A 72,089-nucleotide genomic window follows, 5' to 3' on the forward strand; every position below is an offset into this window, starting at 1 on the left:
GAAGGGGATGACAGAGGATGAGATGGTTGGATGGCATCACCAACTCAATGGACATGAGTTTGGGTAATGTCCGGGATTTGCTGATGGACAGGGAGGCCTGTCCTACTTCAGTCCATGGCGTCACAAAGAGTTGGACACAACTGAGCAACTGAATTAAACTGAACTGAACTGAACTGAATCATCTCTGAGGTCATTCTTTCGTGGAATGCTCACCTACATCTGCTAATATCAAGTGAAAATCCTTTCAATAATCGTAACTTGTATAATATTTTCCAGTTACCTTGGTTACCTAGTTGAGCAGTACAAAAAAGAAAAGCCTCCAAAATGTTATTTTTAAAAAAGCATAAGTATTGGATTAGGAATCTTTCCTTATAATGGTCAATAGTGTTATTTGCTCAGTCGTGTCTGACTTCTTGAGAACTCATGGACTATAGCGCGCCAGGTTCCTCTGTCCATGGAATTCTCCTGGCAGGTATACTGGAGTGGGTAGCCATTCCCTTCTTCCTGACCCAGGGATTGAATCCAGGCTCCTGCCATCTGAGTCATCAGGGAAGCCCCATAATGGTCATTGTAGTCAATAAAACATCCACTTCTTAGGCTTATTTGCCTGTCATAGTCCCTTCTCTCTAGGTGTTACTTTTTTTTATTTGGCTTAATAGACTGTGTTTAAATCTGTATTTTAGTGAAACTACCTTTTATGGTGTGGTTGCAGAATTTTTAGGATTTTTATACTTTTACAATAAAAAGCTGTGATTCTACACATGTACACATGTAATCATCTTAATAGAGGTGGGGAAAATAATCATTTAATCCCATATCTATGTATTATATTAAAAGAAAAGTTTTCAATAGAATAGGCAAGGCATAAATCTTGTTCAATTAGGCAAAAGGAATCAATGAAAATTCTGCAGCAAATATCATAATGAATGGTGGAACACTGAAATTTTTCCCCCTAGGATTTGGAAAAAGCCAAGAATATCAACAAACATCAATTATATTTAATATATTACTGGAAGTAACAAGGTCAATATGTCAAGAAAAATGTACATAAATTGTTAATTTACAACTAATAATTTAATTTATCAATTACTCAAGTATAAGAATATATTTTATATTTGTTTTAAAAAAACAATGGAAATTGAAATTTTTAAAAATTAAAATTAAATTAATTAAATTTTGTAATTTTAAATTACAGTTTTATAAAACTGTCACCTTCAATGACATCAGAAACAGGGAGAACTTAGCAATAAAGTAGTTAAAATTATAAAACATGACAGAAATTTTAAAAGACTTAAAAATTTGTTTAACCTATAGTTTAAAAGACTGAAGTCTGTTATGATGTCAGTTATTCCTAAATTCATCAGTAAGTTCAGAACAGCTTTGTTGAATTCCAAGAAATTTAAGCTTCATCTAACTTATTTTAAGAATACCTTCATTGGGAAAAGAATAACAAAACTTGGTGAAACATACTATAGAACTTCAAACTTATAAAACTATAGTAATCAAAACTTATAGCATTTGTGCAATGATAGATAACTACAAGGTAATGAAAAGAAATAAACACATTTTACAAGCTCAGTTGTATTTTATCAAGTGAAAAATGTGGTAATTCAGTGAAAATAGGATAGTTGTTTCTTCCAGTAATCTGGTGCAATTGAATATACTTACGAGGCAAAAAAAGAACTTTGTCTCCAACTTCACAACATATGCAAAATTTTAATTATACTTCTAAAATAGACCTAGGTTAAAAAAAAAAAAAAGAACTTAAATTCTGTAAAATTTATAAAAAGGAGAATATCTTTGCAACCCGATGGAATGTAATGGTTTCTAAGACAGAACACAGAAAGCAAGAACCATAAGAAATAAGCTATTACATGTTACAGGAAATTTTAAAACTTATTGTAGAGAATGTGAATTTAGAGAGTAAGACTTGAATAAAATATTCATAATCTCTACTCTCTGAAAAGAAATTCATGTCAAAAACATACAAAACACAACTAATAAATAAGAAAAACAAACAATGGAAAAATAAAGGGACCTAAACTGACACTTGGCAAAAGAAAATGTACAAATGACATTCAAATTCTCAAAATCATTAGGCGTCAGGAATTACACATTTAATATATAATGACATATTACTACACAAGCACTAGAATGATCAAATTAAAAACCATGACAAAATTGAATTTTGGTAATAATGTGGAGTAACATATTCTCTTAAATTACCTGAAATAATTGAACTCCTGGGTGTTTATTCAAGACAAATTAAAACATATGTTTACACAAAGACTTGTGCAGGAATGTTCATAGCAGCTTTATTCATAATTACCCCAAAATGGAAACATCACAACTACTCATCACCAAGTGAATAGACAAATCAGTTTTGGGATGTTTACATAATGCAACTCTATTCAGCAACAAAGCTGGATTTGCTTCTTATGTGTGCAACAGCATAGATGAATCTAAAGTCATCATACTGCGTTACCAATTACTACTAAAGAGCATTAAGTAAATAATTTTATTTCTATGAAGTTCTAGATTATATAGATAAAATAAGTGAGGATATCTGTTCAGTGGTTTCAGGGACAGAATGGGAAGAAACCTAAGATTTTTGACATGATAGAAAAATTATTTATGAGAATGTAGGATATAAGTCAACCCACTCCAGTACACTTGCCTGGAAAATTCCATGGGCGGAGGAGCCTGATAGGCTGCAGTCCATGGGGTCGTGAAGAGTCGGACACGACTGAGCGACTTCACTTTCACTTTTCAGTTTCATGCACTGGAGAAGGAAATGGCAGCCCACTCCAGTGTTCTTGCCTGGAGAATCCCAGGGACGGGGGAGCCTGGTGGGCTGCCGTCTATGGGGTTGCACAGAGTCGGACACGACTGAAGGGACTTAGCAGCAGCAGCAGCAGGATATAAATGGATATACAATTACCTTTGTTAAAAATGTACAGATAGTGTGTACATGTAAATGTGTGTAAATTTTACTTTAAAAAATCAAATTTAGATCTGAAGGAAAATTCAATATATAGTTCTTGAAATTGCTGGTAAGAGTATTATATGTGTCTATTGATTGTATATGTTTAAAATGTCTATGATTAAAAAGCATAAATATAAACAGTCATTTTGTAATGCAAACTATAGTATAATTTGATTTAATAAAACATTCAATTTTGGAGCTTATTTAAAAGATAGAATCATTTATCTCACTCAGTTACTGCTGAGAGCTAAAAATCCTAAAATCTAACAATAATATTAAAAAATTAAGGTCAAAGAACATAAACTAAAGAAACAACCTATATTAAGTCTAAATATTCTGCTTATTGTGGTTGATTAAAAATCAGTTGTTTGGTCTTTGGGAACACTCCTTTTTAACCCAACAAAACATGGTTTTAAGTCTTCACTCTCCTATACTCTGATGACCTTAGGAAAATCATTCCCTGAGCTTTATTTTAACCGTCTAGTCTGAGATAATCATGTATCAACTTCAAATGGTTCTTGTGTTAATAAAATAAGATGTTGTATATGTGAAATATAAACATGCCTTAACACTGGTCCCTTAGTAACATTAGTTTAAATAATCTGACATTATTATCCATGAATATGACTCAGTGCTAGTGTTTGATTTTCTAATAAAACACAATAGCTTACAAACAGTATACACCTGGCCCCTTCTGAGGGAATATGTTAACTGAGCCCCACCATTCATTTTAAGTTCAAAATTAATTTTTTCATCTAATTAGATGAGGAGCTGTGTTTTAAAGCCTCTTTTTATTTATTTATTTTTTAAGCCTCTTTTTAATATCCCAGATACACATTGCACTTAGGGAACAAATGACAAAACTTTTAATACTCCTTTATTGATACTCATTTTTGAAAGATTTTCTACCTGGGGTAAATTTAAAAATACTTGCTTTTCATTCTAAAATATAGAATATGTGACTTAGATTCAACTCAGAACAAAATTGGATGCTGTCAGTCAACTCATGTTTTATCACAGAAACTGTGGAAAGCACTGTCACCTTTACAGAATCTGATTCTTGAATGTAGGTTAATACACAGAGAAAGCAAATATTTAACATCCCTGTTTTGTAGCTCAGAGTGCAAAGGTCATTCCTAAGGCCTTACAACCCATATGATACAGCAACTATTTCAGAGGTCACTTTACTGACTATAACTTTGATTTCCATGGTTCTGGACTCCAATCACTTACCCAGGCCCATATCTGCAGGGAAAGTACAGAACACAGTGTCTGGATGCTCCCTGTCTGTAGCAGTAACTGAAATAAAGGGGACCTGGCATGTCATCTGTGGTATATCTGCAACTTATTCTCCCTGATGTAACCTCTAGAAACTCTCCTCAATGTCTACAGTGCTAAGCTACCCCACCAGTATGAGCCTTTTGTGGAAGACCCCTCATACACACAAGTATAAAGTATGACCTGGGCTACCTTCCCAAGGAAATGTGCTGCCTCCTTCTGTGTGTCAGGCTGGCCTTCTTGCCCACGATCCCTAAGAGGAACACTTTATACAAAGGTTGTATCTCCCCTGAGAGGGACGTTCTGTGTCCATCTCTTCAGGGACTGAGAACATCTAGTGTTGACTCAAGCATTGACTATGAACCATTGTGGTTTAAACCTCAATCTAGGCAGTCAAGAACTAACTCATTTTGTATTCTGTACCTTAGCCAGAATATTTTTGAATGCAGTTTATCTTCAATGCATATATCTTAATACACGCACACACACACACACACACACACACACACACACACATACACACATATATATATATATATATATGTTTTTTATAATATTCCCTTCTTTCACTTACATTCCAGAATTGACAGCTATACAGGTGGCACTAGTGGTAAAGAACCTGCTTGATAATACAGGGGACATAAGAGATCCAGTTTGATCCCTATATTGCAAAGATCCCCTGGAAGAAGGCATAACAATCCACCCCAGTACTTTTGCCTAAAGAATCTCATGGAAAGAGGGGCCTGGAAGTCCATGGGGTTGCAAAGAGTCATAAACTACTGAAATGACTTAGTACACATGCACACATGCTCATTATTTTATATAATTTCAAGTTGTAAAACATGTTGACAGCTAAATGTTATTTTTATTTATTTATTTATTGAAGAATAATTGCTTTACAGAAGTTTGTTGTTTTCTATCAAACCTCAACATGAATCAACCAGGGGTATACATATATTCCCTCCCTTTTGAACCTCCCTACCATCTCTCTCTCCATCCCCCACCCCTTGCCAGGTTGATACAGAGCCCCTTTTTGAGTTTCCAGAGTCATACAGCAAATTCCCGTTGGTTATTTTACATATGGTAATATAAGTTTTCATGTTACTCTTTCCATACATATCACCCTCTGCTCCCCTCTCCCCATGCCCATAAGTCTGCTCTCTATGTCTGTTTCCCCATTGCTGCCCTGTAAATAAATTCTTCACTACCATTTTTCTAGATTCCGTATATATGCATTAGAATACAATATTTCTCTTTCTCTTTCTGACCTACTTCACTCTGTATAATAGGCTCTAGGTTCATCCACCTCATTAGAACTGAGTCAAATGTGTTCCTTTTTATGGCTGAGTAATATTTCATTGTGTATATGCACCACGACTTCTTTATCCATTCATCTGTTGATGGACATCTAGGTTGCTTCCATGTTCTAGCTATTGTAAATAGTGCTACAATGGACAATGGGTACAGGTGTATTTTTCAATTTTGGCTTCCTCAGGGTATATGCCTGGGAGTGGGATTGCTGGGTCATATGGTGCTTTTATTCCAAGTTTTTTAAGGAATCTCCATACCATCTTCCATAAAGACTGTATCAATTTACATTCCCACCAACAGTGCAAGAGCATTTCCTTTTCTCCACACCCTCTCCAGCATTTATCACTTGTCAACTTTTTGATGAGGGCCATTCTGACCGGTGTGAGGTGATATCTCACTGTAGTTTTTATTTGCATTTCTCTAATAATGAGCAATGTTGAGCATCTTTCCATGTATTTGCTAGGCATCTATGTGTCTTCTTTGGAAAAATATCTGTTTAGGTCTTTTTCCCACTTTTTGATTGGGTTGTTTGTTTTCTTGGTATTGAGTTCTATGAGCTGATTGTATATTTTGGAAATTAATCCTTTGTCAATGGTTTCATTTGCTATTATTTTCTCTCATTCCAAGGGTTGTCTTTTCACTTTGCTTATAGTTTCCCTTGCTGTGCAAAAGTTTTTACTTGTTTTTATTTTTGTTTACTTGTTTATTTTTGTTTTTATTTCCATTACTCTAGGAGGTGGGTCATGGAGGATCTTGCTTTGATTTATGCCATCAAGTGTTCTGCCTATGTTTTGCTCTAAGAGTTTTATAGTTTCTGGTCTGTCATTTAGGTCTTTAATCCATTTTGAGTTTATCTTTGTGTATGGTTTTAGGAAGTGTTCTACTTTCATTCTTTTACATGTAGCTGTCCAGTTTTGCCCGCATCATTTATTGAAGAGGCTGTTTTTTCTCCATTGCAAATTCTTACCTCCTTTGTCAAAAATAAGGTACTCATAGGTGCATGGGTTTATTTCTGAACTTTCTATCTTGTTCTGTTGGTCTATATTTCTGCTTTTGTGTCAGTACCATACTGACTTGATGACTGTAGCTTTGTAGTATAATCTGAAGTCAGGAAGGTTGAATCCTCCAGCTCCATTCTTCTTTCTCAAGACTGCTTTGGCTATTTGGAGCCTTTTGTGTTTCTATATGGATTTTGAATTTTTTTGTTCTAGTTCTGTGAGAAATGACATTGATAATTTGATAGGGATTGCATTGAATCTATAGATTGTGTTTGGTAGTATAGTCATTTTCACAATACTGATTCTTCCTACCCAGGAACATGGAATATCATCTCTCAATCTGTTTATGTAATCTTTGATTTCTCTCATTAGTGTCTTATAATTTTCTATGTATAGTTCTTTTGTCTCCTTAGGTAAGTTTATTCCCAGATGTTATATTCTTTTTTTGAAGTGGTAAATGGGATTGATTCCTTAATTTCTCTTTCTGACTTTTCATTGTTAGTATATATAAATGCAAGTGATTTCTGTTAGTATATAGAAATGCAATGATTTTGTGTGTTTTACCCTGCGACATTGCTAAATTCACTGATTATCTCTAGAAATTTTCTGACACCATCTTTAGGGTTTTCTATGTACAGTATCAGGTTATCTGCAAACAGTGAGAGCTTTACTTCTTTTCTAAGCTGGATTCCTTTTATTTCTTTTTCTTCTCTGATTGCTGTAGGTAGGACTTCCAAAACTATGCTGAATAATAGTGGTGAAAGTGGACACCCTTGTCTTGTTCCTGATCTTAAGGGAAATGGATTCAGTTTTTCACCATTGAGAATAATGTTTGCTATAGGCTTATCATATATGGCCTTTACTGCATAGAGGTAGGTTCCTTCTATGCCCATTTTTTAAAGAGTTTTAATCATAAACAGTTGCTGAATTTTGTCAAAGGCTTCTTCTGCATCTATTGAGATTACCATCTGGTTTTTATCATTCAATTTTTTAATATGGTATATCACACTGATTTGCATATGTTGGAGAATCCTTGCATACCTGAAATAAACTCATCTTGATCATGATATATGAGCTTTTTGATGTGTTGCTGAATTCTGCTGGCAAAAATTTTGTTAAGGATTTTTGCATCTATGTTCAGCAGTGATATTGGCCTGTAGTTTTCTTTTTGTGTGTTGTCTTGGCTGGTTTTCATATCATAGTAATGGTGGTTTCATAGAATGAGTTTGGAAGTGTTCTTCCCTCTGCAATTTATTGAAAGAGTTTTAGGAGGATAGGCATTAGCTCTTCTCTAAATGTTTAATAGAATTCTCCTGTGAAGCCATCTGCTCCTGGGCTTTTGTTATGGGGAGATTTTTGATCACAACTTCAAATTCAGTGCTTGTAATTGGGTTGCTCATAATTTCTATATCTTTCTGGTTCAGTCTTGGAAGATTGAACTTTTCTAAGAATCTGTCCATTTTTTCCAGGTTATCCATTTTATTGCCATATAGTTGTTCATGATAGTCTCTTATTCTCCTTTGTATTTCTGCATTGTCTGTTGTAACCTCTCCTTTTTCATTTCTAGTTTTGTTGATTTGATTATTCTTTTTTTTTTTTTTCTTGATGAGTCAGCTAAAGGTTTGTCAATTTTGTTTATCTTTTCAAAGAACCGGCTTTTTAGTTTTATTAATCTTTACTATTGTTTCTCTCATTTCTTTTTCAGGTATTTCTGCTCAGATCTTTATGATTTCTTTCCTTCTGCTAATTTTGTTTTTTTTTGTTGTTGTTGTTGTTCTTCTTTTTCCAGTTGTTTCCAGTTGTTTTAGGTGTAAAGATAGCTTGTCTATTCAATATTTTTCTTTCTTAAGGTAGGAGTGTATTGCTACAAGTATTGCTACAAGTATTTTTCTTTCTTATGGTAGGATTGTATTGCTATAAGCTTCCCTCTTATAACTGCTTTAGCTACATCCCATAGGTTTTGAGTTGTGTTTTCATTGTCATTTGTTTCTATAAATTTTTTTGATTTATCTAGTAACTTGTTGGTTATTTAGAAATGTATTGTTTAATCTCCATGTGTTTGTGTTTTTTTTTAAGTTTTTTGTTTTTTTCTTGTAATTGATACCTAATCTCATAGTACTGTGGTCAGGGAAGATGTTTGATATGATTTCCATTTTCTTAAATTGACTGAGGCTTGATTTGTGACCCAAGATGTGGTCTATCCTGGAGAATGTTACATATGCACTTGAAAAGAAGGTGTGTTCTGCATTTGGATGGAATATCCTGAAGATATCAATGAGATCCATTTCATCTAACGTATCATTTAAAACTTGTATTTCCTTATTAATCTTCTGTTTTGATGATCTATCCATTGATGTGAGGGGGTGTTAAAGTCTCCTACTATTATTGAGTTACTGTCAATGTCTCCTTTTATGTCTGTTAGTGTTTATCTTATGTATTGAGGTTCTTCTATGATGGGTGCATAGATATTTACATTTGTTATATCTTCCTCTTGGATTGATCCCTTGATCATTATGTAGTGTGCTTCCTTATCTCTTGTAATATTTTTTTTTAATTTTAAGATCTATTTTGTCTGATATGAGGATTGCTACTCCAGCTTTCTTTTGCTTCCCATTTGCATGGAATATATTTTTTCATTCTCTAACTTTCAGTATATATGTGTCTTTAGGTCTGAAGTGGGTTTCTTGTAAACAGAATATATATGAGTCTTGTTTTTGTATCCATTCAACCAGTCTGTGAGAGTAAATGGCAACCCACTCCAGTATTCTTGCCTAGAGAATCCCATGGACAGAGGAGCCTGGTGGGCTGCTGTCCATAGGGTTGCAATGAGTTGGACACGACTATAGTGACTTAGCATGTATGCATGCATTGGAGAAGGAAATGGTAAACCCCTCCAGTATTCTTGCCTGAGGAATCCCAGGGACAGAGGAGCCTGGAGGGCTGCCATCTATGGGGTCGCACAGAGTTGGACATGACTGAAGCAACTTAGCAGCAGCATCCAGTCTGTGTCTTTTGGTTGAAGCATTTAATACAAATTACACTTAAAGTAATTATTGGTATATATGTTCCTGTGGCCATTTTCTTAATTATTTGGGGTTGATTTTGTACATTTTTTTCTTCTCTTGTATTTCTTAAGTATATAAGTCCATTTAACATTTTTATAAAAATGGTTTGGTGGTACTTAATTCTCTTAACTTTTGCTTGTCTGAAAAGCTTTTTATTTCTCCATCAGTTTTGAATGAGATCCTCGCTGGGTACAGTAATCATGGTTGTAGATTTTTCCCTTTCAGTACTTTAAATGTATCCTGACATTCCCTTCTGGCATGCAGAGTTTCTGCTGAAAGATCAGCTGTTACAGATGTGCAGTTTTACTTGTATGTTACTTGTTGCTTTTCCCTTGCTGTTTTTAATATTCTTTATTTGTATTCAGTCTCTGTTAGGTTGATTAGTATGTGTCTTGGTATGTTTCTCCTTGGGTTTATCCTATATGGGGCTTTTGTGCCTCTTGGACTTGATTGACTATTTCCTTTTCCATGTTGGAGAGATTTTGAACTGTAATCTTTTCAAAAGTTTTCTCATACTCATTCTTTCTTCTTCTTCTTCTTCTTCTGGGGCCCCTATAATTCAAATGTTGGTGCATTTGATATCAGAAACCCTGAGGTCTCTGAGACTATCTTCAGTTCTTTTCATTCTTTTTATTTTATTCTGCTCTTCAGAATTTATTTCTACCATTTTATCTTCCAGCCTATGGATTTGTTCTGCTTCAGATTCTGCTATTGATTCCTCCTAGAGTATTTTTAATTTTAGTAATTGTGTTGTTTGTTTCTGTATGTTTATTCTTTAATTCTTCTAGTTCTTTGTTAATTGATTCTTGCATTTCCTTCATTTTGTTTTCAAGGTTTTTTATCATCTTTACTATCATTATTCTGAATTCTTTTTCAGGTAGTTTGCTTATTTCCTCTTCATTTATTTGAACTTCTGTGTCACTAGTTTGTTCCTTCATTTGTGTAGAATTGCTTGCCTTTTCTTTATGTAAGGTATTGTGTTTATGGTAAACTTTTCTCAGTCTTTAAAGTTGAATTCTTTCTTCCTTTTGGTTTCTGCCCTCCTGAGGTTGGTCCAGTTGTTTGTGTAAGCTTCATATATGGTGAGATTTGTGTTAAGTTTTTTGTTTGTTTTTATTTTTCCTCTGACGGGCAAGGCTGAGTGAGGTGGTAATTCTGTCTGCTGTGATTGGGTTTGTATTTTTGTTTTGCTTGTTGTTTAGATAAGGCGTCCTGTAAAGGGTGCTACTGATGGTTGGGAGAGACAGGATCTTGTAATCAGGTGGTTTCCTTTGTGTGAGTTCTCACTATTTGATTACTCCCTAGGGTTAGTTCTCTGGTAATCTAGGGTTTGGGAGTCAGTGCTCCCACTCCAAAGACTCAGAGCTTGATCTCTGGTCAGGAACAAAGATTCCACAAATGGTTTGTTACAGCATTAAGTGAGAATAAAACAAATACCCAAAAATAAGAAACCAAAGAGGAACCCCAGACAAATGGCAGTTATAAAGTCAGGCAAATAATAATTAAAATAATGGAATATACACATATACATATTCATATACATAAGCAAAATAAAAACAGTTCAACAAAACTAAAGTATAATAGATTGGCCTGGTGAACAAAGGAAACCAAAAATTATATCTACCAGTTAAGAACAAAACTAACTAAAGTGCAAACTAGAAAACAAAACTAAAGAAAGATGACATGTAGAGAATAAAGCAATGAACACAAAACTAACAAATATGTCGAGAGAAAAGGAAAGAAAACAGAGATAAAAGAATAGACATGCAAAGTTAAATAGAAGTAGGTAAAGAAGATTTATATACTTTAAAGATTAACTACAAGAGGAAAAGAACTGTAGGAAAGCAAACCAAAGGATAAATGTAGAAAAAAATAATGCTAGGTTTTAAAAAATTAGAAGTTAAATTTAAAAAAGAAAAAGAAAAAAATAAGAAAGAAAGAAAAAAAAATGTTCCACAGAACTGCAAAAGCCCAACTTAGAGGCAGAAAGTGAAGTCACTCAGTTGTGTCTGACTCTTTGTGGACTGTAGCCTACCAGGCTTCTCCATCTAGGGGATTCTCCAGGCAAGAATACTGTAGTGAGTTACCATTTCCTTCTCCAGGATATCTTCCCGACTGGGATCGAACCCAGGTCTCCCACATTGGAGGCAGATGCTTTAACTTCTGAGCCACCAGGGAAGCCCTTAGAGGCAAAGATTGATAACCACACACACACACACAAAAATGTAACTTAAAAAAAAAAAAAACTCAAAAATTAATTAGATTTCTTAATGCCAATAAAATCAACAGCTACAATATAGGGGGAAGAAAAAGAAAATCCAAAGTAATCTACAGAACAAGTCAAACATAAGGATAATAAATGTTCTTGAGTCACTCCTGTCAGAGTCCTTTCCCTCACTGGGAGTCACAGTCCACCTCACCTCCCTAGGATGCCCTCCAACACTGTGCTGATCTCTGGACCTGCTGTGGGTGCAGTTCAGATTCTAATCTGGTCCTATTCTTGTGTGTTCTTGCTTCCAATGTCCACAGCTATCAGAACTAGTGCGTCTTGTTTTGTGGGAGCCCTCAATGTCCTTTTATATATTCCTTGGACACAGAGTCTGTCTAGTTGATCATGTGGATTTAATCTGAAGCTTATTCAGCTGGTGGGAAGGTTTTGGGCTTTCTTCCTTAGCCACACTACCTCTGGGTTTCAACTGTGGTTTCTTTCCACCTCTGCATGTGGGTTTTCCGCTGGGGTTTGCTCCTGAGGCTAAGCTGGAGGACTTGGGTGAGGGTCAGGAGTGGAGGTGGTGAAACTGCTTGGGTTGCAGGAGTTGTGACAGCACCAGGTACTCAGGGGAGTTGGCAGCTAAAGCAGCAGGAAGCATAGTGCTCTAGAAGGGTATGGCAACCAGTATTGGCCAATACACTCCAGTATTCTTGCCTGGAGAACCCCTCTGACAGAGAAGCCTGGCAGGCTTCAGGCAGTTGCAAAGCGGTTGGACACAACAGAAGTGACACTGTGTGCATTGACGCAAGATATGTTTTTTTTGCCTGTGGCAGCTCTGCCCCAGTGAGGGTTGACCATGAAGGTGATGTAGTTGCTTGGCTTGCAGGGACCCTGACGGTGCCAAGTGTGCAGGGACATGGACTGCCTCTGCCGCAGGAGTTATGGTCCTACCAGAATCTTTTTTCCGAACCTCTTGTATCTAGCGATCAGAAGGCCTCTTTGGCCAGTCTTTCTCTATAGCTCTGCCTGTTTAGGCATTTAGAGGTCTCCCTTGCCTGGGGTCCTTCTCTGTTGTTTGGTACATCAGGCACATAGAGGGGCCCCCCTTACTAAGGTCCTAGTCTTTAGATCTGCACTTCAGGCACATAAAGGGGCACCCTGGGTGGGGTCCCACTCTGAAGTTCAGTGCAGTCAGGTGTTTGATGGGCCAGCCTCTCTATTGTTCAGCTGCCGATGCGTGTGGGGAGAGGGAGGCTATGGTGATGGTACCACCCCTCCACATGACTCAGCAGTATCGCCTTGCTCCCATGGCTGCCTGGCTTTCCTCCAGAGACATTTCCCACCACAATCTCCTCCCTGACATCCCCTCGATCTGTCTTTTTACAGATAACAGCAACCCTCACCCTGGGATTGCTCCACAATCCCTAAACTCCAACTTCCAGCCACTGCACCATCTAGATGACCTGCATGCCTATCTGGGGTATGTATGGCTGTGGCAAGAACTCTCTGATTCTCATTCCATTTAGGCTGCCACAGATCAGCTGTTTCACTCTCAGCCTTAAATGTTTCTCCTCTGATTTAGACAATTGCCCCAATGTGGGGATCAGACCCCTGCTTCAGTTCCCCCATCCACCGAGAGCAGGTCCAGTCCTACTTACACTCTTTGTCCCTCTAGTTCCTTCATCCTACTGAGTTTTGCATGGTTCTATATATTATTTTCCACTGGTCAGGTACTCCTGTCTGCTCTCAGCTGGTGTTCTGCATTCACTTCTGTGTCTGAAGGTGTATTTCTTATGTATCCATGGGGAGAGATGTACTCCACGTCCACCTACTCCTCTGCCATCTTGTTCTCGACAGCTGTATGTTTACTTAACCTTTGTTTGTCTGTTGTGTCATCATCGGTTTCTATATTAAATCATAGAAGAGAAGATAAAGAAACTGTACTGAAACTAAATTTAAAGTTCTGTTACATGATAATTGTGTGACTGTGTGTAAGTCACTTCACTCCTAAATATCTACTTACTTTTAAAACTTGAACTACCTATAGAACTACATATAGTTTCTATAACATGGTGATTGTTCAAGGAATGTTAGATTCCATTATTATTAGTTTTATTACCTCTTGTTTCTTAATTTTTTATGATCCTTATGTCATATGGAATTGGGGGGTACTTTTCCCCGTTGTACCCTATATAAGGAATCAATTTTTCTTACCAGTTGTGTCTACACCTATTTACATGTAAAACCTATATACTCATTTTTGTTCCACAGTTTTTGAATACATTCATGGAAGGAAAGTTATGACCAACCTAGACAGCATATTCAAAAGCAGAGACATTACTTTGCCAACAAAGGTTCGTCTAGTCAAGGCTATGGTTTTTCCTGTGGTCATGTATGGATGTGAGAGTTGGACTGTGAAGAAGGCTGAGTGCTGAAGAATTGATGCTTTTGAACTGTGGTGTTGAAGACTCTTGAGAGTCCCTTGGACTGCAAGGAGATCCAACCAGTCCATTCTGAAGGAGATCAGCTCTGGGATTTCTTTGGAAGGAATGATGCTAAAGCTGAAACTCCAGTCCTTTGGCCACATCATGTGAAGAGTTGACTCATTGGAAAAGCCTCTGATGCTGGGAGGGATTGGGGGCAAGAGGAGAAGGGGACGACAGAGGATGAGATGGCTGGATGGCATCACTGACTCGATGGACGTGAGTCTGAGTGAACTCAGGGAGTTGGTGATGGACTGGGAGGCCTGGCGTGCTGCGATTCATGGGGTTGTAAAGAGTCAGACATGACTGAGCTACTGAACTGAACTGAACTAATAATATTTATGATGAAATCATAGGATATCACTTTTCAGTCCTTAAAATAAAAATGATTGAGTTCTGAAGGTAGAGAAAATGAGAAAAAGAAGGAGAAACAAGAGAGGATTGCAAAGTAAGAAGGGAGAAACACTTACAGGGCAACTTGGAGCTAAAGAGGGAGTGAGAATCATCAAAAAAAATCCACATGAATAATATAATACAAAAAAAAAGGTACATTCTATATTTCTACTTCGAATCTACTGATTCCAGTGACCAAATATCATACATAAAGACTGTCATGGACTTTCACGTACTATTTGAATTGGATAACAAAGCTTAGATTTTTCAGTCTCTGAACTCATTAAAATAGTTACAGAAGGGAGCCAAATACATATTTTGTCAATCACACTTAAATGTACATAATTTAATATAATAAATTGTTTCCCTGCTCAAAAGTTCCATATCATACATATTAGATGCTATTCCATTTTAATTCTTTATTTTTGTAATAACATTTTTTTCACACGGCCATAGATCTGCTTGGTTCTGACTCCGTATATGACAGGGTTGAGCATTGGCGGCACTGTAACATAGAGATTGGCCAAAAGTATGTGAATGTAACGGGGGACATTTCGGCCAAAGCGATGTGTCATAAAGGAAAATAGAGCTGGTGTATAGAAGGCAAGAATTACGCAAACATGGGAACCACATGTGCTGAGAGACTTGAGTCGTGCTTCATGAGAAGGAAGACGAAAAATAGCACGGAGTATCTGAACATAAGAAAGGGCAATGGCTATGATATCAAACACTAGGATTGAAATAGCACCTAAGCCATAGATGATATTGATCTTGATGCTGGCACAAGATAGGCGAGCAAGCCCCATGTGTTCACAGTAGGTATGAGGGATGACTTGATTCTCACAGAAGGGCAGCCGTAAAATGAGAAATATAAATGGAATAACAGAAATAAATGACCTCACTAAAACACCAACACCAATCATAGAAATGACTCTGTTGGTGAGGATGGTGCTATATCGGAGGGGGTTGCAGATGGCCACATAGCGGTCATAAGCCATTGCCAAGAGGACTGCTGACTCCATACCAGTGAAGTTGTGGATGAAAAACATCTGAGTGAGGCAGGCTTCAAAGAGGATCTCTTTGAGACTAAACCAGAAGATCCCAAGCATCTTAGGGATGGTAGCTGTGGAGAGACCCAAGTCAATGGTAGCCAACATGGCCAAGAAGTAGAACATAGGCTGGTGTAGATGGCTCTCAGCCTGGATCACAAATAGGATAGTGAAGTTCCCTATCAGTGCAGTCAGGTACACAGCACAAAAGGGAAAGCCAATCCAGATATGGAGAGTTTCCAGTCCTGGGATTCCCAGCAACAAGAAGAAGGAGGGGTGAAACTGGGTATCATTGGGAAGGGACATCTTGCTTGGTATTGCATAAGTCCATGTTCCTTACAAATGCGTGTTTACTGATCTTCAGAGTACTGAGTAAAGCTCTGCAATGTTTTAAACCTAAGGAAAATAAGAATACCATACAATTGAGTATACTCTCTTCCTCAGTTAATTCACACAGTAAAAAATGTAGTATCAATACATAAACATCAATGTGAAAAAGCAAATTCTTGAGAAGGTTTTAGGAATTTTGTAGTGGATTGTCATAAAAAATTCTACATAATGTATTCATCTTTGTTAGCACTGTTCTTCTCTGCTAATTTGCAATGGTTCTATTACTAGTATTATGCTAAAATGTTGCCTTAATATTAATAATTCATTAATTGCCTTCTCTCATCATCATCAACATAATTTATTTTCAATATTGACATACATAGGACTTTGCCAGCCTCTAAACTGGTCTGTAGTTTCATTTGATTAGATGGTAACACACAAGTGTTAAAACATTTTTTCTAATAATTGCTAATGAACACATATTCATTAAGATGCAATCTAAAAGGTTCAAAATAAATATAAAGGATTCAGGTAAGCCATTTGTTAATATTTATTCATTAATATTAAAGTGTGCAGTTAAAGTGCAGTTAAAATGACAGCATCAACTACCATCCATTAAGGTACTTGCCTACTAATTCCAATGCTGTGGAACATGTGCAAATATTATCTCTAATCTTTATAAACACAAATAGGAGAACATTAATCCCATCTTTAAGTATGGATCTAAACCTCATATAGTTTAAAAGACTTGTGAAAACTTGTAATGCTTATAGTTACAGAGCTATAGAAAGAAAATAGAGGAGAAAACAGTAAATTGAAATGAAAAGAGAATGGAAATTAGGAAAAGCTAATACATGCCTAACCCGTATCATATGTACATAGCTCTCTCTCTTCTACACACATTCAAACAGACACATCATCTCTTTTAAACACACATCCATCTGAATACAAGATGTCATATCTTCATTATAATCTAAGGAGGTCATAGTTGTAACAGTTTAAGATTCATGGCAAATATGTTGAAGAAAAAACTAAATAGACACCTGTTCTGAGCATACTGGATCTACCATTTTCAAAATTACCAAAGCTGTTCTTACATATTTTCATGTACTTTACTTATGGCAATTGTTAGATGAGTATTTTTAAAAATTTGATCATTCATTACTGATAGTGGTTTTGTAGTAAGAAGTGTCTTTTCATCATTTTGTATTATTGGAAAATGCCAGAAGAGCAATGGAAATTATGATCACAGTTTCACTAAGACAATCAGGTATCATCTAGACCTGATGATATGTGTGAGAAAGCAGGGAACTCCTAGGAGGAAATGGCAAACATGAAAACAAGGGAAGCTGAAAGCAATAGGTGTTATTTGTAGGAGGCATCCTGTGAAATGTCTTTAAGAATAAGCTCTTTCTTCCATAATATTGTGGCCTTGAAATGCAAGAGTGAATACTCTAAAAATGTGTGATATAGATAATTGAAAGTAGAATTCAATTATGAAAGCAATATTTTCTGTGATTCATTAACATAAGGTAAAGACAGTCTTAATTTTTTTTTTTTTTGTATTCCTAGACCAGAAATCAAGTTGTAACTATCTTTGGTGATGGATGTTAATCAGATTATTGTGTGATCGTTTCATAAGTTGTAGGTTATGTTGTACATTTGAAACAAATATAACATTATATGTCAATTATACCTAAATTTAAAAAAGAAAGACAAATATCTGAGTAGCATCCTCTTCTCTCACACATTATAAAAAAGTACAATTAATTTTACCTCTTCAGTATTTTAAAAATCAGTGCATCTATCTCATTCATAATGAAATTAGTTTAAATCATTATCATTTCTTGGATTTATTACAGCACAGTAGTTTACAGTACTTGAAAGTATGAGGTCTACAGTCAGACTAACTTTTTTTAAACCCAGATTCTTGATTTATTTACAGTGTAATCAAAAGAAAGTAAGTTACAAGCATTTTTCATCTATAAAAGAAGGAATAAATTTAAAGCCTTAAATATAATATAATTTTAGTTTTAGGTTAGATATTGAACACTTGAGCCTACTTCAAAGATACCATGCTATCCATCATTCTTTAGATGTCAGGAGAGTGACTTTTTAAAATGCACAGGATAGATTCAGGCTGAAATCCAAATGGGTATATTATGATTACATGCTCCTTCCTAACTATGATCTTGTCCATTTCTCTAAACTTCTGTCTCAGTCTTCTTTCCCTCAAACTTATCTTGTGTCTCCTCTTCCTTTCTTTCTCTCGTCTTTCTTTTTGTCCATCACTGTGGCCTCGGGATACACTGTGAGTTAGGAGACAGAGAAGACTTACCAGACAGAGCACCAGGATGGAATCCTGTCTTTGTTTTGTCTTAAACCACTTAGTTTTTATGAGAGCACTGCTCTTTGACTGGAGGAGCTTTCAGTAGAAATTCCCCACAGCCAGTTTTACAAAGCACAAAAAAGACCTCTGAGTATTCAAGATTCTAATCTGGTTTTGAACCAAAAAAAGAGAGCCATTAGGGAGTCCTGGTTTCTAAGGAAAAGAAACCAAAGATGTCAGGTTTACATTATTTTTTTTTAATTTAATTTTATTTTTTAACTTTACAATATTGTATTGGTTTTGCCATATATCAACATGAATCCACCACAGGTATAGGAAGGTGACTGAAAAGGAGGTCTTTGTACTCTTCCCTCACAGAAACACCTGCTCAGCAACCAGTAATGGATGAAAATAAGAGTTCCAAAATCTAGATGGGAGGTTATAGGCCTCTGGTGGAGCAAAGAACAAGACAAAACAGATTAGTAAGAGTAAGAAGAAATGTTTCACTTTGCCCTCATCACTCACCTTTCCTCAGACTGGCACTGCTCTGCACCAAGAAATTTCCTCAGCCTGAGTTCTCCTATGGGGGAATGAGAGAGTAAGCCCAGCTCCGGATAAATGTGTGTGTGTGGTGGTGGTGGGGGGTGGGGGTGCGGTGGGAGTGTACATATACATATGATATGTATTCATGCACAGGCATAGTCCTTTCTCATTATTCTCATTAGTTCTTTTCCATAAAGTCACCATGGACACTGAATTAAAATGTAGGAAAATATCATTCCTACAGGAAATGCAGATCTAGGTTCCTACAAGCTTCTTGTCACTGTTGTAGCCATGTGTTCCAGGAAACAAACTCACTCAGAAGGACAATGCAGATAAATATTATTTTATTCTGGTACACTTCAAAAGTAAATTTTTTAAATATTTATTTATTTTAGTGCATTTTACTACACTTGACAGCTATTACAAACAGCAAGATTATCAACAAGAAACATGGAAATAAGAAAAATGTGACACTGAATAGAATGCAAAAATAATACTTGTTTACAACGTGAAAGAGGAAATGAAAAGTCCACCTCAGCTGAGAATGTACATGTCAGGCAATTTAATTTGTCCCAGATCTTTGCATGTCTACAGATGACTGTGAAAATGTCATAAATATTTATTTGAGGTTACAAATAAATTCTTGAGAGGAGGCAAATTTGCAACTATAGAATTTCCAAGTAATGGGGTTGCACTGTTGAAAGGTTTTTGCTGAACCACATAAGACACTGGGATTCTTGGCCTCCAGAGGAGAAGAATTCAATCTGAGGCTAGTGATGAGGCTTGATCATTCAGACCTTTTGTGTAATAAAGTTTTATTAAAGTATAAAAGAGATAGAGAAAGTTCTGACATAGACATCAGAAGAGGGCAAAAAGAGTGTCCCCTGCTAGTCTTTAACCGGATATTATATAGCTACTAGCAGTCTGCTAATTAGAGAAAGTAAATGTCTCAAAATTCAGAGAATGGCACCAGGCCCCTCACCCACAACATGCATTGAGATAACATTGGCATTAGGTGAGTCATCCTGGGCCATAAAATGATTGACATGAATCTTAAAGAAAGGCAGATTTCCAAGCAAATATATAGTTTTATTAACATAGATTAGGAGAACAATGTACAAGTAAAACATACGGGATCTGAGCCTTTAGGTGGAACTGACTTGAAGACAGAGTTTAGGGTAAATGTATAGTACATTAACATCAGATCAGATCAGTCGCTCAGTCGTGTCCAACTCTTTGCGACCCCATGAATCACAGCACGCCAGGCCTCCCTGTCCATCACCAACTCCCGGAGTTCACTCAGACTCACGTCCATCGAGTCAGTGATGCCATCCAGCCATCTCATCCTCTGTCGTCCCCTTCTCCTCCTGCTCCCAATCCCTCCCAGCATCAGAGGCTTTTCCAATGAGTCAACTCTTCGCATGAGGTGGCCAAAGTATTGGAGTTTCAGCTTTAGCATCATTCCTTCCAAAGAAATCCCAGAGCTGATCTCCTTCAGAATGGACTGGTTGGATCTCCTTGTAGTCCAAGGGACTCTCAAGAGTCTTCTCCAACACCACAGTTCAAAAGCATCAATTCTTCAGCGCTCAGCCTTCTTCACAGTCCAACTCTCACATCCATACATGACCACAGGAAAAACCATAGCCTTGACTAGACGAAGCCTTGTTGGCAAAGTAATGTCTCTGCTTTTGTATATGCTATCTAGGTTGGTCATAACTTTCCTTCCAAGGAGTAAGCATCTTTTAATTTCATGGCTGCAGTCACCATCTGCAGTGATTTTGGAGCCCAGAAAAATAAAGTCTGACACTGTTTCCACTGTTTCCTCATCTATTTCCCATGAAGTGATGGGACCGGATGCCATGATCTTCATTTTCTGAATGTTGAGCTTTAAGCCAACTTTTTCACTCTCCACTTTCACTTTCATCAAGAGGCTTTTGAGTTCCTCTTCACTTTCTGCCATAAGGGTGGTGTCATCTGCATATCTGAGGTGACTGATATTTCTTCCGGCAATCTGGATTCCAGCTTGTGTTTCTTCCAGTCCAGCATTTCTCATGATGTATTCTGCATATAAGTTAAATAAACAGGGTGACAATATACAGCCTTGATGTACTCCTTTTCCTATTTAGAACCAGTCTATTGTTCCATGTCCAGCTCTAACTGTTGCTTCCTGAGCTGCATACAAATTTCTCAAGAGGCAGATCAGGTGGTCTGGTATTCCCATCTCTTTCAGAATTTTCCACAGTTTATTGTGATCCACACAGTCAAAGGTTTTGACATAGTCAGTAAAGCAGAAATAGATGTTTTTCTAGACATTAACATAGCTTAAGGCAAACATTTCCATAACAAAAATGCATTGGTTAGCTCAAGGTTTGAGAAAAGTTCAGGTGCAACCAGGTGTCATTATGGCAACACAGAATTTTAAGAGAAACCTGTTTTTAAATTTGTATAAAGTAAAAGTGAAGTCACTCAATCATGTCTGACTCTTTACAGCCCCATGGACTGTAGCCTACCACACTTCTCTGTCCATGGGATTTTCCAGGCAAGAGTACTGGAGTGGGTTGCCATTTTCTTCTCCAGAGAATCTTCCCAACCCAGGGATCAAACCCAGGCCTCCCACATTGAAGGCAGATGCTTTACCATCTTAGCCACCAGGAAAGTCTCTTAAATTTGTATAGAGAAGGGGAAAAAAAAATATAACATTAGTTTGTTTCCTCCTGCTGCTTAAGAGAGAGATAAAAATATCTGCACTTATAGCCTATTTCCTCCGTTTGGAGACGCCTGGCCTTCCTGCCTGTTCCCCTCTCACTGTGTATATGTAATGTATATAAGACACACTAATAATAACATAAAAAATATAACTAAATTTAAAGTTAAATGATAAAATTCCAAGTTGTACAATGAATGAAATTAGTGAGATTGTCACACACAATAAAGATTCAAACATTAGTTAAAGGTCAAAAGCTAGCCTGGAATACATACATGTAAAATCAAGCAATAAACCTCAGTGGCTTGATTGTTTAAAGATGTCAAAGTTTCCACAATAATGTTTAAATGCTATTCAGTTTTCAACAAAGTCACATTTTCATTTGTTTCATGTAATAAATTTTCTGTGATAGAAACAGACATACAGAACAAAAGTAGTTGCCAAGGGCTATGTTAGGGGAAAAAATGGGAAGACATTGGTAAATGGGTACAAACTTTCAGCTATAAGATGTATAAGGTCTGAGGATTTAGCACCTACCTTAAGGACTATAGTTGATAATACTGTATTATATAATCAACATTTGCTGGGGAGTAGAACTTAAGTGCTCTCTCCCTTATACATACACACACACACACACACAAATGTTCTCACATACAAATAAATATGTGCGGTTACAGATATGTTAATTAACTAGATGTGGGAGGAGGGGAAATCCTTCCAAAATATATTTATATATCAAATCACCATGATGTGCATTTAAAAAAAATCAGTGGAATTTATTCTGACTAATATGAAAGTAAGAAAGTATATATCATGTCTTGAGATAGGTTATGCTATAAAATTTAGTCTAATATGATTTAAATATTTAAAATCATGTAAATATGAAAATTATGATATATAATTTAAATATCAAGGTGACTTTAGGATTGATATTAGTTTTTCTTTATCTTTTCTTATATTAAAAATAAAAAAGGAATTATTTAAAACAAAGGGACTAGACATTATCTTTACTTTTTAGATTTGTGCATTTATTTTTAAAAACAAGCAATTCTGAAATGCAAGCAATCCTGCTGAAAGGCAGACTCCAGGCAATTGAGGAAGACTCATCTTTCCCCGTCCCCTTTCTTGGATTTTCCTGTTATGAAGATGTCAGCTCTAAAGACTTACAACCTGATTTCTGAACTCAAATCTTTAACTCCCAGTGTCATCTTTCCCTGACACTCTAGGGAGACCATTCCCACTCAATGCCCATGGGACCCTCAGAAAATGGGAAGCATGTCTATAACTGAGCTCATTATGAAAAGCTGTAAGTTATGAAGTTTTCTTCAGTTGAGGTGGGTACTCATCCTCATCCCAGGAGCACCCCTGGTGAGGTAAGGCAATGCAGTTTGCTCTCATTTGTGTCACAGGCTAGGTTGAAAATAGCCAGATGGAAGGTTTCAGGACTCTCATCAGGGTAAATAGGCTGTGAAAAACAGGCTTGTGTAAGATTTCTTGGAGCAACTGAGCCCCTTTGGATTTATGACCCCTGAACAGATGGCCTCTGTTTTACTCTGATGTGAGTTGAATCAGGGTGCAGCTTTCCTTGAGAATAAATTTGTGCATGGGCTTCTCTACTTAGATCAGGCCTTCAGAAAAAGGCAATGAAGAAAGGATGGGAGTGTAGATGTATCAGCCCTACATTCTGAACAAACCTTAGAGATCTCTGGTATTTGAATAACTCTTCATGTTGCCCCAAACTGTCTAACATGCCTTATGTTATTTTATATTTACTGAATCCTGTGGAGCACTTGCCTCTTAATGGTTAATATAACATTTTACAAAATTGCAAACCTTGTAATTACACTTGGGTTCCAATTCTAGCTCCTTGAATTCATTGTAGAAGAGTTTGAGGAACCTATGTGAACATCATTTACTTTATTCATATCTGTGTTATATGTTTGACTACCTATCTAGAAAGTCCCTTTAAGGATTAAGTAAGACAATGCCCTCAGTATAAAGAAATATAATATCTAATAGAAGCTCAGTTCATGTTGATTTATTTTATTTTTGTTATAAGCTTGATAGAGATGTAGAACTTATTTTTTTCTTTTTTACTTTTTGGTGTGTTTATTTTATACACTATCTTTCACTCATATGTACATCCATGTTCTTGACTCTTCTAAGTATGCATACAAGGTCTTTTGGGTTTTGATTTATAATATCAGGATCTACTATGCTCTTATTTTGTAACTTGACATTTTTTCATGTATCAATGCATCACACTTGAAACTATCACAGCATTGTTAATTGGCTATATTCCAATACAAAATAAAAAGTTTAAAAAAACAACAAGAATAAAAAATTATATAGAATATTTAACAGCATGGAGAAAGTCTGAGATGCAGAATTTTGCCAGAAGGTGTTATAGGTCATTTATTTTATTCCTCCTTAAAATCAGATATTTCTTCTCCTCCATTCCCTCTTTTTTTCCCCTATAATCAGACAAAGAAAAAAATATTGATATAATTTAATTTTGTTGAATTTCTTTTTTATAATTTATTTTTGTTGTATTTTTAATTTCTTGGATATGTCTTAAATATTTAATATGATAAAATAAATTGTATAAACAGTATTAAAGTAGTATTAAAAGTTTTAATAGTATGAATAGTATAAATAATATGAAAATAGTATAAACTGTTAATGTACTATAGTGTTTGGGGATTAGTATGAACCAGAGTCAGTTTATAGTGATTCCATTGTTTGTCTTAAGTTTAAATAAAATTATTTACCAGAAAAAATAACACTCCCTTATGTTCTTATTTTTCTCTTTTGTTCATTCATTCATTGGAACATCAAACAAATACATGAAAAGAGATGAACTCTATCAAGTAAGAATTTGTACCATAATAAATGTGAAAGATGTACAGAAATAAAAATGCAGTATGGCAAAATAGAGACATGTAAGTGTACACATCATAGGGACGCTGAAGAGGGGTATCAAATGATGGTTGAAAATAACTAGAAAAGTAATCTCAGAGGAGTGATATGTGAGTAAATTCTTGAGTTATTGAGGGATTTTATGTGGAAAAATACCACCATGAAGAACAAAGACACTGGGTCACCACTTTCACAAACTGACAAGTTCTCTATGAGAGATGTGGGAAAGATATTTAAAAAGCTTAGAGAAATGTTTCAATATTTTATAAGAGAAGGAAAGCCTCATCTCCTCTGTAATTTCATGGTTTATATTTTTATAATGAATACCATTGCAACTCTGCATTATTTATTTACTTACCGTAAACTATATATAGCACATGAATTTATCGACTACACTGGTGCTGGTAAAAAAAGGTAACCACAGTGATACAGCTAAATTATATTCTTATCACAGTCCCAAATATAGGCTCTTTATAAGTCTATGCTTCCTAAGTATACCCTTTCTGATTGTTTTCTGTGTTTGTAAAAGCTTTAGTATAAATGTGTTTTGTGTGTATATATATATATACACACACACACACACACACAAGCATACATGTTTCATTTTTGCTTGTGCTTTTGTGTTAACAGAAAAATCGAATTTCTGTTTCATTTTTCATTTGGATATTTTATATGTAAATATATAAAAATTACTTCATTCTAATTGCTTCTGAGTACTCTATAATATGCTACAGATTTTTTAACTTGATATTACTTTGATGGACATTTTGGATGCTTGATTTTTTCTTCTATTATAGGCATTTTTACAATGAGAATCGCTGTATATACTTCTATGTCTATGTGCTTAGTAACTCACTCATGTCCAACTTTTGGTGACCCTATGGACTGTAGCCCTCCAGGCTTTTCTGTCCATGGGATTCTCCAGGCAAGAATACTGGAGTGGGTTGTCATGCCCTCCTCCAGAGGATCTTCCCTCCATATGTATATATGAGCATTATTCCCTAGGATGGCAAATAGTTAAATTGATCTGCCAAACCTTTTGTTTCATAAGAATAGTTACTATGCAGTTTTTTCTCTAACAGGTCAATTGTCTTCTACCAATTATGCATACTAGTTGCTCGTTTGCTCAAACCTCTCTAATGCTTGATATCAAAAATCATGATATTCTGTTGGTTAAAAATATAAACTGTGATTTCTATCATATTCATTTTCATTTTTAATTTCATGATTGCAAGTAAGGATAAAACCTGTTTTAAATAATTGGAAAATTGCATTCACTTCTGTATGAATTTTTCTCTGCATAATTAATCCACTTATTTTCTACTGGGAAATAGATTTAACTTGTGTAAAGAGGTAGAACAAATAGAAAGAATGAAACTTAAAGTACATGAGTAATAGGAGAATGTTGGTGGAAACACAACTATAGATAAAAGGATATAAAATTTCATTTGAGGATCAAAAAGGGAAAGTTTGTAAAAACTCGTTTTAGCTCAATGAATGTAGACATAAACCTAAAGGTAAGCAAGGGTAGGGCTTCCCTGGTGGCTCAGTGATAAAGAACCCACCTGCCAAAGCAGGAGACATGAATTCATCCCTGGGTTGGGAAGATCCCCTGGAGAAGGAAATGGCAATCCACTCTAGTTTCTTGCTGGGAAATCCCATGGACAGAGGAGCCTGGCGGCTACAGTCCTTGGGGTCGCAAAAGAGTTGGGCACAACTTAATGACTAAACAACAATCCCAAAAAAGTAAAGGAAGCTCAGAATACAGGTTATAACAATATTGTAATTTTTATCTACTAGAGCAAACACAAATTCTGGGGCCAGATGTGGGTCATGGGCAATGCAATGAACTGATCATTTTCTGACACATCGTCATCAGGCTCACTCTTGCCATCATCCTGCATGAATCCCATGTTAGTTTGAATTAACCCCCTTCTGTTTATTCTACAACAGTCCCCCAGGACTGCAATATTTAAATCTCAAAGCTACCCACCCCCTATAATTTGGCATGTGCCCAAACTATTATAACTAAAATCTAAAATAAAGTTTATTTTCCATTCAAAATACTCTATCACCCATCCTGTTTCATTCTGGTGTGTATCTTACAATTGCATGTTTGTTACTAAATCATCCAAACCCATGACTCTTACATAGTCTTCAGCTTTCAACTGATATCCCTTTCTTCTTGATGGAAGATTTTGCTTTCATATATGTAACTCCAGTTTTTTGATATCTAGATATCTTTTCTCATTTAGCATTTACAGAGCAGCCACATTGAAATTTATAACTCTGAAATAATATTTCACACTCAGACAGATAATGAAATAATTTCTATCAAAATATTTACAGACATTGTATTTATTCCATAGACTATAATTCTCTGCATTTTGGCTAACTTAACTTCTCAGAGGCCTCAAAATTTATGTTCTGATTTGTTTGCATTAGATGAAAATCCATGAAGGGAAAACTGAAACATCTGATGATTACATCAGCAGATAATAAGACTGATATCTATCCATCAACCTTCATTTTCATCGGCATTCCTGGATTAGAGACTGCTCACATCTGGATCTCCATCCCCTTTTGTGTGATCTATCTTTTGGCCCTACTGGGAAACTGCTCTCTTCTCTTTATTATCAAGACAGATTCTAGCCTCCATGAGCCAATGTACCTCTTCCTTTGCATGCTAGCTCTGGCTGACCTTACTGTGTGCACTACAGCTGTGCCCAAACTTCTCAGCCTCTTCTGGTTCCATGATGGAGAGATTCGCTTTGAAGCCTGCCTCACCCAAGTGTTCCTGATTCACTCTTGCTCCACCATGGAGTCTGGCTTCTTCCTGGCAATGGCTTTTGACCGTTATATAGCCATTTGTAATCCACTGAGACATGCATCTATTCTGACACATTCTACAATTGGGTGCATCGGTCTAGCAATTGTATTCCGGGGCACAGTACTTCTCTTTCCTCACCCTTTCTTGCTACGGTGGCTTCCCTACTGCAGAAATATCATTTCCCATACCTATTGTGAGTTCATGGCCCTCATCAAGATTGCCTGTGCTGAGACCAGAATCCGCAGAGCCTATAGCCTCATTGTTGCCTTTCTTACAGGAGGAGTGGACTTCATATTGATCATTTGTTCTTATGTCCTCATACTCCACACTGTCTTCCATCTCCCATCCAAGGACGCCCGACTCAAGACCTTGGGAACTTGTGGCTCTCATGCCTGTGTGATCTTAGTGTCCTATACTCCAGCCTTCTTCTCTTTTCTTACTCACAGGTTTGGGCACCATGTGGCGCCCCATGTCCACATATTTGTGGCCAACATTTATCTCCTAGTCCCTCCCATGGTGGAACCCCATTATCTATGGGGTAAGGACCAAGAAGATACGAGACAGGTTTCTCAAATTTTTCAATTTTTCAAAGTTTCTGAACTAAATCTTTTTTATTCATAAGTAATATCTGAACAAACATTATATTATCTAACTGTGAATGTGTGGTTTCTTCATCAAGAACTTCTTTTAATTGTTTGAGGGCTAAGGTTTTTCTATGGGAAGTAACTTACCCAAAGATGAGTTATTACATTATTACATCTATGTTGTCATAGTCATTAAGGCAGGTATAGTACCAAGTAAGGCTCTTTGTCAAAATAAGAAAATATTGTTTCAAAAATGGAGAATCATATGAGGTAAAAAGTAAGAGAAATTTAAAATCAACATGATTTATAATCACATCTTTGGCTTACAGTATAAAATTTACTACTAGATTTAGAAATTTCCATTTTTTGCCCCAGTTCTTCCTTCTTGATGAAATATACTTCCTTCTCAAGCATATGCTTTAATACTTTCCTAGTCAGAGTCTCTTGGTGCTACCTTCTCTGTTATCTGTTCACCAAAATTTTCTTCAATTCACCCTCTTCTTGAATGACACTTCTCTAACTAGGCAGTTCTATTCTCTAGTTATTACATTTTATTAGCCTTTTCAAGTTATTCTCCTACAGTCTTTTGAAATCTATTATTAGTTGAATAGGCTCGTGTTGACCAAATTATCCTTATTATCTTTTCTCTTTGTCATTAAATAATTTTGCTTTTCTTGATGTCTTAAAGGTTCACATGGGGCTTCCCATGTGGCTCAGTGGTAAAGAGTCTGCCTGCCAATGCAGGAGATGCAATAGATGCTCAGTCCCTGAGCCAGGAAGACCCCCTGGAGAAGGAAATGGCAACCCACTCTAGTATTCTTGCCTGGGAAATCCCACGGGTAGAGGATCCTGGTGGGTGGCATCCAGGGGGTTGCAAAGAGTCAGATGCAACTGAGCACACACCACACAGGTTCACATGGGTAAATCTCATAGGCATCATGCTAACTGATAAGTCAGACACAAGAGAATACATGCCGTATGGTTCTATGTAAATGAAAATCTAGAGAAAGTAAAACTATGAGGGATCATGTTCAGGCATTCATATTTTCAAGTTCCCTAGGTAATTCACAGATGCAGCTAAAATTCAGCTTCAGATGTGCACAGAGAAATTAGTTGACCAATGGGTAAATATTTTAGTCAAGTACTTTACCATTCAAGCTAAAAATGGGAAGTGAATCAGCATTTATTAAGCATTTGCTAGGTTCCAAGCTCTTCATTTTGTATTTTATATACATAAAGACTTAACTCTTATAATATTTTCTAGGGTTAGTTATCATAAATATCCTATATTAAATAGTTCAACAAACTCATATTCAATAGGTTAGTGAGTCGAGGAGCTAGAATTGGAAGTCTTTTCCAGCTCTAAAACCATAATTTTCTTCTAATCTCATAGTAATTCCATATATAGATATACATTCTTAGCCGCTACACTATATCTAGTTATATTACACACTGATATGTAAGTGTGACAAGTGCTATGATAGAAGTATTAATACAAAATAGGCAATTAGCCAAGGCTATGGGGTTTAGAAAATCATAAAAGTGTTCCAGAAGGATAGGACATCAGGAACGTTAGGTAGATAATTAAAAGTCAGTGTGGATTAGGTCAAGTCAATTGTGTGTGTGTGTGTGTGTGTGTTTATGTGTGTGCACATGTGTGCCCTTCGGTGTTGGATAAAGGGAAGTGTCCAGTTTTGAGTTAGCCAATTCTACATTCAAGCATCTCACTTCCTAAAGATTATCTGATTTCCCCCCCCTCTGGCAATGAACCATTTTGATTAATAATCAAATTTCAACTTTCCAGAATAATAGTTCTCAAGATTAAGGAGGCTTAAAGTCTCTTAAGAATACAGATTGCTCAGACCTACTCTAAAGCTATTAAGATTCAGAACTTCTGTCACATGTCTCATAAATAAAATCCTATTTTCTTTTGATAGATCATACTGAGTACTTATGATTCGGTGGTCCAAGCTTTGAGAAATACTGTTGTAGGAAACTGAGAATGAACACATAAAGATCCTTCCACTTAAAGGACGTAACATGATTTAAAATTCCTACCAGGAGTTATAGCTTTTCATTAGAATATAGAAACTTAGAAGATGTGTCCCTAAAAACTTATAAAAAATGCTAAATAATCAAAATCCATACTTTTCTTGAAAATGTCAGATGACTGAAATTAGAGAGCAACTAACCAACACAAAACCTCAGAGAAGATAGGCAGAGCCAAAGATGTATGAAACACAGGTCCATGCTTACCAGCCAAGATGCCATATGCCATACAAGCCTGTAAAAAAGAACTGGTTCAAATTTTCAAGTGAACTCCTCACAACTAAATGTAGACCCACTGAGAATATAAAATGGCTGAGGGCCATCTGTGTACGACACAAATGAGAATTTAGACCCACTCAGGTTTTCTCCCTAGAGCTCAGCCAGGTACTCTTGGAAAGCCTACTTTTGGAAAGTAGGACTAGAGGCCTGAGAAGACTTGCATCACGGAACAGACTTGGTAGATGGGAGTGGCATCTGCTGTAGGATGGGGACTATACCTCACCCAGTTCCTGTCCCCTAAGCATCAAGTGAAGATCCATTGCCTGTGAGGTAAAGGAGTAGAAACAGACTCTATAATCCCAGGCTGAAGCAGGTTCATCAGAAGTCTCCTGCAGCCCTGGGGGAGGGGCAGAATCATAGAGAAATCTGCACTTTCAATATCCAGGAACACTACACCTGCCTGAGACAGGCCGAAACAGAACAATCAGAAGACAGCCCCATCCTCCAGGTCCCACCAGCAAAATCACTGGGTTCAAGTAACAAAGCACTGTGCTCTGTTCCTGAGGGGGTGTGAAGAGCCTGGAGATTGGTCTTGTCTGTGCCACAGGAATAAAGGGGTGATCCAAAGCTGATACTGGGATAGACATTAGAAAAAACCTTCTCACCAGCCCTCAGCCTGAGTAAAAGGTAAAGTTAGAGAGATATGAATCCTGTGACTCATTCACTGAGGACATTCAAAGAAATCGCAGGAGGAAATGGATGGCCTTAGTAGTCCCTTACCAATTTAAAGATTTGAACCTGTAGTGAGCAACCTTCTAACACAGAAGTCTCCAGGCCTAAATAGCTACACTGGTGAGTTCTACCAGACTTATAAAGGTTAAATACCAGTTCTTCACGAATTAACCAAAACATACAAACAGACTGAATACTTTCCAGACTGAATACAGTCATAAGTAGAAATAAGTACAAATTAGGCTATACAACTAGAGTCCATGTCATAAGTAGAATAAGTGGATAATTAATTTTCTAGAACCACAGTAAGGTTCTAGAAAATCCAAAGCATAACTGTTTGTTTTTTAATAAACCCAAGTTCACGGTGTGATGTTAATTAATGCAAACTCCAATAATTTATGACATTGTATTTTCCATTGCAATAAAAATAAGTGGAAAATTTTTCCTAAAGTGCCTTCTATAGAACAAGTGTCATAGTATGGTTGGAGGATAATTTCAAAATTTAAAATGAATAATTTATTAATTAAAAGCTCTGAGAGTCCTGCAGTAAAATATAGCTAAAAATTTAGTTTTATTGGCCAAGATTTACGAACATATTTTCCCTTGAATCTTTTCTACAAATAATGTCAGTAAAGCCATATAGAAATAGAAATAGTGAGTGATAGTGCATGGAATTAGAATTTCATCTTAAACACACACACACACATACACAAACACAGGGGTAACACTGGACTTGAAATCTAAGGCTTCCAACATTCTATTAGGATAAAACTTTCTATGGAGTGGCAGAATGGCAGAAAACACAGAGACAAACTGCTTAAAAAATAAGGGTTCCTTTGAAAAGAAGTATCAGCAAGCAAGACTCTGTAAGAACTCATCCATTAAACAAGCAACACAATACAGCTTAAAAAAAAAAAAAAAAGAAAAGAGAAAAACTACACCTTTACAAAGAGTGTCAACTTTCCTCAGTTTTGTTCATGGAAAATTCTAATCTTCACACATAGCATATACACAGTGTCAATTTTATATCTTCTAACATTAACATGGCAAAGTCAAGAGCAGCATTCTTTTTAATAGGGGTTCCAGGCATATGGGAAGTGCTCCAGCATCTGTTACTTTAGAACTAGCAATGATCAGCGTAACTCATTTATTTTTGTTTAAATCAATATATAAAGATCTTTTTTGTTTGCTTGTGTTATTTTGCAGTGGGGGCAGCATGGTTTAGTTTCAAACTGATGGTGACTATGGAATGTGATGTGTTTTGTTCAGTCATAGTAGAAGCAAAACAAAGTGTTGGTTTTCTTCCATGTGAAGAGGCTGAATTATTTTCAAACAATGGAAATTATAAAACACCTTTATTAATGCATTTGACATGATTCTAACTTTTAAATTTAGGTTTGTGAAGGAAGCTGACAGGTCTTCTCTAAGATAGGTCTCTATTGCTTCCAAATATTTCATTTTGACCATAGAGTGCCACTCCCTTCTTAGATTTGATTCTTTACCAGAGTTATGCTTTTTTCTTGGAAAATACTTTCAGCACATGCTCTCTAATCTGTTTAGTCCTGACACCATAGATTACAGGGTTGAGAGCAGGTGGAATGACTACATAGAAATTGGCCAGAAGGATGTGGATGTAGCGTGGTATATTCTGGCCAAACCTGTGGATCATGAATGAAAAAAATGCAGGGGTGTAGAAAGCCAGCATCACACACACATGGGAACCACAGGTGCTGAGAGCTTTGAGCCGGGCATCATGGAAAGGAAGTTGAAATACCGCACGGAAGATCTGTACATAGGAGACGACAATGGCTACAATGTCAAACACCAAGACAGAGACAGCACATAAGCCATAGATGATATTGACCCTGATGCTGGCACAGGATAGGCGGGCAATACCCATGTGCTCACAGTAAGTGTGAGGTATGATTTGGTGCCCACAAAATGGTAACCTTAGAATGAGCGGAACAAAGGCAATGACAAAAGTCAGAGGTCTCAGGAGGACTGCCAATGCGATGATGGCTACCACCTTGTTTGTCAGCACCAGTGTGTAGTGAAGAGGGTTACAGATGGCCACATAGCGATCATAGGCCATGGCCACGAGCACAGCCGACTCCATGCCAGTGCATAGGTGAATGAAGAACATCTGGACAAGGCAGCCCTCAAAGGAGATTTCGCTCAGCTTGAACCAGAAGATGCCAAGCATCTTGGGGATGGTGGATGTGGACAGGCCCAGGTCAACAGATGACAGAATGGCTAGGAAGAAGAACATGGGCTGATGGAGACTACTTTCAGTCTGAATCATAGAAAGGATGCTAGTATTCCCAAGTACAGCTGTCAGATACACAACAAAGAAAGGAAAACCAATCCATATATGCATATGTTCCAGTCCAGATATCCCCAGAAGAAGGAAATAGGAGGGATGAAATAGTGTGGCATTGAGTGATGCCATCATTTGGGGATCTTTTTGTAGTGAAATATTTCAGAGACCAAGATCTTCTCAGTCAGAGAACATATCTCATCCTACAGAGAAAATGAAGAGATCAGTGAAACATCTACTATAACTGCTGGCTTTGTTGCATCATAGAGGCCTGAAAGTCTATGAAATTTAATGGTAAAACGTGGCCACAAGATTTTAATGTGCTTCATCAAATCCATTCATTCAACTGAATTTTATATTTTAGTTCAACAAACATTGCGTATCTACCATATCTGCACTGAGTTCTATGCTAAGACTGAATGCAAAAGATGAGTTAAACAAGGTATCTTTCCTGGTGGAACTTAAAATGTTATTGGTTGAAAGAGTCATACAAATAGGGCATTCAAATTAATAAAATAATTTTAAGATAAGTTGTTCCCTTGCTACTTGGGTACACAAAATATTTCCTGAAAACTTCTTATTATTTTATAGAAAAACTAGTTGATTCATGACTATATATTTTATATACAAAGTAGGAATACATCTTAAACATAAGAAGAAATGTATGGTATGTGAATTATATCTCAAAAAAAGCTATCTTTTAGAAAATGACAGCCATTATTATTATGAATATACCACATTTCTGACTTAAGCATACACAATACACTATTAAAAGGAACTATAAATGTAACAAGAACTTTGTAAGACAGCTTTGGATCTGTGCTGGCCTTCCACTATTTAAGCCACCCAAAACCATTCCTCATGTCATAGTCATCTTCTGGTCTCTCCTTTCTTGTTATTTCTAACATCATAAAATAGCCTTTTATAAAGTTTTATCAATGAACCCATGGGAAACCTCATCTCTGGATGATCTTCTTAAACTGGGTCTGCTTAGTATGGCATGTATATTTCCCTCTTCATTTCTCTTCTGATTGCAGGCAAATGGAGCCTGCTATTTGTGTCTTCCATATATATACATACACACAAATATTAATGTTCAGGTTTATAAAAGATCACAAAATAGTCAAGTAAAATGAGTTAATTTATACATGTCACTCTCTGAAATGAAATCTACCTTTCATTTTACTATACAAAGTTGTCACCATGATATATCACCTTAATAAGTCTGAGCACACTGTAATTGAGTTGTTTCTTTCTCTTTCACACTCACATACTCTGTCTCTCAATAGAGAGAGAGTTGGATAGACATATACATAAAAGGGACATATGCCTGTGCAAAACAGGGAGACACTGCATTAGACAGGTAAACTGTATTAGAACAATCTTTCAAGGCATGAAAGTGTGTGTGTGTGTGTGTGTGTGTGTGTGTGTTGAAAGGGCACATTGCTGTTTGAGCCTTGGACACATTGCATGAGAAATTCTACAAAGGAGACTTTGATCCCAGATGGAGATAAAACTGTGAATTAAGATAATTAATCAAAAGCAAGTAAATTATAAGATTGAGAAAAAATAAAAGGGATATGGAGAAAGAAATAAGAACTATGTAGGAAAAATACATATCAAAAAAGATGATGTTATAAGGAGTCATACTTATTTATTTATTGAATTTTTTAAATTTTATCTTATATTGGATTATAGCTGATTAACAATCTTGTATTAAGGGATGGTATTTAAATTGAGGGGATTTGGGAAAGAAATGAAGTAGAATCCTATCATCAAATTTCTCTTCTGTGACTTGAGTTCAGCTAACTTAGAGCTTAGTGTTTGGGAAACAGCATAATATTTAGGTATAGATATTAGGAATTGAAGCCAAATACTATTGCTCATTGTCATGTGAATTTAATTAAATAATCACTCTTCTTTTAGTCTGAAATTCCTCCCCTATGAAATGAGGTTAAAATGTTGATATCACTGGTTGTTGCAAGGTTTACATGGGTCATAATGTGTTCATCAAAAAATAGCTACAGTTACTGATTAACCTATTGATGAGAACGTGATAAATAGAGAGCTATAGTGAACTTGGTTCTGCATATCTCAACTTGTCAGGTAATTCTTACATCAGGGCAGACTTTAAATCCTGATACTTAATTCATTTGCATATAAATATTTTGATAGAGTTCATTATATTTATCATGAAGTACATCTGATTACCCTTATCCTTAGACATTTTCACAGATATATGCATTACATACTTGGAGATTGTCCTACTTGAAACGATTAGGACTATGTTCTAGTTGGAGAAAACTATCAAGTTGTTTGGTTATGTTTTACTAGGATGTAACTGGTGAGGGATCATTTCTGAATAGTTGAAGTTAAGTTCAATTATAGTTTTCACTCTGTGTTGAATATAATCTCAGGATGGGGGCATTTCTCCAACCTTCATATTGGTTTAGAAAGGGTTGATGGTGAGAAAGAAAACACAAAGAGAATTTCGATAGATAAGTAAATAGATTAAGAGTCAGGTTAGCAAAGAGCTCTAGTGCACAGGAAGAATGTCACAAGTATCAAAAGATATATGAGCTGCACACAGAGAATGTTTAATAATGTATTAGAAAAGTGAAAGCAGTAGTTGCTCAAGTGTACATAAAGGATTATACCAACACATTTTTATAGTCAGCTCCCTTATCCCCTCCCCTCAGTCAGAAAGCTTTGCCTGCTTCCCCTATCCTACCACCTACCATTCTTTTTCTTGTGCTCAGCTGACCACAGAAAAAGATTTTCACTTCTAAAAACTAACTTACCTGAAGAGATTTCTAGAGAAGTTAACATCCTTTTGAACTCCCTTTGCTTAGGTGGGAGGTTTCATGGTTTGGTGATCACAGCCTCCAGAATGAGACTTTGGTTGTATTGGGAACACTCTAAGGTTGGGAGAGAGAAGAACAATAAAGCTCTGAGATCTGAAATAACTCCTTTTTTAGTGAAATAGAACATCACCAGAACATCACCACATCCTGACCCTGGACCCAGAATTTTGATTTTAGTATTGTTTATTTTCAAAGGAAAATTATTATTGTTTTTTTGACCTTGTAAAATTGTTAAAAAATTTTTCACAACAGGGTTCTTGGGATTGGTTCTAAATTCTTAATCCTAACTCCTTGAGATGACTGGGGCAGATCCAGGTCACATGATATATAAAGCAATGGCTGCATAAATTTGAATCTCTCTTCTTAGTATTGTATAGCTACCATTTTGATTCAATATTGGCCAATGCAGGAGACACAGAAGATGGAGCTTCAGTCCCTGTGTTGGGAAGACCCCCTGGAGGAGGAAATGACAGCCCACTCCAGTATTCTTGCCTGAAAAATCTCATGGACAAAGGAGCCTGGCAGGCTACAGTCATCAGTTCAGTTGTCATGTCCGACTCTTTGCAACCCCATGGACTGCAGCACGCCAGGCTTCCCTGTCCATCATCAACTTCTAGAGCTTGCTCAAACTCATGTCCATTGAGTCAGTGATGCCATCCAACCATCTCATCCTCTGTCATCCCCTTCTCCTCCTGCCTTCAATCTTTCCCAGAATCAGGGTCTTTTCCAATGAGTCAGTTATTTGCATCAGGTGGCCGAAGTATTGGAGTTTCAGCTTTAGCATCAGTCCTTTCAATGAATATTCAGGACTGATTTCCTTTAGGAGTGACTGGTGTCATCTCCTTGGAGTCCAAGGGACTCTCAAGAGTTTTCTCCAACACCACAGTTCAAAAGCATCAATTCTTCAGCACTCAGCTTTCTTTATGGCCCAGCTCTCACATCTATACATGACTACTGGAAAAACCATAGTTTTGACTAGACAGGCCTTTGTTGATAAAGTAATGTCTCTGCTTTTTAATATGCTGTCTAGGTTGGTCATAGCTTTTCTTCTTTTAATTTCATGGCTGCAGTCACCATCTGCAGTGATTTTGGAGCCCAAAAAAATAAAGTCTGTCATGGGCTACAGTCTATGAGTTTGCAAAGAGTCAGACATGCCTGAGTGACTGAGCACACATGCATGCACCTGGAGATAGCATCAGATCACACAGGTCAAAATCCATTCCTAAAAGGTTTTCCCCTGCCCTACTTCCGATACCAGTCACAAACCCAGTTATCATCCATGCTTCTCACAGACCAGCATACAGACCAGATCATAGGTTTATTGTAAACTCTAAACTCACTCTTTTGACTTCAATGGCAAGTTGCAAGTTAAAGTTATTACTTGTACATTTGACTGACTGGTTATAAATCAGAGATTGCCATGACCTCCTCCTTGTGTGCTTGTGTACTAAGCCACTCCAGTTGTGTGTAGCTCTTTGCAACCTCATGAACTGTAGCCCACCAAGCTCCTCTGTCCATGGAATTTTCAAGCAAGAATACTGGGATGGATTGTCATGACCTCCTCCTTGGGTCAAATTAATTTGCTAGAGCAGCTTACAGAATTCAGAGAAAAATTTTACTTAAGAGAACACGGCTTTACTCCCTATTTCTAGCACAGAGTCCCTAAAACCCTTGGAATTTAATGCCCTCTTTAGGCATACTAACATTCCCTGGTGGCTCAGGCGGTAAAGTGTCTGCCTACAATGCCTACCATGTGGGAGACCCGGGTTCAATCCCTTGGTCTGGAAGATCTACTGGAGAAGGAAATGGCACCCCACTCCAGTGCTCTTGCCTGGAAAATCCCATGGATGGTGGAACCTGGTAGGCTACAGTCTGTGGGGTCGCAAAGAGTCGGACATGACTGAGCGACTTCGCTTCACTTCACTTAGGCATACTACTCTCCTCAAATTTCCACATCTTCACAAACCCAAAAGCTCTCCAAATCCCATCATTTGTGTTTTTACTGGAGCTTTATTACACAGATAATATTTGATTAAATCATTGACCATTGGGGATTGAACTCAATCTCTAGCTCGTCTCCCCTCCCCAGATGGAATGTTGCAATCCTCTTAATTACAGGATTGTCTCTGCCAGCAACCATCTCCCCCACCCTCATTTTAGGTGAGGACCTAAAAGTCACTCCATTAACATAAAAAAGACACTTTTGTGGCTCTTATCATTTAGGAAATTCCAAGAATTTTAAGTGCTCTGTGCCAGAAACAAGGACTGAAGCTGAATACTTCTTATTATAAATCCTCATATCACAATCCATGTACAAATTGCCTTATCCTTACAATCTCAATTAATTTCTATTGAGATATAATTGACCTAAAATATTGTGTTGGTTTAAGGTGTAGAACTGTATTCAATATACTTACATACTGTAATATGATTATTAATTAGTGTTGGTAATACTCTGTTACATCATACAATTATTATCTCTTTTTTGTGGTGAGAATATTTAAAAACTAATTTGTTAGAGATTTTAAAGTATGTATGCATGCATTCTAAGTTGCTTTAGTAGTGTTTGACTGTGCAAACCTATGAACTGCAGCCTTCCAGGCTTCTCTGTCCCTGGGGATTCTCCAGGCAAGAACCTGTAGGGTAGGTCGCCATGCCCTCCCTCCAGGGGATCTTCCCAACTCAGAGATTGAATCTTCTTCTCTTATGTCTCCCATATTGGCAGGTGGGTTCTTTACCACTAACACCACCTGGGAAGCCCATTTTAAAGTATATAATACAGTATTATTGACTGTAGTCACTGTACAGTGCATTAGATACCCAGAATTTATTCATCTTCTAACTACAAGTTTGTAACTTTGACCAACAACTCCTCAGTTCTCCCATCCTTAGTCCTTGATAACCACTGTTCTACTTTCTGTTTCTATGAATCCAACTCTTTTAGAGTCCCCCATATAAGTGATATCATATGGCATTTGTCTTTCTCTGTCTGACTTATCTCTCGCTTAATGTCCTGATGGTGCATCCATGTTGTCAAAAATTACAGGATTTTCTCCTTTATTTTGGCTAAATAATATTTCATTGTGTATATACACAATATCTTCTTTATCCATCCTTAGTTGGCAATTAGTTCTTTTTTTTTTTCATATCTCAACTCTTGTGAATATTGCTGCAAGAAACATGGGAAAGCAGCTATCTTTTTCAGTATCATGTTTTAATTTATTTTGGATATATACACCAACAAGATTCAAATGAAAGAATAGTCAACAGTTTCATATGTTGATGAGAGTTGTATTATGACGAGGTCAGGGGCATTTGTTTCGGTTTGGTGACTAGAGGTCATTTATCAACTTGACTAAGACTGCTTCAGTTTTAGCAGGATGTTGGGTAGGATAACAGATTAAAGAGAATAGGGATGAGCTGAGAAACATCAAATTATATGCTTTATTGTGCTGGTATAGTCCTTTTCACATTTATTTAGATAATTCCAGATGATCTACAATCCTCGGAGAGTGATATTATTCATTCACTTGTTTTCCAGTTATATAACCAGACATCTGTACACTTTCCCACTTGTAAGTTCTAAGATTTCAACTCTCACTTAGGAATTTCCACCTGTTTCACAGTGTTATAAGGTTCTGAACTAAGTGTCTAGTATGGGAACTTTCTGCTCTTCTCTTTGACTTCATTGGGGCTCAATTCCTTTTAGCAGTAATACCTCAATCTGCCAACACAATTGGATAGCCACCATAAAGTTAGAACTCTGTTTTTCTGAGTTGGACTATCAAAATACAGCTAGATCTCTGTCTTCCTTCTCTTTCTTAATACTTTCTGGGTTCCAACAACTGACTTAGGTAGTGCTCTTGCTGCAAATATTCTCACAGCTCTCCTCATTACTTCCCTTTATGCTTAGCAAAAGATTTTCCCTCCAAATAATTGCCTCTTCTTCCCCTCTTTCTTCTAGGTTTTTGTTAGTGAGTTTATTTTGTGAAATACAAAAGTGGGGAGACAGTATGCATTCAGGTGTATTCAGGTAAAATTCAGATGAATTTGAAGAAGAGAACAAGTGTATTCCTCAGAAGAATCTGGAAAAAGTTGTTTAGAAAAAATAGCTTGAGAGGAAAAGGGGACCATTTATAAATTATGTTCATCACTCTGATTCCTAGTTGTGATGGAAAGTCATCATAGCAAATAGTTAAGGCTAGATTTTGCACATACAATTAAAATGCTTCAGTGGGCGATGTAGAAGCTGTACAAACAAAGGCTTGGATTCTAATTATAGCTGTTCTACAGTTTGCTCAATGGCATTTCTAAACCAGGTAAGGGCAAAATCAAGGGCCAAGCTGATTCAGTTCTCTCTGAGAGGTTTCTTCCTGGCTTGCAGATATCTGCCTCCTTGCTGTCCACATATGGCCTTTCCTCTTCTTGAAAATGAAAGTCCCTCAGCCATTTCTGACTCTTTGTGACCCCATGGACTATGTGGTCCATGGAACTGTCCAGACCAGAATACCAGAGTGGGTAGCCATTCCCTTCTCCAGGGGATTTTTCCAACCTGGGAATCGAACCTAGCTCTCCCACATTGCAGGTGGATTCTTTACCAGCTGAACCACCAGGGAAGCCCAGGAATACTGGAGTGGGTAGCCTATCCCTTCTCCAGCAGATATTTCCAACCTAGGGATTGAACCTGGGTCTCTTGCATTGCAGGCAGATTCTTTACCATCTGAGCTGCCAGGGAAGCTCTTCGTATGAGACAAATAATCCCATCATGAGAGCCCCACCCTCATGACCTGCTCCAACCCTAATTACATTCCAAAAACCCCATCTGAAAATACTATCACATTGGGGGTTAGAGTTTCAACACTAAGTGTTGAAGTGTCTGTAAACTCTCAGTCCATAACAGTGCCCTGAACTTTCAGGATATTAGGTATGATCTTCAGTCTTAACCACTGCTGGCTGCAGAATTTGAGAAGCCCAGTGCAAAGTGGAGTTCCTGGGGTTGTTAGGAAGTTAGAATAGGAAAAAGGAGTCCAGAATGGAGGTGGCTAAAAGACAAAGAAGGCAAAAGCCCACAAAAATAGAAAGGAAGGTCCAAGGACCTAAGTGAGGACCTCAGGTCCTCCTGGCTAGCCCAATTTACACAGGGCAGGCCCAGGGGGAGGAGGAAAAGACATATAATAAGAGGAGCCAAAATTGAGAAGGAGGGACTTCTCGTCTCTTCTCTCCTCTTCTCTTCTCTTTTGGGCCAACCTGCCCTCATTCCTCGAGGATGTGTTTTCCTTTGCTTTTTAAATAAAACTGAGCTGTAACACTGCTCCATCTGTCACTTCAAATTTTTGCTGCCATGAGACAAAACTGAGGAAATTACACACTCCCCCACAGAGTCCTTGTTGAAAATGCAGGAGGGAAATAAAGAGCTTTGTTTTTCTTTGATAGTGTTGACTGAAAAAAAAAAAAAGACATATGACCTAAAAGTAGAGAGTTCTTTCATTTGGTGGGAATGTTTAGGACTCTTGAGTCCAGGAGTCAGCATCCTAGTAACTCAGAAAACTGCTCCCAGAAGGCAGGAGGGGAAGTCAGGCTCTATGCTATTTTGCAACAGAAGGAGCAGGCAGTCTGAACATCAAAGATTGGTATTTAGCATTCTTTGTACGGGAAGATGCAAGCCTCTAGGCTCCTTTCATATGCACCTCAGCTATCTGGAGCCAATCATGTTTCCCTGTTCACCTTTTGACGTGGCAGATGGCTTTCTCTTGCATTCCCCCAGCTCCTCCGCAGTCATCTTTGGGTGGTGGCGGCAGATTCCGCTGGATCACAGTTTGTGGATCCCTCATTCACATTTGGAGGCCAGAAATTGATGATGGTGGTGATGTTTCATATTTATTGGTAATGGCAGGAGATATTTTCATTTCACGACGATCTCTCTCTTTCAAGCATTTATGGTGTTCTTTTTTTATCTTCTGTTGTTCTTTCTTTGGAGTGTGAGGATAACTGTTGGGTAAGAGAAAACTTGCACAGGAACACAGGGCCCCTGTCTTATGAAGTAGAGTACTGGTTACCAGTGTGGATAACTTCAGAATTTGAAGCAGGCCAAGGGCAAGAGAGAGCAGCAGCAGTCTCTGGGCCAGGGTAGGGTAACAAGTGGCAAAATATCATTCTTGGAAGATAGGAGTATAGCAGGTGTGAATGTATATGAGTCTGATACAATGGGTATATGTCTGATTTCAAACCCTATCATCTGCCTCATTTTTACATAAGATTTCAATTCCAGAATATAAATTCAAAGATTGCTGTTGTTCAGTCACTCAGTCAGTGTCCAACTTTTTGGGATCCCATGGCCCATGATCTGCAGCACTCCAGGCCTCCCTGTCCTTCACTGTGTCCTGGGGAGTTTGCACAAACTCATGTCCATTGAGTCAGTGATGCCATCCAACCATCTCATCCTCTGTCACCCCCTTACCTCCTGCTCTCAATCTTTCCCAGCATCAGGATCTTTTCCAGTGAGTCAATTCTTCTCATCTAGTGGCCAAAGTATTGGAGCTTTAGCTTCAGCATGGGTCCTTCCAATGAATTTTCAGGATTGATTTCCGTTAGGATTGACTGGTTTGAACTCTACTGTCCAAGGGACTCTCAAGAGTCTTCTCCAGCACCAGAGTTCGAAAGCATCAATTTTTGGCTCTTAGTCTTCTTTATGGTCCAACTCTCACATCTGTACATCACTGCTGGAAAAACCACAGCTTTAACTAGATGGCCCTTTGTTGGCAAAATGATGTCTCTGCTTTTTAATACGCTATCTAGGTTTGTCATACCTTTCCTTCCAAGGAGTTAGTTTCTTTTAATTTCTTGGTGGCAGTCACTGTCTACAGTGATTTTGGAACCCTAGAAAATAGTCTGTCACTCTTTCCAAATTCAAAGATAAAAGTGTTTTAAAAACTCAAGCACAGCAAATTATTAACCCCACATATTGGACCTTCTTTTAAAAACAAGATCTTAAGTACTGTGGGTATTGGTCAGATCAGATCAGATCAGATCAGTCGCTCAGTCGTGTCCAACTCTTTGCGACCCCATGAATCGCAGCACGCCAGGCCTCTCTGTCCATCACCAACTCCTGGAGTTCACTCAGACTCACGTCCAGCAAGTCAGTGATGCCATCCAGCCATCTCATCCTCTGTCGTCCCCTTCTCCTCCTGCCCCCAATCCCTCCCAGCATCAGAGTCTTTTCCAATGAGTCAACTCTTCGCATGAGGTGGCCAAAGTACTGGAGTTTCAGTTTTAGCATCATTCCCTCCAAAGAAATCCCAGGGCTGATCTCCTTCAGAATGCACTAGTTGGATCTCCTTGTAGTCCAAGGGACTCTCAAGAGTCTTCTCCACCACCACAGTTCAAAAGCATCGATTCTTCAGTGCTCAGCCTTCTTCACAGTCCAACTCTCACATCCATACATGACCAATGGAAAAACCATAGCCTTGACTAGACGAACCTTTGTTGGCAAAGTAATGTCTCTGCTTTTGAATATGCTATCTAGGTTGGGTATTGCTCAAATAACCACAAAAAATTTATTGGCATTACATAGCCTCTGCAAGTCCAATTATTGTAATATATTAGTTAGGTGCTATTTCTGGGAAAAAAATAAGGCAAAAGGACTGTGTAAGTCAATAAACACACTAATAATGTTTTTATTTTTTTATATAATAATTAGACTTAGTTGAAACATCTAAAACACATTATGAACATCTGCTTAAAATTACTGATATATTTGAAAAATTCATTAAAATTTTATTAATTCTACCTATTGAATATAACTAAAAATTTGATTGCAGTGTTAAAGTCAATAAGACCAAGAGTCTCAGGTGGTGCTAGTTGTAAAGAACCTGCCTGCCAAGGCAGGAGATACAAGAGATGCATATTCAATCCCTGGGTCGGGAAGATCCCCTGCAGAAGGAAATGGCAACCCACTCCAGTATTCTTGCCTGGAGAATTCCATGGACAGAGGAGCCTGGCAGGATTCATTCCAAGGAGTCTCAAAGAGTCGGACACGACTAAAGCGCCTTACCAAGCAAGCAAGCAAAGTCAGTAAAAAAGAATTGGAGTAAATTATTAGATTTGAGATTAGCTATGAATGAAAAGTGAATTGCTATAGTAAAACATAAGAACAATTGAAAAAGAAGTAAAATAAAATGAAGAGGTTAAATAATAGATCCAATATCACTTTTGATTGGTAAACATATAAATAAATAAATAGTAGAACAGAAGTGTTTTGACGTGAGAGTCATTGTTTTTGAACACAGAATTGTACTATCTCCTTAAATGAAGATCTGAGATGGTAAGAGAATGAGCTCCATTTATTATTGTATGATGTAAGATGGAGCAGGTTAATGAAAGGTTAATGGAGATTCACAAGGTAATCAAGAAACCTCACTTTTTTCTGTCTTCTTTTTCTTAGTAATCATGGCTTTCTAATCATGACTCAGGGCCAGATTAGAAACTAGAATCCTCAGAGACCTTATGTCCTTTTACAAAACTGGCTCTGGGAGATTTCCTCATGAAAATCTCCTCATAAAGACTGAGCAGACTGAGACAAAACAGACAGAATTTGATCCTGGTGTTCAGTCTGGTGAGTTTGTTTATTTTAACTTTTTGTTTAATATTGAAGTATAGCTGGTTAACAATGTTGTGATAGTTTTAGTTACTGAGTCTTCTCTGTCCCCCAACTCAGACTGCATCTACAGGACACATAGTGATAGGCGAAAGGAAAGAAGAATGGAAGAGAAAGAAAAGAGATATGGGATAAGTTTTGAGGAAAGGAGACAAATGATGGAGTTTAGGGAAAGAATATTATCACATTTAGGAAGGACCATATAATCCTAGGCATTTATTTGGATTTCAGCCTAAATCTATTCAGCATACATTTCAGAAAAAAAAAAAAAAATGTCTGCCTGATATCTAAAGAAAGGTCGATAGCTAGTATCTTTGGAATACAGTTCAAAGTGTTTTGAAAGAATTATATGTTCTAAATAATTTTAAGGATTTATTTACACTTCTTATTTATATTTTCTACATGAATAAATTGAGGTACAGAGATATTAAAGTTCTTGTGCAGACCCACACAGCTAATAAGTAATACTTCTTACTTTCTCCCAGCTCTAGAGTGAATACATCATGAAGCTGGCTTTTAACACACCCAATCTTAATGAGAGCTCATGCTCTTATACACTGGAAAGTACTGTACTATAGAAAATATAGATGGCTTAAATCATCCCAGTTAGGATGGAGACAAGGTACTATATTTAATGACATTTTTAGAAATAGAATCAAGTGTTGATCTTTTTTGCACAGGTGGAGAAGGGAAAAGAGCAATGCTCATATTTCTGGATGGGCTAAATCACTGAATAGTAATACCATTTACTGAGGCTGATAACAGCACAATTAAGGTGAAGTTAGAGTTTTGTAGAAGCAGGATTGGGGACTAAATTATAGAAATATTCTATTTGTAATATTTTTGCATGTGAAGGTAGTTACTCAGGAATTTGGTTATATGAATCTGAATTTGTCACAGTCCTGAGGACTAGTGATATTTATTTAGTAATCTTTATTATAAAGAAAGTTTTTAAAGCAATGGATGTGGATAAGATTATTTAGAAATATTAAATTAAATGAGAAATAACAGGAGCTAAAGCTGATGGTTAAGAATCACCAATATTTACTAAATAATCAGAGGAACAAACATCTTTAAAGGAAAACGTGAAGATAAAATAGAAATAAAATATGAAATGTTCAATATCACAGGACTTATCTTTCTAGAGCTTACAAAAATACATTTATAGAATTGCCTCACACAATGATGACAATTACTGGGAAGCATTTGATCTTGGTATTGAGAGATGCTATGTATGTATGACTAAGGATGTCTTATAATTCTGAGAAACTCTATTCCATTTTATTTTAATACAATATGGTCTGTCCTTGGAGTTCTCTAGGCAAGAATACTGTACTGGTTGCCATTCCCTTCTCTGGAGATCTTCCTGGTCCAGGGGTCAAACCTGGGTCTCCTGAATCGCAGGCAGATTCTTTACCATCTGAGCTACCAGGAAAGCCCTTTAAGAGTAGATTACATGATTGAATTCAAATATTGATGTAGAACTTGTTTCCCTATTTGTGGAATAGCTTTATGAATTTTTAGAAATTCATTTCCTTTGAATATCCTTGTTTTTCAGTACTGCATCAGATTATATCCAGTTGATCTTTGAATTTTGTAACTCTGCTGCTGCTGCTGCTAAGTCGCTTTAGTTGTGTCCGACTCTGTGCGACCCCATAGATGGCAGCCCACCAGGCTCCCCCATCCCTGGGATTCTCCAGGCAAGAACACTGGAGTGGGTTGCCATTTCCTTCTTCAATGCATGAAAGTGAAAAGTGAAAGTGAAGTCGCTGAGTCTTGTCCGACTCTTAGCGACCCCATGGACTGCGGCCCACCAGGCTCCTCTGTCCATGGGATTTTGCAGGCAAGAGTGCTGGAGTGGGGTGCCATTGCCTTTGTACCTTTGTTTTTTTTCAATGATAAATACTATAATACTACATGATCCCAGATTGGTTAAATCAGAGAATGTGAAATTGCAGAAATGGAAGGCAACAATAAAGTTACATGTTATTTTTTATTGCAAGGAAAATTTGTACCACAACCCCCAAATTGTTCAAGGGTCAACTGCATAACATTTTATTCATGATTGCACAAACCTCAAATGTGAAATGTTTCAGGACAGTTTTCAACACAGAACACATCCAATAATGTATATTTAATGAATAACACATAACATGCATGAAACTATTAACAAGATTAGAGCACAAATTATATCTAGCCTAGGATGTCTTTATGACCATGAATCATTTTAATATTGATTTTTAACTTTATGAAATATACTGTACTAAGTTATGTCGGGGATATAAAAATAAATGACATATTTTGTCAGCACTAAAGAATTCATACTTCGTAAATATTTTGTTGAACTTTCATATCCATAAACAAGGTACACATCATAAAAGCATGGCTCAATATTTTACAAAGTGACTACATTTGTATAGCCAGTATATAAGTAAATAAACACACATTATCAACACCCTGGGAGTCCCACTGATGCTGACTACCAGTATTCCACAAAGTAACAATTATCCTGACTTCTTAGGATCTAGAATAGTTTTTACTATTTTTAACTTTTATATAAATAGCCAATTTCTTTCTCTCATCATCATTTGGTAATATGCATACATGTTAGGACATGCAGTTGTAGATTGTTCATATGTACAGTATTTCACTACATACACTATTAGCCTACAATGTTTAAGGACACAGAAGAAAAGGATATTTAGTCTGTATGAGGTCATTCACCATTACCTTGAGTATATATCTCAATTATGTCTTGAAGGGAGTTTTTAAAATTTATTTGATGGAACTTTCCATTACTGTTTATGTGCTTTTGTCCATCAGAGGCTTGGACATAATACTGATATTTTTACCAATTTAAATCCAAGGGAGTCAAGGAGAAAATATCAGGGTGTTCTCATGGTAACATCAAATGGATAGAATACCTATGGGCAGGAATGAAAGTTTAAGATGGTTTAAACATAAGATTAAGAGAAGGCAATGGCACCCCACTCCAGTACTCTTGCCTGGAAAATCCCATGGACGGAGGAGCCTGGTAGGCCGCAGTCCATGAGGTCGCTAAGTGTCGGACACGACTGAGCGACTTCACTTTCACTTTTCACTTTCAGGCATTGGAGAAGGAAACGGCAACCCACTCCAGTGTTCTTGCCTGGAGAATCCCAAAGATCGAAGGAGGGAGGAGAAGGGGACGGCAGAGAATGAGATGTTTGGATGGCATCACCGATTCAATGGACATGAGTTTGAGGAAACTCTGGGAGTTGGTGATAGACAGGGAGGCCTGGTGTGCTGCAGTCCATGGGGTTGCAGAGAGTCGGACATGACTGAGCAACTGAACTGACTGACTGAAGCAAAACTATTTAATGTCCACAGGAACATTAAAGTTTATATAGCTGACAAGACAGATCTTATTCCTTTCTGTATATTCCTTGTTTCTACTCTAATTTGTGTGTGTGTGTTTGTGTGTGTGTATTCCTTGTCTATATGTGTCTTCCACTTGGTTTAATCATACCACTTTCTGGCTACTTCCCTGATATTTACCTTCTGTACCACCATAGGGTGTGATTATATATGTCCAGGGAGATATAATTTTCACTTAAATTATTATCAATCAAATAATATAGTATTATTTGATTATTATATAATACTATATTATATAATATAATTATAATACTATATTATTTGAAATAATATAGTATTATAGGAATAATATAGTATTATTCCTTCCTTCTTAGAAAAGCCAGAGAAGTAGCTTATTTTTACCCTTTAGCAATCACATCTACCCTTTAGTACTCAAAGTAAACTTTCATTAGCTTTTAAACTGTTGCATATTTGTATACTGGAAAAGAAAGGAAAATGTTTTTGATTTTTTGCTTATATTCACCCATGGGATTCACAGAACAACTTGCCTCCGTAAATGAATTCTACTTTCACTCCTCCTGCCATTCATTGCCATACCCTTTGAAGGTACTTACAAGTCTGTCATAATGACATAACCCCAGGGAAATAGCCTTTATTTCTGTCACAACTGCCACAGAGTGCCTCCTTCTGCTAACTTTGCTTCTCTTCAGGTTTACCATTCATACTCAACTGCTTCTTCCAATCATGTTTATTACACTATTTTTTCTCCTCTTTATATCAGCACCTAGATAATATCCTGACTTACTGAAAATGTGGTCGTAATTAGTATTGCTGCCATGGAATCTTCAAATACTCAGAAGAGCGACTTTTCACTACAAAATACTTAAACACATGAATGCATAGATGCTTTGGAAATCTCCTATCAAATGTTATAAGCAAGCTGCATGAAGATGTAAAGAAAGATATAGGGAACCTTGAAAATGATTGAATTTTCATGTGCCTAATTTAACAATATTCCTAATTTTTTGTCTCTCTCATTTTTGATTGGCATTTTGACATATAGTTTAAAATTGTAACTGACTCAGCTGTAAATGAGAAATACTAACATATTTTATTCAGGTAGATGTTGTGAGTTTTAAAAATGTGTATTTGTATAATATGTGTGGAATATTATATGTTTGTGTGCAGTAAAACATAGATAAGGCATAGCTTTTATTTCTATTTTTCTTCCATTTTCTTTCACTACTTTTCTTTCTAGCTTAATCTCCAAGATATTCCTTTGAAAACATTTTAAACTTCTCATAAATCTTTTAAACACATTGAATTTTATATAACTTACATGTAAAATGTGCTCTTCTTCAAAGGTGTTTTTTAAAAATATTCAGTGTAATTTTTGCAAAGCGTCTTACAAATAGCAGGAGCACCTCAATAATTGGTAGTTGATGTTGCTGTTTTCACTATTATCCCTACCTTATTTTATAATATTCATGACTAAATACTAATGAATGAATCCATTTAATTTTTAAAGTAATTTTTAATATTTTGTTATAAATTTTGATGAATCCACATGCTTTTTGAAATGTTATTATCCATCCTGTGTATTAAGCCTTGTGTTGCCATTCAATCAAGTGGAATTCATGTCCATAACTGTATTTAGTGGAGAAGGCAATGGCATCCCACTCCATTACTCTTGCCTGGAAAATCCCATGGATGGAGGAGCCTGGTAGGCTGCAGTCCATGGGGATGCTAGGTTGGACATGACTGAGCAACTTCACTTTCACCTTTCGCTTTCATGCATTGGAGAAGGAAATGGCAACCCACTCCAGTGTTCTTGCCTGGAGAATCCCAGGGTCAGGGGAGCCTGGTGGACTGCCGTCTATGGGGTAGCACAGAGTCGGACATGACTGAATTGACTTAGCATAGCATAACTGTATTTAGAGATTGCAGAATTTTTAAATGGTCAAAATGAGGGTTGTCTCTTGGTGATGACTGTGATAATGAGAGAAGGTAGCTAATGGAGTATTCTTATACTACCTTTAGGTCGTCAAAGCTACAGAAAACTATCTGGTGGCCTATAGACTGTGTGAGTCTACAGTTCTGAAGACATATGAATTGTCCAGCTGGATGTCCCCTCCCAATGATACCCAGTTTCACCCCTCCTTCTTCTTGTTGCTGGGAATCCCAGGACTGGAAACACTCCACATCTGGATTGGCTTCCCCTTTTGTGCTGTGTACCTGACAGCACTGATAGGGAATTTCACTATCCTATTTGTGATCCAGGCTGAGAGCAGTCTACACCAGCCTATGTTCTACTTCCTGGCCATGTTGGCTACCATTGACTTGGGTCTCTCCACAGCTACCATCCCTAAGATGCTTGGGATCTTCTGGTTTTGTCTCAAGGAGATCCTCTTTGAAGCATGTCTCTCCCAGATGTTTTTCATTCACAGCTTCACACTTATGGAGTCAGCAGTCCTATTGGCAATGGCTTATGACCGCTATGTAGCCATCTGCAACCCCCTCCAATATAGCAGCATCCTCACCAACAGGGTTGTTTCTGAGATTGGCCTTGCTGTTTTAGGGAGGGCATTTATTTTTGTGATTCCGTTTGTATTTCTCATTTTGCGATTACCATTCTGTGGGAGTTATGTCATCCCTCATACATATTGTGAACACATGGGTCTTGCTCGCCTATCTTGTGCCAGTATCAAGATCAATATTATTTATGGCTTATGTGCAATTTGTAATCTAGTGTTTGACATCATAGCCATTGCCCTTTCTTATGTTCAGATACTCCGTGCTGTTTTTCGTCTTCCTTCCCATGAAGCCAGACTCAAGTCCCTTAGCACCTGTGGTTCTCACGTTTTTGTGATTCTTGCTTTCTATACACCAGCCCTCTTTTCCTTCATGACACATCGCTTTGGACAAAATGTTCCCCGCTATATCCATATACTCCTGGCCAATCTTTATGTCATAGTACCTCCAGTGCTCAACCCTGTCATATATGGAGTCAGAACTAAGCAGATCTATGACCATGTAAAGAAAATATTAAAACTGAAACAAAGAAAAAAGAATGACATCTAAATCTTATGAAGCTAAATATGCAATTTCATGAGATGTAGAAAAATAATTTTTTCATAAAAATTATGCTAAATATGCATCTATATTGGGTCTCTTTTGTAAATATTTAACTGCCATGAAATTAAAAGATGCTTGTTTCTTGGAAGAAAAGCTATGACCAATCTAGACAACATACCAAAAAGCAGAGAAGTTACTTTGCCTATAAAGGTCCATCTAGTCAAAGCTATGGTTTTTCCAGGAATCATGTATGGATGAGAGAGCTGGACTATAAAGAAGGCTGAGCACAGAAGAATTGATGCTTTTGAACTGTGGTGTTGGAGAGGACTCTTGAGCGTCCCTTGTACAGGGAGGAGATCAAACCAGTCAATCCTAAAGGAAATCAGACCTGAATATTCACTGGAAGAACTGATGCTGAAGCTGAAGCTCCAATATTTTGGCCACCTGATGTGAAGAACTGACTCTTTGGAAAAGACCCTGATGCTGGGAAGATTGAGGGCAGGAGGAGAAGGGGATGACAGTGGATAAGATGGTTGGATGGCACCACTGACTCGATGAACATGCGTTTGAGTAAGCTCCAGGCGTTGGTGATGGACAGGGAAGCCTGGCATGCTACAGTCCATGGGGTCACAAAGAGTTGGACACGACTGAGTGACTGAACTAAACTGAACTGAATTGCATTTAATTTCCATCAGCTCTTCAGACCACTTATCAGCATTCAGTGCTGCATATTCTTTGTCCCTTGTAGTTGCATCAAGTAGATTATATCATTTTTCTTTATTTTTCTCAATATCTGGTTAATATGTTTATGTCAGAAGTTTTTAATGTATCCATTTTTGGTGGGCCATTTGGTGTTTTACTGAGCTTCTTTCTTCTCTCAATATAATTATAATCACTTTGCGTGTCTATTTTCATAACTACCGGGAATAAAATGGTGACTGTGTCACTTTCTATGACTGTGGAACTTGTAGAGTTTAAAATTAGTCATAAAAACTCATTTAGTCATCCTTTTTCTTTCAGCCTCTTAATATCCTGATAATTGTTTCATTTTTCACATATGAAACAATTTATATTTAAACCAGTCTGGCAATTTTAGTATCTTAAGTATGCTACTATTTCAAGCACATTTGACACAATTACAGCTATTTGTTTTGTTAAATTATTATCTTATGTTTGCCATTATTACTTCAACCTGAACTATAAATCTTTCACAGCAAAACTTTTGCTCTCTGAATTATGTTTATTACTATCGTAAGTCTCATTTACATTTATTTTGTAAATAACTTTAAAATTACTTTAGCCATTGCCCTACAAATGCCCAAATAACTTATCAAATCTTAATATAAATGAATAATCTTATCACTTTCTGTTTAGTAAATGATCTTAGAAAAAATTTAGTCCATGTATGTGCTTTCTGACATATACTATTGTTGGTTTAAGTTACTTCTTATAAAATTTAAAACTCATATACATATAAGTAGGTAGGACAGTAAATTTCCATTTAAATGTTCCCAATATCTACTGTTTCTACTGGTATGTGTTCCTTCTTACATAAACTTAGGCCTTATTTCCTTTATGCAGTTCTGTTGGTGGTGAGTTTTTGTTTTTCTTTGCTAAAAATAATTTTACCCCACTTTATTTTTAAGGCTCTCTGGAGGATATCAAATTCTAAATTAACTCAGGCTATCCAGCTTTATGAAAGTATGCTTGAAAAATAAAAATTGTCTGTATTTAGCTTATACAATGTGATTTTTATATGTATGCATGTGATGATATTATATATGTACACATTTGAATGATTACCAAAGTCAAGTAAATTAGCACATTCATCAATTTGTATTGATGTTGTTCAGTCGCTCAGTCATGTCCATCTCTTTGTGATCTCATGGACTGCAGCACTACAGGTTTCCCTGTCCTTCACTGTCTCCTGGAGTTTGCTCAAACTCATGTCCATTAAGTCTTTAATGCCATCCAACCACTTCATCCTCTGTTGCCCCTTCTCCTCCTGCCCTCAATATGTCCCAGCATCAGGGTCTTTTCCTATGATTCAGCTCTTCACATCAGGTAGCCAAAGCATTGGAGCTTCAGCTTCAACATCAGTTCTTCCAATGAATATTCAGGGATGATTCCTTTAGGATTGACTGGTTTGATCTTCCTGAAGTCCAAGGGAGTCTTCACTAGCACCAGAGTTTGAAACATCAATTCTTCAGCACCTAGCCTTTTTCTTTATGTTCCAACTCTCACATCTGTACATGATAGTTGAAAAAACCATAGCTTTGATTATATGAACCTTTGTCAGCAAAGTGATGTCTCTGCTTTTTAATATGCTATCTAGATTAATCATAGCTTTTCTTCCAAGGAGCAAGTGTCTTTTCATTTCATGGTTGCAGTCACCATCCTAAGTGATTTTGGAGCCCAGGAAAATCAAGTCTCTTACTGTTTCCATTGTTTCCCCTTTTATTTGCCAAGAAATAATGGGAGTGGGTGCCATGATCTTCATTTTTCTGAATGTTGAGTTTTAAGCCAACTTTAAGCGTCTTTCACCTTCATCAAGAGACTCTGTTTTTCCTCTTTCACTTTCTGCCATTAGGGTGGCGCTGATATCTGAGGTTGTTGACACTTCTCCCAGCAATCTTGATTCCAGCTTGAGCTTCATCCAGCCTGGCATTTCACATGATGTACTCTGCATATAAGTTAAATAAGCAGGATGACAATAGACAGGCTTGATGAACTCCTTCATCAATTTTAAACTAGTTCATTGTTCCATGTCTAGTTCTAACTGTTGTTTCTTGACCTGCACACAGGTTTCTCTGGAGGCAGGTAAGGTAGTCTGGTATTCCCATCTCTTTAAGAATTTTCCATAGTTTGTTGTGATCTACATAATCAAAGACTTTAGTGTAGTCAATGAAGCAGAAATAGATGTTTTTCTGGAATTCTTTTGCTTTTTCTGTGATCCAGTGGATGTTGGCAATTTGATCTCTGATTCCTCTGCCTTTTCTAAATTTGGCTTCAACATCTACAAGTTCTCAGTTCAGGTACTGTTGAAGCCCGGCTTGGAGAATTTTGAGCATTACTTTGCTAGCATGTGAAATGAGATAAACTGTATAAGAAATATTTTAATGAGATGGATATGTATTTAATTTTAAATATACAGAATTTCTAGTATTTATAGAAGTGAATTTTTCATTTACTTGACTGCTTTCCTTTACTTATACTTCCTGTGTCTAATTACTCTACTAAGCCAATTAGTCAACTACTCATTAAAACCAATAAGAAAAAAGTTGTCTGTACTTTGAGTGTAAATGAAATGGAGAACTAAATTAGGTTAGGAAGAGGTGGGTAAGGCAGAGAGAGAGAGAGCTATAGTAAGATATATTGAAAAAGGCTGAAGAAATTTTTCACTCTTCATGGCGTTCTCAAGGCAAGAAGAGGTTTGCCATTGCCTCAGCATTCAAAAAACTAAAATTATGGCATCTGGTCCCATTACTGCATGGCAAATAGATAGGGAAACATCAGAAACAGTGACAGACTTTATTGTGAGGGGCTCTAAAATCACTGCAGACGGTGACTGCAGTTATGAAATTAAGACACTTGCTCCTTGGAAGAAAAACTATGACCAACCTAGACAGCATATTAAAAAGCAGAGACATTATTCTGCCAACAAAGGTCCATCTAGTAAAAGCTGCTGTTTTTCCAGTAGTCATGTATGGATGTGAGAGTTGGACCATAAAGAAGACTGGGCGCCGAACTGTGTTGAACTGTGTTGAACTATGTTGTTGGTGGAGACTCTTGAGAGTCCCTTGTACAGGGAGGAGATCAAACCAATCAATCCTAAAAGAAATCAGTCCTGAATATTCTTTTTTTTTCCCCTGAATATTCTTTGCAAGGACTGATGTTGAAGCTGAAATTCCAACACTTTGGCCACCTGATGTGAAGAACTGACTCATTGAAAGAGACCCTGATGCTGGGAAAGATTTAAGGTAAGAGAGAAGGAGACAACAGAGGATGAGATGGTTGGATGGCATCACCGACTCAATGGACGTGAGTTTGAGCAAGCCCCGGGAGTTGGTGATGGACAGGGAAGCCTGGTGTGCTGCAGTCCATGTGGTTGCAAAGAGTTGGACAAAACTCAGTGACTGAACTGAACTGACTGACAGAAATTTGGACGATAGAGGAAAAGAGTAAAGATGAGCATCAGAAGAAGGAAGAGGAGAAAGAAAAGAAGAAAGAGAATAAAGAGCGAGCTAGACTGGGGTAAAACAAAATCTTTTTTTTTTTTTCAAATTCTGACATTGGGGACAATGAAATTGTTTATAGCTTCCACAATTAATTCAAAACACCTCTTAAAATTTCATCCTGTATCTAGAAAAAAATTTGCTTTTCCAATCAGGAATTTTAGTTTCATAAAAAGAACCGGGAAGTGAAAATTATGTATAAAGGTTTTTTTCAAACTTCTCAACCCAGAGTTTATGTCCCAATCATCATGATGCTGTAAGACTTCAGAAATATGTGACTCTGTTTAAATCAAGTACCTGACCTCAGAAAGATGAGTGATCAAACCTACTTACCATATGATTATTAGGGCAACTAGTTTAAAAAGAAATTGCAAGGTCAGTTGACCCAAGGATGAGCAGTATTTTTGCTCAGTCACTTCAGTCATGTCCAGCTGTTTGTGACCTATGTACTGTAGCCCACCAGGCTTCTCTGTCCATGGGGTTCTCCAGGCAAGATTACTGGAGTGGGTCTCTATGCTCTCCTTCAGGGGATCTTTCCAACCCAGGAATTGAACCCATATCTCTGATGTCTCCTGCATTGTAGGCAGGTTCTTTATGAACTTAGCCACCTGGGAATCCCATTAGCACAGCAAGACCCCCTAAACCTTGTTCTTTCATTAGCTCATGGTATCAGAATATGGAGAGGCAAGCCTAGAGATCTGTCTCCTGACTACCTTCATAAGGCATGTAAACTGGTCTGTTATCAATTGCACATGCCTCATGAATGCATGGTTCCTCCAGCGCTGTCAAGCCCCTTAAACTGCTTCTGTAAGTGACATATGCAGTAAGCAAGGGCACCAGTATAAAGACAAACACTAATTGAATAGTGTCGGAGCAGCATGTCACATACTCCCATCAAGTACAGGATATGAAGTGAAGAACAGCACCAGGAGAAATCATGTCCTACAGCAGGGCTGGTAGGCACTGCGAGTGGGTTGTGCAGTAGTGTCCTATGCACTAGCAGGAAGCCAAGAGAAGCACTCCATATCATGTTTCTACCAAGAAATGGGAAGAATGGGGTCTGGAAGGAAAATATTCTATCCCTAAATAAAAGCAGAGCATAGTTCATGGACTCTGAATGCACATTTATGGCATAAAAGAATTTAAATTCTCTGTTTTCATAAAACAAAAATCTCAAGTCTTCATGACTGAGATTCACATTAACTGGCAGTATTATTATTGAGCTTCAAATCCCAGCTAATAATCATAACCTTGTAGTTAAGTTAGTGTTTGGGAGACGGCATGCTCTTGCAGAATGTCAAAACTTTTGGGTATAAATAGTTGTGAGTATATTATCTTTCATCTTTGATTCCTTAACCCTTTGTTCTTAGAGTCTTTGTCTTCAGGGCTGGGTTAAGAATTTTACAAGGTCCAAATACTAAAGTGATTAGGATGACAACCCCATATGTAATTTATTTTTTTTTCTTTTATTTTTTAAAATTTTATATTATTTTTAAACTTTACAATATTGTATTAGTTTTGCCAAATATCTAAATGAATCCTCCATAGGTATACATGTGTTCCCCATCCTGAACCCTCCTCCCTCCTCCCTCTCCATACCATCACTCTGGGTCCTACCAGTGCACCAGCCCCAAGCATCTAGTATCGTGCATCGAACCTGGACTGGCAACTCGTTTCACACATGATATTGTACATGTTTCAATGCTATTCTCCCAAATCTTCCCACCCTCTCCCTCTCCCACAGAGTCCATAAGACTGTTCTATACATCAGTGTCTCTTTTGCTGTCTCGTACACAGGGTTATTGTTACCATCTTTCTAAATTCCATATATATGCGTTAGTATACTGTATTGGTGTTTTTCCTTCTGGCTTACTTCACTCTGTATAATAGGCTCCAGTTTCATCCACCTCATTAGAACTGATTCAAATGTATTCTTTTTAATAGCTGAGTAATACTCCATTGTGTATTATCCATTTCTTATCCATTCATCTGCTGATGGACATCTAGGTTGCTTCCATGTCCTGGCTACTATAAACAGTGCTGCGATGAACATTGGGGTACACACGTCTCTTCCCCTTCTGGTTTCCTCAGTGTGTATGCCCAGCAGTGGGATTGCTGGATCATAAGGCAGTTCTATTTCCAGTTTTTTAAGGAATCTCCACACTGTTCTCCATAGTGGCTGTACTAGTTTGCATTCCCACCAACAGTGTAAGAGGGTTCCCTTTTCTCCACACCCTCTCCAGCATTTATTACTTGTAGACTTTTGGATCGCAGCCATTCTGACTGGTGTGAAATGGTACCTCATAGTGGTTTTGATTTGCATTTCTCTGATAATGAGTGATATTGAGCATCTTTTCATGTGTTTGTTAGCCATCTGTATGTCTTCTTTGGAGAAATGTCTATTTAGTTCTTTGGCCCATTTTTTGATTGGGTCATTTATTTTTCTGGAGTTGAGCTGTAGGAGTTGCTTGTATATTTTTGAGATTAGTTGTTTGTCAGTTGCTTCATTTGCTATTATTTTCTCCCATTCTGAAAGCTGTCTTTTCACCTTGCTGATAGTTTCCTTTGATGTGCAGAAGCTTTTAAGGTTAATTAGGTCCCATTTGTTTATTTTTGCTTTTATTTCCAATATTCTGGGAGGTGGGTCATAGAGGATCCTGCTGTGATATATGTCAGAGAGTGTTTTGCCTATGTTCTCCTCCAGGAGTTTTATAGTTTCTGGTCTTAGGTTTAGATCTTTAACCCATTTTGAGTTTATTTTTGTGTATGGTGTTAGAAAGTGTTCTAGTTTCATTCTTTTACAAGTGGTTGACCAGATTTCCCAGCACCACTTGTTAAAGAGATTGTCTTTAATCCATTGTATATTCTTGCCTCCTTTGTCAAAGATAAGGTGTCCATATGTGCATGGATTTATCTCTGGGCTTTCTATTTTGTTCCATTGATCTATATTTCTGTCTTTGTGCCAGTACCATACTGTCTTGAAAACTGTGGCTTTGTAGTAGAGCCTGAAGTCACGTAGGTTGATTCCTCCAGTTCCATTCTTCTTTCTCAAGATAGCTTTGGCTAATCGAGGTTTTTTGTATTTCCATACAAATTGTGAAATTATTTGTTCTAGCTCTGTGAAGAATACCGTTGGTAGCTTGATAGGGATTGCATTGAATCTATAAATTGCTTTGGGTAGTATACTCATTTTCACTATATTGATTCTTCCAATCCATGAACATGGTATATTTCTCCATCTATTAGTGTCCTCTTTGATTTCTTTCACCAGTGTTTTATAGTTTTCTATATATAGGTCTTTAGTTTCTTTAGGTAGATATATTCCTAAGTATTTTATTCTTTCCTTTGCAATGGTGAATGGAATTGTTTCCTTAATTTCTCTTTCTGTTTTCTCATTATTAGTGTATAGGAATACAAGGGATTTCTGTGTGTTGATTTTATATCCTGCAACTTTACTATAATCATTGATTAGTTCTAGTAATTTTCTGGTGGAGTCTTTAGGGTTTTCTATGTAGAGGATCATGTCATCTGCAAATAGTGAGAGTTTTACTTCTTCTTTTCCAATTTGGATTCCTTTTATTTTTTTTTCTGCTCTGATTGCTGTGGCCAAAACTTCCAAAACTATGTTGAATAGTAATGGTGAAAGTGGGCACCCTTGTCTTGTTCCTGACTTTAGAGGAAATGCTTTCAATTTTTCACCATTGAGGATAATGTTTGCTGTGGGTTTGTCATACATAGCTTTTATTATGTTGAGGTATGTTCCTTCTATTCCTGCTTTCTTAAGAGTTTTTTTTTTTTTTAATGCTGGGCAGGCCTGGGGGGGCCACATACCGCTCGCTCAGTGGGGCCCCCGGGGCCAAGGCTCGTCCCAGGTTGTTAAAGGGCAGCGTTCAAAGCGGGGGTGTCCTTGCTCCCGAGAACCTGCCTCGGCTAGGGCGCCACCCAGGGGAGGGGGCGCTCCCGGCGAGCCGCCGGACGCCTGGGTCCCCCGGGCCGAGCGTGCGCCCTTCTTAAGAGTTTTTATCAGATAAAATAGACTTTAAAACAAAGGCTGTGAAAAGAGACAAAGATGGTCTCTACATAATGATCAAAGGATCAATCCAAGAAGAAGATATAACAATTATAAATATATATGCACCCAATACGGAAGCACCGCAATATGTAAGACAAATGCTAACAAGTATGAAAGGAGAAATTAACAATAACACAATAATGGTGGGAGACTTTAATACCCCACTCACACTATGGATAGATCAACTAAACAGAAAATTAACAAGGAAACACAAACTTTAAACGATACAATAGACCAGTTAGACCTATTTGATATCTACAGGACATTTCATCCCAAAACAAGGAATTTCACCTTTTTCTCAAGCGCACATGGAACCTTCTCCAGGATAGATCATATCCTGGGCCATAAATCTAGCCTTGGTAAATTCAAAAAAATAGAAATCATTCCAAGCATCTTTTCTGACCACAATGTAGTAAGATTAGATCTCAATTACAAGAGAAAAACTATTAAAAATTCCAACATATGGAGGCTGAACAACATGCTGCTGAATAACCAACAAATCACAGAAGAAATAAAATAATAAATCAAAATTTGCATAGAAATGAATGAAAATGAAAACACAACGACCTAAAACCTGTGGGACACTGTAAAAGCAGTCCTAAGGGGAAAGTTCATAGCAATACAGGCATACCTCAAGAAACAAGAAAAAAGTCAAATAAATAACCTAACTCTACACCTAAAGCAACTAGAAAAGGAAGACATGAAGAATCCCAGGGTTAGTATAAGGAAAGAAATCTTAAAAATTAGAGCAGAAATAAATGCAAAAGAAACAAAAGAGACCATAGCAAAAAACAACAAAGCCAAAAGCTGGTTCTTTGAAAGGATAAATAAAATTGACAAACCATTAGCCAGACTCATCAAGAAACAAAGGGAGAAAAATCAAATCAATAAAATTAGAAATGAAAATGGAGAGATCACAACAGACAACACAGAAATACAAAGGATCATAAGAGACTACTATCAACAATTATATGCCAATAAAATGGACAACGTGGAAGAAATGGACAAATTCTTAGAAAAGTACAACTTCCAAAACTCGACCACGAAGAAATAGAAAATCTTAACAGACCCATCACAAGCACGGAAATTGAAACTGTAATCAAAAATCTTCCAGCAAACAAAAGCCCAGGTCCAGACGGCTTCACAGCTGAATTCTACCAAAAATTTAGAGAAGAGCTAACACCTATCCTGCTCAAACTCTTCCAGAAAATTGCAGAGGAAGGTCAACTTCCAAACTCATTCTATGAGGCCACCATCACCCTAATACCAAAAACTGACAAAGATGCCACAAAAAAAGAAAACTACAGGCCAATATCACTGATGAACATAGATGCAAAAATCCTTAACAAAATTCTAGCAATCAGAATCCAACAACACATTAAAAAGATCATACACCATGACCAAGTGGGCTTTATCCCAGGGATGCAAGGATTCTTCAATATCTGCAAATCAATCAATGTAATACACCACCTTAACAAATTGAAAAATAAAAGCCATATGATTATCTCAATAGATGCAGAGAAAGCCTTTGACAAAATTCAACATCCATATGTAATTTAAAAGAAAATTTATTTTTTCAAGAGGTCATAAAACTCACTTGAATACTTAAATTAAAATGACTTTTTCTAGGGAAAAAAAAGAGATAGAGAGAAAAAGGAAGAGGAGAGGAAGAGGAATACCTGGTACCCATAGTGAAAATAGAAAAATATCTTCCGTTATTTGACCTAGTCACAAACGACATGACGTATATCTTGGAAATCATGAACATATCTCTCTTGTCCACCTTCCAATAATCATATAGAATGTTCACTCACTCACACTATTTAGAATTCAAAGGTTATTGTCTCACTCCCTAAATAGATGAGATCCACATTTAAAAGACATCCTTTCCAGTAAGTAATCGTGGCTGCACCTATTTGCCATTTTCAAGGCCTCTCTTCATTTCTCAGATGTATACATGTTAACATTTAATCTTTTGGACCAAAACTGGAGGTATTCATTTGCTATTTATTTTGGGATGAATATTCTGAGCACTCTTTCATGAATCTGCTTGGTCCTAACTCCATAGATGACAGGGTTAAGCATTGATGGAATAACCACATAGAGATTGGCCAGAAGAATATGGATGTAGCAGGGAACATTTCAGCCAAACCAATGTGTCATAAAAGAGAAGAGGGTTGGGGTATAAAAGGTTAGACTTATGCATACATGGGAACCACGGGTGCTGAGAGACTTGAGTCTGACCTCACAGGAGGAGAGATGGAAAACAGCATGAAGAATTTGAACATAGGAGAGAGCAATGGCCATTATGTCAAATCCCAGGAGAGCAATGGTCCCCAGACCATATATGATGTTGACCCTGATCCTTGCACAGGCCAGATGAACAAGACCCATGTTCTCACAGTACATGTGGGGGATGACTTGGTGTCCACAAAAGGGCAGTTGCAAGATGAGGAATACAAAAGGAAATACACAGAGGACTGATCTCCCTATCACCCCCAAACCAATAAGAGATACTATCATGTTAGTAAGGATTGTGCTGTAATGAACAAGTGAACAAGTGAAGGTGCTCAGTCATGTCCGACTATTTGCAACCCCATGGACCAGAGTCTACCAGTCTCCTCCATCCATGGAATTTTCCAGGCAAGAGTACTGGAGTGGGTTGCCATTTCCTTCTCCAGGTGATCTTCCCAACCCAGGGATTGAACTCAGGTCTCCTGCATTATAGGCAGATGCTTTACTGACTGAGCCACCAGGGAAGCCCCGTCAGAAATGGTGTAATGAAGGTTACAAATAGCTACATAACGACCATAAGTCATGGCAAGAAGGACTCCATGTCAGTAAAGATGTGAATGAAAAACATTTGAGTGAGTCAGACATCAAAAATTATCTCCATGCAGCTGAACCAGAATATGCCCAGCATCTTAGGGATGGTGGCTGTGGACAGCCCCACGTCAATGGTAGCCAGAATAGCCAGGAAGCAGAACATAGGCTGGTGAATGTTGTGCTCAGTCTGAATGACAAACAGGATGGTGAAGTTGCCTATGAGTGTGATCAGATACACAGCACAAAAAGGAAAGCCAATCCAGATGTGAATGTTTCTCAGTCCTGGGATTCCCAGCAACAGGAAGGAGGAGGGGTGAAACTCGGTGCCATTGGAAAGAGGCATCTTGCTTGTGGTTTCATATAATGCGTTCATTGCAGATGTGTGCTGATCCATGTTGGGAGGTCCCGGTCTGTTACCATGATGTTTACCAGTACTGGAAAGAAGCAATTATCTGTTTATCCCGCCCCCCAAAAAAAAAAACTCTTCAGTAAACTTTTTGTTGTTGCTGTTGTTTTACCAGATTGACTGAAATCTTCTACTTTAAGAAAACTTATATTAAAGATCTAAACGTAAGACCAGAAACTATAAAACTCCTAGAGGAGAACATAGGCAAAACACTCTCTGACATACATCACAGCAGGATCCTCTATGACCTACCTCCCAGAATATTGGAAATAAAAGCAAAAATAAACAAATGGGACCTAATTAACCTTAAAAGCTTCTGCACATCAAAGGAAAATATTAGCAAGGTGAAAAGAGCCTTCAGAATGGGAGAAAATAATAGCAAATGAAGCAACTGACAAACAACTAATCTCAAAAATATACAAGCAACTCCTACAGCTCAACTCCAGAAAAATAAATGACCCAATCAAAAATGGGCCAAAGAACTAAATAGACATTTCTCCAAAGAAGACATACAGATGGCTAACAAACACATGAAAAGATGCTCAATATCACTCATTATCAGAGAAATGCAAATCAAAACCACTATGAGGTACCATTTCACACCAGTCAGAATGGCTGCGATCCAAAAGTCTACAAGTAATAAATGCTGGAGAGGGTGTGGAGAAAAGGGAACCCTCTTACACTGTTGGTGGGAATGCAAACTAGTACAGCCACTATGGAGAACAGTGTGGAGATTCCTTAAAAAACTGGAAATAGAACTGCCTTATGATCCAGCAATCCCACTGCTGGGCATACACACTGAGGAAACCAGAAGGGGAAGAGACGTGTGTACCCCAATGTTCATCGCAGCACTGTTTATAATAGCCAGGACATGGAAGCAACCTAGATGTCCATCAGCAGATGAATGGATAAGAAATGGATAATACACAATGGAGTATTACTCAGCTATTAAAAAGAATACATTTGAATCAGTTCTAATGAGGTGGATGAAACTGGAGCCTCTTATGCAGAGTGAAGTAAGCCAGAAGGAAAAACACCAATACAATATACTAACACATATATATGGAATTTAGAAAGATGGTAACAATAACCCTGTGTACGAGACAGCAAAAGAGACACTGATATATAGAACAGTCTTATGGACTCTGTGGGAGAGGGAGAGGGTGGGAAGATTTGGGAGAATAGCATTGAAACATGTAAAATATCATGTATGAAATGAGATGCCAGTCCAGGTTCGATGCACGATACTGGATGCTTGGGGCTAGTGCACTGGGACAACCCAGAGGGATGGTATGGGGAGGGAGGAGGGAGAAGGGTTCAGGATGGGGAACACATGTATACCTGTGGCGGATTCATTTTGATATTTGGCAAAACTAATACAATTATGTAAAGTTTAAAAATAGAATAAAATTAAAAAAACATAATTGGAGTTTAAATAAAACTGAATTTTATTACTCTAAATCTTTGTTTCATAAAAACAAGAGAGGGAGGGAAGGAAGACGAGACTGAAAAGTAGGATACTGAATAATCTTGAGAATAATTCTACTAGAATTTCTTCTTTGTGACATATCATTGATTATGCCCTATAGCTTTAAAATGTGTGTTTTCTGCCAAGAGCATGGAGAGCTAAAAAAGGAGGCTGGAGGACTAAAAATGCAATCATTGTTGGGCAGAAAAAGTTACGGGAGTGGCAACCAAACATTGTTTCTTATCAAATACCTCCTTGTTTAGTCTCAAATATCTTCTTTATAACTGAATAGATATTTATGCAGAAGTTATATGATGTTGTAAACAGTGAGATCTTCCAATTTTCTCTCAATATGTGTGTATATATATAAATAGAAGCAACTTATGTGTTTAAAACTATCCTGTATCCACACAACCATTGTTTTTCACTTTCAGTTTAGTATTCAATAAATTATGTAAGATATTCAACATGTTGTTACAAAAAACACTTTGTCTTAGATGATTTTGTCCAACTGTAGGCTAATGTAACTGTGTGCTGAGTTGGTTTAAGGTAGGCTAAGCCCAACTATGATGTTTGGTAGGTTAGATGTATTAAATGCATTTTTGACTTATGATGGATTTATCGAGAGGTATGGCTAGCTGAAGATTTGTATATATATATATATATATATATATATATATATATATATGAAATATATAATTGTATAACAGTATACATAAATATATATATACATATATAATTATATAACACTCTTTCTCTCTCTATGTAGATAGATACATATGTATACACAGCTAACTATATTTGACCCTTGAACAATGCATATGTTAGGGGCACTGACTCCCATGCAGTCAAAATTCCATATGTGACACATAGCACTCTGCAGTCAACCATATGTATCTTTGATTCTGCACCTGTGAATTCATAGGTGGTGTAGTACTATAGCACATATGTATTGAAAACTATCCAGAAATAAGTGACCGTGTTGAAATCCATGTTGTTCAAGGGTCAACTATATGCACTCATAGACAAACACATATATGCTGTGGTAAAAGTTTACTTACATTTGCAAATGGTAAAATAAATACAAATAGTTTTTACATAAATTATTGTTAAGGAATATTTTTTCTGATGTTTAAGGAAAATCTGTATTAGTCTAAATTCTGGGGAATAATAAACGACAGCAAAAGTGAATCTCCCATCTCTCATAGATATGGTCTAGAGCGGTTTACAATAATTTTTTTAAAGGTAAGAGAAAAGTAATTCAGAAAGATTCAGAAGTAGATTTAGGTAAATAGAAAAAAAGGAGTAAATATCTTATAAATTCAGAGAGACAGGAAGAGATATAGTACTGAGCCTGGCATATGGGTTAGTGAATTTTAAATACATATTTTAAGGAATTTTTTTGAATGGTGAACTTAAAGTGCAATTTAGAAATTATTTTAATTGAGATTTTTGTATTCTGTTGTTTAAATAAGTAATAAAATATAAGTACTCTATAAGATTTCTTTGATAAAAAGAAAGATATACCTTTAATATTTAGTTTCCTGAAAGAGTTTTAAGTTTTGAGTGACGGAGATAATTATGAAGTAGACCCAAGGTTTACTGCCTGTTTCAGGAATTTTAACTCATGTGGGGAATTCCTTATGATTTCAGGAAATCATTAGTTTTCTGATATACAATACATGCCCGTCCAAGGAACTAGAACATGAAAACTCTGGACCCCAGTAGTGTCAAAAGCCAAGAGTGTACAGGGAAATACATTAGCAAAACCTTATGACTTTGGAGACATAATTTTTGTTTGTTGTTTTTCCCCTCTAGTATCCATACATGCTGGGAACTGTTTATACAGCACAATATTCTTTGAATATGGGGTTGATCCTTCATTTGCCTGGCACATGGCAGTGATCAGAAAGAAATGCACCAGACTATTTCTCTATTTCTACTGTTGAGTTATATATGTGTGTGTGTGTGTGTGTGTGTGTGTATATATATATATAGAGAGAGAGAGACACACACACACACACGAGGGAGTGAGTGACTGAGTGAAAGTCACTCTGCTGCTGCTGCTGCTAAGTCGCTTCAGTTGTGTCCGACTCTGTGCAACCCCATAGACGGCAGCCCACCAGGCTCCCCCGTCCCTGGGATTCTCCAGGCAAGAACACTGGAGTGGGTTGCCATTTCCTTCTCCAAATAACCCAGCATAGAAGACCTCATTTTCAGCCCTAGCTCTCTCTGGCCTCCTTCACTGACCAGGTGTTTTGGGTTCATTGAATGCTTAGCTTCAGGGATTCCAATCTGTGGGTCTTTGCTCCCACTATCTTCTGTCCATGACTGCTTTCTTTTTACAGTGATCCATATGTATATCACAAAGGCCATAGAGAAGTGGTAAAAACAGTCAATCCTGAACTGACCTGACTCACTTCAAATACTGGACTTCCCATGTACCAGCTGTATCACCATGAGTGATTTATTAGTTATATCTTAGTTTTCTCAACTGTATAATTAGGGATGATAATAATACCAATTGCCTAGAGGTATTTTGAAGAGTAAATTAAGTAGTAGATATCAGACATCAGGCATTTGGTATAATACCTAGCTTGTTTTTTAATTAATTAATTGATTTTTGGCTGCACTGGATCTTCCTTACTGCACTGGCTTTCTCTAGTTGCAGCGAGCAGAGGCTGCTTTCTAACTGAAGCACATGAGCTCAGTACTTGTGGGGTCCAGGCTTTGTTGCCCTGCAGCATGTAGAATCTTCCTGCACCAGTTATTGAATCCAAGTCCCTGCGTTGGTAGGCAGATTCCCAACCAATGAACCGCCTGGGAAGTCTGATACCTAGCATATTTTAAATGATTAATTAAAATAAGAGCTAGCTCACAAAACCACCTTCATAAACTTGGACCTATATAAACTATACTGAGAAATCGCTCATGCCACAAAATCTGTTACATTTGATCTGACAGTTTTCATTTATTTTAAACAATTTTTCATTAGTTTTGAATTGAATGTACACATAGTTATTATTCTCACTGGAATACATTTATTTTGAGTGCAAAAATTATATCTCTTTACGTTTAAGGAGACATTTTTGATAATATTTAAGAAAAAAACATCAGGCTTAAGATATAAAGCAGATGATATAAAGGCTGCAAATATAAAGCATGGAATTAAATATTTCTTTTGATTCTTATCCTTCCAGTTATATCATGCAAACCTTAAAGTTGACTGTTATGAAATTTAAAATTTCATACATAATATGAAGTGTAAAAATATTCACTCAGTTGTGTCCAACTCTTTGCAGCCTCATGAACTGTAGCCCATCAAGCTCCTCTCTCCAAGGAATTCTCCAGGCAAGAATACTGGAGTAGGTAGTCATTTCCTTCTCCAGGGCATCTTCTTGACCCAGGGATCTAAACCAGGTCTCCTTCATTGCAAGCAGATTCTTTACCATCTGAGCCACCAGGGAACTCTCTCTCTCTCTCTCTTTCTATATATATATATATATATATGTATGTATATGTGTGTATATATCTCTATAAATATATGTTCTAAAATAGTTTAGTATGTGTATATTCAAACATAGCATTTTCTTTGAGATCATAGGCATGTAACTGATAAGTTCAGTCCCAATTACTCTTTGAACATAAGCTGAGGAATATTAGGGAAGTTCATACCCCTTTTTCTGCTAGTTGGGAATGAAGAAGCATCTATTTTGAGGAGTTGCTGGTTAGATGTTTTAGAATCATGACAAGAGCAACCTTAGACACAAGCGAGTCACAGAATGTCAGCTCTGAAATACTTTTAAAAATGTATTGCCTAGTTATCAAAAAATATCAGAACAACATCTTCTTGGTGACAAGGAACTCAGACCAATATTTTTATTGTACTTTGTTTTAAGGTGAGAGAAAAATTTCCCTTAATATTTAAGTAAGTTAAGTAAGATTAGTGGGGGTTTTGTTTGTGTTTTTTTTTTTTTATAATTCAAAATTATGTAAAGATACATACTTAAGTATTTTTTTTAGTACCAATAAGTTTTTATTCATATTATACATGTTTCAATGCCATTCTCCCAAATCATCCCACCCTCACCCTCTCCCACAGAGTCCAAAAGACTATTCTATACATCTATGTCTCTTTTGTTGTTTCGCATACAGGGTTATCGTTACCATCTTTCTAAATTCCATATATATGCGTTAGTATACTGTATTGGTGTTTTTCTTTCTGGCTTACTTCACTCTGCATAATAGGCTCCAGTTTCATCCACCTCATTAGAACTGATTCAAATGTATTCTTTTTAATGGCTGAGTAATACTCCATTGTGTATAAGTACCACGGCTTTCTTATCCATTCATTTGCTGATGGACATCTAGGTTGCTTCCATGTCCTGGCTATCATAAACAGTGCTGCAGTGAACATTGGGGTACACATATTTCTTTCAGTTCTGGTTTCCTTGGTGTGTATGCCCAGCAGTGGGATTGTTGGGTCATATGGCAGTTCTATTTCCAGTTTTTTAAGGAATCTCTACACTGTTCTCCACAGTGGCTGTATTAGTTTGCATTCTCACCAACAGTGTAAGAGGGTTCCCTTTTCTCCACACCCTCTCCAGCATTTATTGCTTGTAGACTTTTGGATCGCAGCCATTCTGACTGGCGTGAAATGGTACCTCATTGTGGTTTTGATTTGCATTTCTCTGATAATGAGTGATGTTGAGCATCTTTTCATGTGTTAGCCATCTGTATGTCTTCTCTGGAGAAATGTCTGTTTAGGTCTTTGGCCCATTTTTTGATTGGGTTATTTTTCTGGAGTTGAGCTGTAGGAGTTGCTTGTATATTTTTGAAATTAATTCTCTGTCAGTTGCTTCACTTGCTATTATTTTCTCCCATTCTGAAGGCTGTCTTTTCACCTTGCTTATAATTTCCTTTGATGTGCAGAAGCTTTTAAGGTTAATTAGGTCCCATTTGTTTATTTTTGCTTTTATTTCCAATATTCTGGGAGGTGGGTCATAGAGGATCCTGCTGTGATTTATGTCGGAGAGTGTTTTGCCTATGTTCTCCTCTAGTAGTTTTATAGTTTCTGGTCTTACATTTAGATCTTAATCCATTTTGAGTTTATTTTTGTTTATGGTGTTAGAAAGTGTTCTAGTTTCCGTCTTTTACATGTGGTTGACCAGTTTTCCCAGCACCACTTGTTAAAGAGATTGTCTTTTCTCCATCGTATATTCTTGCCTACTTTGTCAAAGAAAAGGTGTCCATAGGTGTGTAGATTTATCTCTGGGCTTTCTATTTTGTTCCATTGATCATACTTAAGTATTTTTTCCCCCATGAGACCTTTCTATTTGAAACCTTTATCACAGTGTTATAGTTAGGACTGATATTACTTAATGTGGTTTTAGGTAAGAGATATTTTCAAAGTGTATTTTACTTTCTTAGTGTCTTTAGTCTTTGAAACAACCCTACAACATAGATCAGATCAGATCAGTTGCTCAGTCATGTCAGACTCTTTGTCTGACAGAATCGCAGCATGCCAGGCCTCCCTGTCCATCACCAACTCCCGGAGTTCACTCAGACTCACCTCCATCGAGTCAGTGATGCCATCCAGACATCTCATCCTCTGTCGTCCCCTTCTCCTCCTGCCCCCAATCCCTCCCAGCATCAGAGTCCTTTCCAATGAGTCAACTCTTCGCATGAGGTGGCTAAAGTACTGGAGTTTCAGCTTCAGCATCATTCCTTCCAAAGAAATCCCAGGGCTGATCGCCTTCAGAATGGACTGGTTGGATCTCCTTGTAGTCCAAGGGACTCTCAAGAGTCTTCTCCAACACCACAGTTCAAAAGCATCGATTCTTCGGCGCTCAGCCTTCTTCACAGTCCAACTCTCACACCCATACATGACCACAGGAAAAACCATAGCCTTGACTAGACGAACCTTTGTTGGCAAAGTAATGTCTCCACTTTTGAATATGCTATCTAGGTTGGTCATAACTTTCCTTCCAAGGAGTAAGGGTCTTTTAATTTCATGGCTGCAGTCACCATCTGCAGTGATTTTGGAGCCCAGAAAAATAAAGTCTGACACTGTTTCCACTGATACCATGTTTATTTCCATTATCCATATGGAAAACTTGAGCTATATAATTTTAGCAACAACAAAGAATTTGAACCCAAATGTGTTATTCAAAAATCTATGTTATTATTCAATGTATTATACTGCCTTCTTTCTCTGTATTTAGATCTTGAGCTTATTTCATGTCTCAATAAGCATGTTAAAGTTTACTGAAGTGTATTATAAGGTCTTCACTTATACCTTTGCATCTAACTACATACACGGACTTCCCTGTGGCTCAGTAAAGCGTCTGTCTACAGTGCGGGAGACCAGGGTTCAATCCCTGGGATGGGAAGATCCCCTGGAGAAGGAAATGGCAATCCACTCCAGTACTAACACCTGAAAATACATATATGAGGGGTAGGAAGTGCTTCTTCAGAATGCCTACTAAGAACACACCTCACACCTACCTTTCATTTCAGTGTATGGGTCTCTCTAACCATAAGAATAATCTTGGTTTCTAATTTTTAGATATAGCTGCCAGGCTGAGGAGTTGATATCCACAAAATCAATTTGTTTGAATGGTTCTGCTTTAAGCTGATATCTGACTCGTGATGTGTGGGTATCTCTTTTTCATGTTCTCACTTATTGGGTACAGAAGACAATTCCAGGCTTTTTACTCTGATACTACCTGAAGTCAAGCCACCTTGTTCTATACTGCCACCACTTCTTATTTAGAATAGGAACATCTGGAACTTGTGGCAAAGTATTATGGAAAAATGAATGAGAATTACTTATATAGTGATAACTAAAATTTCTCACTTGAAAAAATTGATGGAATGTCCATGTTAAGTGAAGTGTTATTTTTTCAACCAGCCAAACCTTCTGATTCTCACTCTGGCTTTACTACTGAGATCAAATGCTAGACTGAAGACAGTGCTGCTTCTAGGTCAGGAAAGGAGTTCCAAGGGAGTCCAATGCACTATGCTAACCTGCTGGAATGACAATTCCTAAAGTCAAACCACGGGAAAAAATCAAAGAAGCCTAACATTTTTGTTTTGTTTAGAGTAGGGTGAATGTGAGAGTTGGACTGTGAAGAAAGCTGAGCACCGAAGAATTGATGCTTTTGAACTGTGGTGTTGGAGAAGACACTTGAGAGTCCCTTGGACTGCAAGGAGATCCAACCACTCCATTCTGAAGGAGATCGGTCCTGGGTGTTCTTTGGAAGGAATGATGCTGAAGCTGAAACTCCAGTACTTTGGCCACCTCATGCGAAGAGTTGACTCATTGGAAAAGACTCTGATGCTGGGAGGGATTGAGGGCAGGAGGAGAAGGGGACGACAGAGGATGAGATGTCTGGATGCATCACGGACTCGATGGAGGTGAGTTTGAGTGAACTCCGGGAGTTGGTGATGGACAGGGAGGCCTGGCGTGCTGCAATTCATGGAGTTGCAAAGAGACGGACACAACTGCGCGACTGAACTGAACTGAACTGAACTGCAAACCATTGTACTTAGAAAATGAATGCTTAATTAACTAATCTTTGGAAAGTTAAATCAGAAAGCATAAAAATGTGAAAAAAAGAAAGTATTGAAAATGTGAAATTTTTAAAAAGTGATCAAAAGCAAAGATCAAGAAAGCAGAATTATGTTATAATTGATTACAATCCTTCTACCCAATAATTTTATACTAAATTATACAACCTGGATAAATGATCTAAAAATGTACCAAGAAGAAAATGAAAGCATAGGTAGTATATTTCTAC

General features: G+C 37.2%; 4 protein-coding genes and 1 pseudogene across 4 annotated transcripts; 2 read left to right on the forward strand and 3 right to left on the reverse strand.

The window, feature by feature from the left end:
• Positions 1-15,145: 15,145 nt before the first annotated feature.
• LOC113904777 (olfactory receptor 52E2-like) lies at positions 15,146-16,087 on the reverse strand. The gene has a single exon (XM_027561869.1). The coding sequence runs from the start codon at positions 16,079-16,081 to the stop codon at positions 15,146-15,148; it is 936 nt and encodes a 311-aa protein (XP_027417670.1). The 5' UTR covers positions 16,082-16,087.
• A 10,968-nt stretch (positions 16,088-27,055) lies between these two features.
• Positions 27,056-28,034, forward strand: LOC113905163 (olfactory receptor 52D1-like). The gene is given in 2 exon segments (XM_027562141.1): positions 27,056-27,949; positions 27,951-28,034. Coding segments are annotated over 2 exon segments (978 nt in total).
• Positions 28,035-28,476: 442 nt separating this feature from the next.
• Positions 28,477-33,463, reverse strand: LOC113904950 (olfactory receptor 52E1-like). Its single transcript, XM_027562013.1, has 2 exons — positions 32,546-33,463; positions 28,477-28,530 (listed from the first exon to the last, which is right to left on the reverse strand). The coding sequence occupies exons 1-2, from the start codon at positions 33,461-33,463 to the stop codon at positions 28,477-28,479; spliced, it is 972 nt and encodes a 323-aa protein (XP_027417814.1).
• A 16,860-nt stretch (positions 33,464-50,323) lies between these two features.
• On the forward strand, positions 50,324-51,286 carry LOC113904951 (olfactory receptor 52E2-like). Its single transcript, XM_027562014.1, has one exon. It carries the CDS (start codon positions 50,330-50,332, stop codon positions 51,284-51,286), a length of 957 nt encoding a protein of 318 aa, XP_027417815.1. The 5' UTR covers positions 50,324-50,329.
• Positions 51,287-61,594: 10,308 nt separating this feature from the next.
• Positions 61,595-62,756, reverse strand: LOC113904778 (annotated as a pseudogene).
• Between the last annotated feature and the right edge of the window lie 9,333 nt (positions 62,757-72,089).

This window comes from Bos indicus x Bos taurus, chromosome 15, assembly GCF_003369695.1.
Source record: "Bos indicus x Bos taurus breed Angus x Brahman F1 hybrid chromosome 15, Bos_hybrid_MaternalHap_v2.0, whole genome shotgun sequence".
Classification (NCBI taxonomy): Eukaryota; Metazoa; Chordata; class Mammalia; order Artiodactyla; family Bovidae; genus Bos; species Bos indicus x Bos taurus.

Bases quoted from the DNA above. Each gene is read 5' to 3' on its own strand.
- LOC113904951 (XM_027562014.1), top strand. From the start codon at position 50,330: ATGTCCCCTCCCAATGATACCCAGTTTCACCCCTCCTTCTTCTTGTTG.
- LOC113904950 (XM_027562013.1), bottom strand. From the start codon at position 33,463: ATGGCATCACTCAATGCCACACTATTTCATCCCTCCTATTTCCTTCTT. The intron at 28,531-32,545 runs GTATTTTCCAAG...CTGCCTAGTTAG, and splicing joins TTAGAGAGCATGTGCTGAAA to AGAAGTGTCATTCAAGAAGA.
- LOC113904777 (XM_027561869.1), bottom strand. From the start codon at position 16,081: ATGTCCCTTCCCAATGATACCCAGTTTCACCCCTCCTTCTTCTTGTTG.